This window comes from Astatotilapia calliptera, chromosome 19 (genome assembly GCF_900246225.1).
Source record: "Astatotilapia calliptera chromosome 19, fAstCal1.2, whole genome shotgun sequence".
NCBI lineage: Eukaryota > Metazoa > Chordata > Actinopteri > Cichliformes > Cichlidae > Astatotilapia > Astatotilapia calliptera.
Genome location: NC_039320.1, coordinates 13,469,235 through 13,541,323, shown reverse-complemented (window position 1 = coordinate 13,541,323; position 72,089 = coordinate 13,469,235). Strand labels below are relative to the sequence as shown.

The window sequence follows — 72,089 nt, the reverse complement described above, 5'->3', positions numbered from 1 at the left end:
AGGTGGAAACAAAGTCAGCACCTGGAGAAGCAACTTGCCTGACGTACAGTTATACCGGCCCTGTGCTCATGTCAAACCCTGAATTCCTTACAGTTCGTTATTCAATTCTGAGAAACTTTTTGCTTATCTTATTCTGGAAACCTGTAACTAATGACCAAGATGAAATGACTAATAATAATAAAAATTCATATTAGTAGTGCTCTTCTTCTTTTGGTTGCTCCCTTTAGGGTCCACCATCATTACATCTATGAATTTTCTCTGTAGTAGTCCTCTTTTTCTTCCTGCCTGGCAACTCCATACTTTACATCCTTTATCCAGTGTATTTGCCAGCTTTCCTCTGCCCATTCAAACCATCTCAGGCTTGCTTCTTTAACCTTGTCTTCAAACCACTTAACTTGAGCTGTCCCTCTGATGTACTCATGTCTAATCTTGTCCATCATGGCCACTCCCATCTTAAATAATGCCACCTCCTGCTCAGCCTTCTATTTTGTTCGTTAGTGCCACTGTCTCCAAACCATACATCGAACCTATCATCTTGTAAACTTTCCGGTCCCTGTGGCTAAAAAAATGATATATAAGAAATTATCCCTGACACTGCACCCTGCCTGCACTCTCTTCTGCACTGCCCATTACTTAGGATGGCTGAGCCCAAGTATTTAAACTCATCCGCCTTCACCACCTCTTCTCTTTGTAGTTTCACTGTTACACCTGTCTTGCTCTCACTTACACGTGTTCTACTGACTTTCATTCCTCTTTTCTCCAGAGCATACCTCCAACTGTCCAGACGTTCTTCCATCTGCTTTCTACTCCCAGTACAGATTACAATGCCGTCTACAAACATCACATCCCACGAGACTCCTGCCTGACCTCGACTTGGACAAATGGTTAGAGTTGGATTAGGGATGGGATCCAACATGTGGATAAGTAATAGCATTAAGTGTAAAGATGTTTGTTTAAATGCTCTAAGACAGCCCGGCTTTCATCACGTGTTCGTTTCCATGACGTAAAGGAAAGGTACATCTGTACTCCGAAGTGCAAATTCAGTTAAGATTATTTTAATGAAACAGAAATTTACGCGTAAATCCTCAGTATGCACGGTTTACGCACAGCCTTATGCTTCATGTGTGAATGAGGCCTATTGACTAGACTTTCAAAGAATCAGCCAGTGCACTTACTTGGATTTTGCCTTCGCCACTGTAAAAAGAAAAGAAAAGAAAGAATCTTATGCAGGTGAATCCAACAGATATCGTTCAGCAGCACTCAGAGCAACGGGATTTTAGTGGAAACTTGCTAACAGCACGCCAACACCAGCCCCAGAAAGTCCTTAAAGCTGTTAAGGTTGTGTGCAAGTATCTGCTGAAAACTCAAAGACTCTCCTACACATCTAAATGAAAAGAAAAACTACCTCTCGAGTAGCACAGGTGCTTTCTGAGATTTCCGCACTTACAAAGCCCAGTGAATGGACACTGAACACATACTGCTGTACTATCCAGAAGCTAAATCTATCTCTCTAAAACCCAAAACCACTGAAACGTGTGAAATAAATTTATTATAAAATATTTCACAGTGACTGCCCACATGAACAGACGTATATTTTAAGAGCAGCTCACGTTTTAGCATCAGCTAACCCCACAACAGCGTATTGGGAGAGCTCTAGGTACGCATGCGTCGTGCTGTTTGAAGACAAGATTTAAGAGAATAAAATACTTACAGTTTACTGTGGTGAGAAACATTTTCTAAGTGTTTATCTAATCGCGTCTATTAAAACATAACTGTGTGCGAGTAACGGCAGGTCACATTGACAAGCTCGATATCCGGTGTAAATAGAAACACTTCCGGGTCACCTTAAAAGCGTATTCCACTAAAAACGAACTGTAGGCTGGTGCTCTTTTCATACGTGTGTGTTTTTTAATTATTATATATACCAGAGAAAAAAACATCCAAGATCAAAATGTACATTTGAAACAACAATTTTTAATACTATCTGAGGCAATGTGTGTTTTCTTAAGAAACTTCAATCCATGAAACTCAGGATTTCTCTAGATAATGATAGTCTATTCATTTAACATATAATTCTCCTAATTTGCTATCATAAATCTCCCTTAAAAACGTTTGCCACAGGTAATAAACTGATAATAATTCAAAGGATAAAGTTGATACAGATGATCAGAAACGGACAAAAATCTGACATATCATGTTTACTCTGGTATAATGAGTAGTTTCAAATTCGTCTTAACTAATTCAAATCTGATATAAATTTATCTACTTGTGGGTAAATTAAATAAATAAAAAATGTAAAGTGGCATTAATTGTGCATTTATACCTGATCTTTTGCCTTTTGATTTGATTTACAGTGAATATATTAACTTTAATCCCAATATTTCTGAGTGTTTTTTTCCCCAGAATATTTCAACCATGCTGAGCTCAAATGTTCCAATTTAATTTAATTTAATTTAATTGTTTTATTTCTATTCATTGTTTAAAATTTAACAAACCTATTATGGCAATAATGTGTTTTCCCATAACTAGAATTTTCCTTTTTACTGTTTTAAAGTCAGAGGTGGGAAGAAACAAAGTGCAAATACTCTGTTACTGTACTTAACTACAATTTTCATGTATCAGTACTTAAGTATTGTTTTCTGACTACTTATTACCTTTACACCCTACATTTCTAAACAAATATCTGTACTTTCGACATTTTCAAAACAGCCTCGTTACTTTTGCTTTAACGCATTTGGGTCGAGTTATTATTTTATCATTGCGAGCCTTCAAACATCAAACCGATTTGAGCCTAAACAGAAAGACATGAAAGGTAGTCCTGTTCTCGCATAAAAAGAGATAACGTGTGCAAAAGTCAGGGGTTAAAAGTGGGACGGTGTTTTGTTTTTTTTAATTCTGGAGGAGCGAGCTTAAAGGGAGTAACATTTTTTTTAAGTGGCAGGTCATATCAAATGCAGCGTTTTATCAGCTCAACAAACATCAGCAAACACGCAAACTGTTCCTGTGTAATTTGTCACAGCCAAAGGTCAAGCTGCTGTATTTCACAGGGAGAGAAATGAAAGAGAGCTAGCTTCACTCAGAGATGGAGAAAGATAAGAAAGACAGGACAGTAGAGGAAGAAGAGAGGTTAGATTGAAAGGTAAGGGCTGCTCAGTGGGATCTGATAAACTGGAAATGTACATGTAAGTCCTTGTGTTTTTAAATGAGATATTGGGTCTGTACATGTGACATTGTTATATATTTTTTCATGTTGTGAAACATGCTGCTAAACAAACTGAGGTAGACTAACTGTTATTTAAAGGTTGCATGAAAATCCTCTGCATGTTAATGGAAGATAAACAGGTTAGTTTGCTGTAGTGTGATGGGTTTAAATTAAAGAACAGTGTGTGACTGGTGCACCATGGCTGCGGTTTCATGGTCAGAGTAAGGTTACATGAAGTGTAGCAGAGATTCATTTGAATTTTAGCTGATGATGCTTACTGACCTAATTCCACCTTCATACCAACTTTATACAGTCTACTATAAACAGTGTGCTGTCAGTGTAGAGCCCTGAAATCAGACAGAACTACTGACATGCTGTTGAATTCATTTGTGTACATCCACAAAGAACAACAGATCAGCTGATCACAGCCTGTACACAAAGAAAACCTAATGGAGCTCTCAATAGAAATTATTATGAATTATGAGTCTTTTCCCCACAGTGAGCAGTTTTAGGGTTCCCCCACCTCATGAATTCCTGACTGCACACATTGTTTTGTTTAGAGGCAAAGTCACCCTCTACAGCAGGGGTGTCAAACTCAAATACAAAGTGGGCCAAAATTCAAAACTGGAACAAAGTCGTGGGCTAACATTAATATTCATTGAAAAAAAAAAAAAAATCTTCCTCCAGACACAAGAATGAATCTTTTCTTATGGACTCAAACATGTTTTGCTGAAAAACTGAATATGGAACAAGCAAAGCTTAATACTAAACAATATATATATTAGCTGTATAATACCAGTAGGCCAGCTCTAATAGTAATTTGGTATGGCTTTGCGGGCCAGAGTTTAACACCTATGTTCTACAGTTTTGGAAATAGAAAATATCAATTTATTTTGCTTAATTTTACGGGAGTATTTTTAACAGCAATATTTGTACTTCTACTTAAGTACAGAGTGTCTGAACTTTTGCTAACTCTGCTTAAAGTATATCTCATGTTCAAAACAGTGTTTATTTCAATGCTAGAGAATGAGATTAAAAAACAAAAACACCACTTCCTTTGGGTTTTATTGTGGGTTTGTTTTTTTCCTTTTCTGCTTCTTTCAGGTGTTGCTTGCTTGGTTTCCAGTTTCCTCCTCTCTGCAAATAACAAGCTCTTTTCACAGATTATATGCAACACTTATTTGCACAGTACATTCAGCTAGTCTGACTGAGAACCTGGCTATTTTCAATATTAAGTTACCAGAATTAATGGTACCCTTTCCCTTAAAAATGAAAAACAAAATGCTATTTTCTCAAACAAGAGTAATTGGCCTCCACTATTCTGGATCTAACATTATTATTGTGAGCAGGTGAATTTCATATATTGTATTTCATATTGTGCACTCACTGGCAGCAATGCTGGGTTGGTGCTGCTCCAATTCTCTTATGGTTATTTAAGATGTGCCTTCTTCTTGCAATTAAAAACACATTGTCCCACGCAGAATAAACAAGAGCTTCTTTCGAAATGTTTTATTCTTTGTCAAACTATAGAAATGCAAGTACGCATGAGAAAAAAACACAATGGTATTTAATCCCAATGCATAATAATGATTTATACTTAGTTCTTCAACTCCCATAGGGCAGCTTTGCTTGACTGAGAATTCAAAATAATCCTTATTTTTATACTGCACTTGGTGTGGCACCTCAGTTCATCCTCTGTTAAAAAACAAACAAACAGAAAAACTTTAGCTCCTTCCATTTTAAGTTAATCTTATTCTAATTGGCTAACACCAGAAAACAATTAGATGGGGTTTCTGTGGGGCTTGTAGTTTTGAGTTTTATCTCTGGACAAATATAAAAATACCCTATATTGTATCAATGATTCAGGCAGGTGGTGGTATAATGGTCTGGGGAATATTTTCCTGGCACAATGTGCCACTTAGTGCCAACTGAGCATAATTTATACGCTAGCTATAGGCTGGTCCCAGCAGGATAATATGCCATTTCATAAAATTCTAATCATCTCAAACTGGTTTATTGAACATGACAGAGTTCACTGCTCTCAAATTAACTCGACAGGCAGCAGATCTCAGTTTAATAGAGCACCTTTGAGATGTGGTGGAACAAGAAAAAAAAACATCATGAATGTACAGCAGGCAAATCTCATCAACTGGACCCAAATCAACATCATTGATGCCACAAAGATTTAAGGCAGCTCTGAAGACCAAAAAAAAAAAAAAAAAGGGGGGGGGGGGGGGGGGGGTCCAGCACAATACTAGCAAAGTGTGCATAGTGAGGTATCCAGTGAGTTTATGCTTAGTCCTGACTCCCCCCCCCCGAGTCTGTTTTTGCCTTCTGATTTCCCTCATCCCCTTCCTTGCTAATGTCTTAAGCTCCTTCGGAATTTAGTTTTGAGATTGGCTCTTTGCCTTAACAATTGTTGTTTGAACTTTGCATGTAGCCAACAAGCAGGGGACAAACATGCTGTGCAGTCAGTGGAACACCCAGTCTAGCTCCAGAGGACATGTTAATTTTATTTAGCAGACCTGTAACTTGAGCTTCGTTGCTCCGACCCAAGTCATTCACTTAGCTTTGCTTCATTCCATTTCACCTAAATGGAATTCATGAAAATGTGATTCAAAGAAATCACATAAAAATGAAGGCCATCATGGAACAAGTTGACAAAGATACTAGTTGTTGGTGGTCATAATGTCTCTGACCTCAGGCAGAGGAAATAGACCAAGGGCTTTTCTGGGATGTCCCAAAATCTTAGACAGAGCTTATCTCTCAAAGGCAGATGAATAGTTCTGATATGTCATGGAAATCCCCTCAAGACCTCAGAAAGTAGTTACTTCACAGCCTTTTTAATGTGGCCATGAGAGAACAGCGTGTGGTGAGAATCAAACCTGCTTCTCACTGCGTGACTAACACAACTCGCTGGTTTTACTCTCATGACTCTCATTTCATCTCACTGTAATGTACGTCATGCACTTTGATGCAAAAAAAGTAGTAAACAGGAAGTGTTGTCACCTGGTGTTATTAAAGGTTGTATGATGGGAGTCTGATCAAAAACAACAGTTGACATTTTTAATTTAAATATTGTTAAGATATAGAATACTTTTTTGTTGATTTTGTCAGCACTCTTTTTGTTTGTACCCAAAGATCAGTTATTTAGATAGATTTGCCTGGATCTTTTTTTTCAGTACAAGAGTCATCCAGCCTCACATACAAAAAAAAAAATCCATACCACATCTTGTCAGAAGTAAAGAAAAAAAGATTTTTCACACAGTGTTAATCTGCACTTTATCCAGAACAAATTAACTGAAACTGCTAACTACTATAGTAGTAATGTAGTACTGTATAGGGACGCTGGAATAACATTCAGATCACTGTGGATGGAGCACCAATCTGCCTGCTAATCTTCCAGTACTTATGAACAAGATCTCAATAAGATCTCAATATATCTGAAATCCCCCAACCTACATGGAGGCACAGAGCAGTCCATCTTTTTCTAAGAGAGAAACATTTCACTGTCTCTGCCTTAACAGGCATCACCTCTTGTGTGTGAGGGTGTTTTCTAACTGATCGTCTTGGAAATGTTTGACTAAAGATAGGAATCCTCCCACCCTTTAAAAAAACATCTTCATCATAGATTCATAGTCTGCATTGTCCTGTTTTTGTCACCTGCTCTGACACATGTGTACACAATGATGTAGCTCCATACTGTAATGGGCATATTTAGAAACTGAGTGAACAGCAACAACAATGTACAACACGCGTGAAGAATGGCCTGAAAACAAGCTCACAGGAACATCTTTTATGTCATAAAGAAGGCAGAAGAAGAAGAATGTTCCAGTACAGAAAACACTCAGGAAAAGTCTCTGAGGTTAAAGTGTCTAGTGATGTGGTTCCCTGGGGAAACAAAACATTCTTCTGGGTATCAACATGTAAAAACATCAATGATGATCTCTTTATATGTTAGACTCCTACACACTGTCCAAGTTTGAAGACTCCTGTGGGTAGACAGTCACTGGTGGAATATTCCACTCTCACCCGAGGTGGAAGTTTATGACTGAAATTCAGAGTTTTTTCCCTTTTCTCTCATCTCTTAGCTCTGTAATGTATACAACGAAAAGACTCTATTATATTTCCCGCTCTCTAATAGACTGGCAACCTGTCCAGTGTGTATCCTGATGTTTGTCCTATGCTGAGACAAGTGTTGGGGCCATTACCCAAAAACTAATCATTACACAGGTTGAGAATTTGGTGATTTTGGAGGGCTCAGAGTAAGGCTGTTACTCCTAGATGAGGTGTTTTGGTTATGTCCTATATCAGGAAGAGGTTTTGGAGCAGACACAGATCACACTGGAGAACTTTGAGCCCTTTTTTCTATTAGTATCTACTCGGATTGGCTTGACGCGATTCAAGGCGGTATGACTCGTTTTCCATTAAAATCTAGTACCACCTAATATGTGTGAGTCGTAATTAGTATGCAACATGAACACCACAACAAAGGTAGACGCCGAGGCAACAATATACCTGCTGCTTGGTCTGTGGCATTTTGACAGACTTGGGGATCATGGCATTGTTTTTTGTAGTTTCCCCTCCTTGCCAGGTTTAAAATATGGTGAGCTTGAGTTTTGAAAAGGAGACACTCTTATGATTCATCCAATGATCCCACTGACTAGCCAATCGGTGGCATGCAGCCTGTTGATGTCACAGTTTTGGATCACCTTTAGGGCTGCAACGATTAGTCGACTAGTCACGATTATGTCGACTATTAAAATCGTCGACGACTAATTTAATAGTCGACGCATCGTTTGAAGCTTTGTAAGATCACAAAGGACGCAGGAATGAGTAGTAGGATTTAAGAGTGTAATAACGGACTGAAACAGAAGATGGCAGCACTGCATGTACAAGGATGCCAGCTGCCGTTAAACCCCGAAGAAGAAGAAGCTGTGTCCCAGAATTCATAGCGCAGCCCAGCGCAGTTGTCAACAATGGCGGCAGCTAGTTAGTTTTAACTTTACTCTTATTATTCTTTCTGGGTCACAAAATAAACGTTTAACATATTTTCAGGCGAGAATGTAGCTGTGTAAACCTCAAATATCTGCTCAGTTTATCAAGACGCCACATATTTTCAAAAGCGCTCCGACGTTTTCGGAGACGTCTGTTACCCACTAGCTCGTTAGCTAGGCGGGGGCAAGGCTAACTAGAGCCGTGAGAACACCGGACTCCCGGCAAATCGTTTTCAAACCCACCGCCGTCTTTCGCTAGTCAGGTTAAACATATATATAAGTCACTTAGATAACTTACAAATGTTATTGTTTGGCTTTCTTTAGTATTTTATTTGTTCCTGAGTAAATCGGTTTGGCTGAGATTAAAGTTATAGTTTTTGCACAGCTAAAACTGTCAAGCAGACAGCTGATTATCAGAAGTGTGAGACGCTGGAGAATATACTCCGGTGTCCTGTTATATTTTAGAAAGCAAGGAGTTTATTAAACTTCACCGAAACAATCTGCAAATTTCATTGAAAATTAATAAACTACCATCTTGTCTTTATTTTTAGTTAGCACAAACACTTCAAGCTGTAAGCTAATGATAGTTATATAAGAGCAGATGCTGCTGGTGCAATAAGCTGTACGCTGTACGTCCAATGGATGATGATCTGATTAGTCGACTAATCGCAAAAATAATAGGTGACTAGTCGACTATCAAAATAATCGTTTGTGGCAGCCCTAATCACCTTGGATAACTTGCTGGCAGAGTAGGCACTAAAAAGGTACATGGTACCAGGTACTATGACCTTTTGGAAACCCCTGCAAATCGCCACCCGGAGTAGGTACTAGAGATGGCACGATACCACTTTTTTATGTCCGATACCGATACCATAAATTTGGATATCTGCCGATACCGATATGAATCCGATATAGTGTTTTTTAATCAACAAAACTGTTTTTTTTTTAAATATCTTGCTGCATTTTGTATAAGTTCATACTCAAGTTTAAAACAACAACTACACTAAAGCTATTCTGTTATACCTGTATGCAAAAAAAATGTTTCATAGTTCAGCAATACTGATCAATCTAATAAACTTAAACCTACACCATCCTCCCTATTCTGGTATTTTAAAGAGTACTTAGCGTAAATATTAAGCAACCTAACTAATAGGGTTCCAACTCCCAGCAACAAAAATAAATAAATAAAAAATAGGGAACCACCCCTCACGCTCCACCTCATGATGCTTAATCGACGTAATCAACCTTAATTTGATGCAGTGTGAAAAAAAAATGCACAGAAATCAATTATTTTTCAAGAAATATTAAATAGATTCAACATCTTTCTTCAACAAAATTGCAGACTGCACAGATGGTACCTTCTCAAAGGAAAAAGTGCTATAGCTTACTAGGGTATATATATTAGACTTAATAGTTACTATATACAGTAATGGACTTCTATTCCTTTTACATCAAATTAAAACTTTGGGTGTCAGATAATTATTTATTAACAGCTTTTATTTATTAGACATTTTAAATGAGAATAAGAAAGAAAAGTATGTCTTTGTGCCCCCTTTTCCCTGTTAATGCCCTATCGGCCCCCCTGGCTAAACTTTGCTAGATCCGCCCCTGCTCAGTTACCAGCCGTCAGCTACATAGAAAAAGATCCTGGAGTAGAAAGTAATATTAAATAAATTCTAACAACAGCTTATCAAGCTTAAACGTGCTGCTGTTGTTCAGCCGCTGGTTTCCTCTTTCTGGTGCAAAGTGGGCCAAAAACAAACAAGACAGACGGACTCGCGACAGAAAAGCCGATCAGTTGATCATTATAAGCAGTTTCATGATTGAAGTAGCAGCAGGAGAGGCAGTCGCTTGTTAAGCTTAACGCAGGAATGCTTTACATTCAGAGATGGACTTACACACTTGCTTTACTTCTCTCGGGGATAACTTTGTCGGAGATGAAATGCCGGGTTGCTAGCGAAGCTCCACATGCTATCCAGACCATCGACAGGTCCGGCATGCCAAAGCCGCTCTATCACGTGATGCATACTGCTCCGACGTGCTAACGTTCTGAGGTGAGTTACGGCGTGTTGCAAGTTTTGTGAGGTGCTTTCGTGATATTTAATGGATCGGATTACATTTTTTATTTTTCTCCGATATCTGATCCAGTAATTTAGGTCAGTATCGGACCGATACCGATACGTAATATCGGATCGGTCCATCTCTAGTAGGTACTAATGAAAAATAGTCTTTAAATTTCTAGGCTGACAGAGTGCCTCAGTGTCCCCTCTGACAGAGATGGTGGTGGTGTTTAAGGCAATGGATATTTATTTTTTTTAGCTAAATTTTTTACATCCATTTTGAATGTTTATCATTTAAACCATAACTGTTTAATATAAATCAGCCAATACTCTATCATTATAGATTAAAAACTCAAACAGTCAAGCAACTGAAATTTGTTGTCGCTGGGCTTTATAGCCATTAAATTAAGGGAATCCCTCAAATAGGAGTTATGCCATATTGCTACAGTACTTTAATGGTGAAAGAGCCACTATAAAAACAAGGGGTAGGATGTGTCTGCAGTCACAAAAGGGCCTTCAGCTACCTCTTGAGCACCCATGGTTTGGCTGCGTGATATAAGTGGCATAAAATTATTAGCACCTTTTTCTCCACAGCTTACTCGCATTTAAAAACAGAAGATCCCGTATTTGCACTACAGTATCACAGTCCCACTAGTACAATACATTACATGAAGCTGTAATGAGGCCTAGTGGAGCTGTATTGGTAAAACCGGCAGGGAAAGCCATGCATTAAAGCGGAAATGAACATGAATGTTATTGGACAGGCTGAGGAAAGCTGTAACCAGGCAGGGAGCAGCTGTCAGGATGTGTGTGGAGGAGCTTGCGTCACTGAGGGATAATTCTGAGAAGGAGGCTGAGACCACAAGCTCCAGCTTCAGCTTTCCTCCTCCTCCACCACCCCGCCCACTCAGCACTCTCCACAGCCACTCCGGACGTTTGCTTTCCTTCTCCTACTTCATTGCACTGATAGTCCTCATCTTCCTTTTCATTCACTTATTATTTCACCGCTTCTTCACTTTTATATTTTAAACAAATGAGCTGTGGTCGGTATCTAGAGAAGCTTTTACTTGGTAAACTAGTATGTCGTCAGTGTTTGGACATTTAATAGTGTGTTTTCAAGACGTGAAGGGGCACAAATCATTTTAACTAAAATAAAAAATCTGGAGCTTTGTAACCAAAGAGCACATTTTGAGGAGCTTAAATGAAGATAATAGCTAAAAGATAATAATATGTCTGCATCATGGTCAAACTATGTTGACTAAAACTTAAGGATTCACAGTCGTTTTATATAAGGCATTAGGAGAGGCAGATATTGTAATGTATTTCTTTGTGTCATTAAAAGATCGAGACCAAGTATAAAAAACTGTTTAATATTAATAAAAGATGGGTATGCATGGACACATTATGAAACTTTTGTAAGTATATATTCAAGACGACATGAGAGGAAGTTTAAATTCCATTTTAACTGAAATTTATTTGCAAAAACTGAGAAGCATCTGCAGAGCCAGTTGCTCGCAGGTTTGAGATCCAGAGCTATGGGCCTAATGGTAAAGTATTATTCACTTTCAAAATAAGCCATACATACTACACACTAGAAATTAACGAGGGAAACATGACGTAAATGGAAAAACCGCAAAAGGGGACGATGTGACAATGATCAGAGGGATAATGAGGACTTAAGTGCATACACAGGATAACGAGAGGATGGGCAACAGGTGGGAACACAGGAGGACCAAATCAGCCATAAAGAGAGAGGGAAAATGCACATGAGATGACTGACTGTCAAAGTAAGGCAGGAAATACAGCAAGACACAGAGTAAGACACAACTTTACATGTGAGGAGAGCAAGAGCAAGGGACACAGATAAGTAAGTAAACACAGAGAGAAGACACTGAAGACAAGACACAGGGAAGGGAAAACCCTAATGGAAATGAAATGACCTAAAGTATTCAGTAGAAGAGATACTGTCATGGTCTGAGCTGGCAGACAGTGTGGAGATGAAAACGAGGACCAAAATGCAGACACCAGAAATGAAGATGAATGTTGAACAGAACAATAAACAAATGCAAAGAACGACTACACGGAGCTAATAAAACCTAAACTGGGAAGACTAAACACTATATGAAACCTATAAACTTGGAACAAGAAACCTGAAAACCTGGAGACATGGGGGAAATACACCATGGAGGATACAAAGATGATCCAACAGGGAACAAAGGAAAACACACTATATATCCAGACAGTAACGAAGGAGTAACCAAAAGGAGACATCTGAACATAATCTGATAAGATGGGGGGGAACGTAAAACTGAATACATCTCACAAGACACAAGATTGTCAAAGTAAAACAGGAAATACAAGACAGACATGGAGCTGCAGAGTCAACACTGAGAATGACTTACTAGATGAAAAATGGGAAAGGCAAAGTGATGGAAAGGTGAACTGACCATGCTGCCCTCCCATGGCTGATGTCTTTCAGGGAGCCAGAGGGGCAGGTAGCTCCAGGCCATTAATTTCACTGTGGAGCACAGAGCATAGGCACACCATTCCAACACCGATGCTCATTTTTGCCGCCCATGTGCTGCAGCAGGCTGCCTTTATTGTGAGAAGGAAGAAGAGAAGGTTCAGGAACTCAGGCGGCGCAACACAGCTCTCTTGCAGGGTGCTCTGTTGTGGTGGATGCTGTAGAGTGGAGGGCACAGCAGGAGCAAGACACAGACCTGCTAACAGTCCTGCAGTGACCCCACTGGGGTGAGGTCACTGGGATTTTTAACTCCACCAAGGGACTGTTTGCCAAGTTTAGTTCTCTTAGGCAGCAGGAGGAGCGTGATCCTGACACAGGGGAGGAGAGGTGGCTGATTGTGGTACCACCAGGACTACTACTGGAGTCAGCAGCAGAGGGATGTGGAGGACTTCTGCCACAGCTGTGATGCATATTCATCTCACCAGTCCCATGCTCAGTTTTAGCAACAATCAGCAGGAGCACCAGTGGAGTAGCTGTGGATGTCAAGGGGACATTTTCCTGTATAGTTAGCGGAAACCATTATGTCCTTGCGGCCCATGGACTATTTTACCAAGTGGTATGAGGCATATGCCATCCCAGACCAGGAGGCAGAGACTGTCGCTGACACGCTGTCTGCCATGTGCAAATGCCTTGGGATTAAGAAGACCCACACCACGCCACTCCAGAGAGGTTTAACAGGACACTGGCCCAGCAGTTAGCTATCCTTACCTCAGAACACAAGCAGGAGTGGAACTACCATCTTCCCCTCATCCTCAGGGCCTACAGGTCAGCAGTTCAAGACTCCCTCCACCCAGTGCATGTCTGCCCGGCTTGTACTGTCTTTCCACTTCACACTGTCCAGAAGAAGAACTGGCAGCAAGATTCAATAATTTTCTTTCATTAAGAATCTTGTTGTAAAGACTCACCTTTCAGCACACTCACTCACTCACTCACTCACTCACTTCACCAGATTCACTTTGTTTCCTTTTCTCACCTTTGATTGGGTGTGGTGCTTGCCTTTAATTGCGCTCACTTGTCACCTGTTATATAAGGACTGCACTCACCTGCAGCTCACTTTTTCTCCACTCCTGCATGGAGCGGCAGCTGAGACTTAGCAGTGTGGTTTTTTTTGCTTTTGTTTTTTTTTAATACTGGTTATTCAAATAAAATGAGAAACATGCAAGTGATTGATGACTGTTCATTCTCATTCTGCCCAAATGAGCCCATGATGGTAACAAGCTCCAACTTCCTCTGAACCCCCTCCTCCTTAACAATCTGAAGACCATTACTCTTTGTCCACACGTTTAATATTGTAGAAAGAGTGAAACTGAAATAAAAATATAATGTAATTTCAATTGCAAAGTATAATCTTTAAATGTTCCATATACACTGTATCTATAGTCTACGACAGGGGTGGGCAATTCCAGGCCCCGAGGGCAGCCTCCATTTCCCCAGTACGCCTCTATAGTGGAATCACTGTTGCAGTCTAAATAATGTGATTTAGGTTATCGTAGACCAGGGGTGGGTCCCTGCAGGTTTTAGATGTGTCCTTGAACCAACACAGCTGATTTAAATGGCTAAATTAGCTCCTCAACATGTCCTGAAGTTCTCCAGAGGCCTGGTAACGAACTAATCATGTGATTCAGGTGTGTTGACCCAAGGTGAGATCTAAAACCTGCAGGACATCGGCCTTCGGGGCCTGGAATTGCCCACCCCTGGTCTACGATAACCTAAATCACATTATTTAGACTGCAACAGTGATTCCACTATAGAGGCGTACTGGGGAAATGGAGGCTGCAAGTATGACTACATGACTGCCATTGTTATCTGCTAAAGTTCAGGCTCTGGCTGCTGAGCTGGGGTCTGCATGCACTCAGCTTTATCATCTGGATTCTTGCTCCTCGCGACTAACAATAGTTTATTTAGCAGTATAATGCAGTTGTTTCTGTCCTAGAATCAGTTTGCATTCTACCATTGCGCTCTATCCTTTGGTGCAATATAAATAAAAGTAATATCCATATCCCCACAGTAGACTGCTCCATCATTTTCCTCCTCACACCATATGAAATTATCTGATATTAGTGCAAGTGTGCAGGAAGAAAAACGTTTGTTTGTGTGATATTAGTGCAAGTGTAGTCATATCTTCAACTGAGAGCAAAAGTGAAGGAAGGTGAAAAAAGAGAGAATTGGGGGGGGGTGTTGGTGGCTAAGCTTGTGTCTATGTTAAAGCCAATTATCAGACTAAAAAAACACAGTAGTCTGTGTTATTCCTGATTAAGAAGAAGTCACAAGGTTAAACAAACTGCCTGCAGAGCCCTAGAGAGCTTGTGATTATGTCCAGGCAAAGAAACATCTACACATGCAACATTAAAGGTTCCCAAGAGCACAGTGGCCCCCAGGTCTCTTCCCAGAAATTGCTTCCTGGCCAAGCCAACTAAGAACCTGATGATCTCTTGGTCACGATCTTTCCTGCAGATACTGTAGGGAAACCTGCCAGAAGGACAATCACAAAAAGTCTGTTTGGAGATTGTAAACAAATGACCGTAAAAACACTCTCAAATTATAAAACTTGTATTGAACCATTTGGGCTCAAATCTAAGCATTATTTTCACTGCACACCTATCCTTTGCCTTTCCTACAGTGAAGCACGTTGGCATTAACTTTATACTGTTGGGGTGTTTTTCAGCAGCAGAGACTATAGGGCTGTGAAAAAGGTGAATGGAGATAACTATGGTGGTACCATTAATGAAAACCTGCTCAGGGTGGTCAGATCCTCACTAGGTGGATGATTCATCTCCCAGCCTGACAGTGACAGAAAACTTGGAGTGCCTTAAGAACAACTCTGTATGTCCTTGGGTGGCCCAGCCAAAGCCTGGACTTCAAACAAATTAAATTGCTTTATGATACGTTTCAACGATATTCAAATTCCAGCCTGTGTAAACACATGTTCCATTTCACCACCAAATATTGTTATACTGTTTTTGCATAATGCTACTGGAAGACAAGAAAACAGCAGGAAATACTTAACCTTGTTGGCAGTAGTGTGAACTTGTAATTTATAAGATGTCTGCATATGTGGAAATAATGTTCAGTCAGCCTGAAAACAACAAGCCAGAACAGGAGAAATGTACAGACATGTTATTATATAGTAAATTGATCTATTTTTAATATTAAAATATTAGTTAACACAGGTTTAGATTAAGAAACACTCTAGGACTAAGTCCTTTTATTTTGAAAAGTGGCAGGATTAGTGTTAGGGTACATCATATTGGGCTTGATAACTGAATAAAACGGCTTATTAATTTAATAAGCACAAAGCACAGGCTGTAAAAGATATTGACTCCCTCCACTACTGTCTGATGATTATTAATAACTTGAAGCAGCATGTACCCGGCTCCACAAACACACATGCACACACACAAACGCACTGACCACCTCCACCAAACAAGCCTCAGCTCGCTTATTATTAGCTGTCACAACAACGGTTTGCTGTTGTTTTGACCTACCAACCTGATCGCAGTAGGTGACACGATGACTCACACACATGAAGAGTCAGAGGCACCAAACACCACACACTGGTTCACAACTCCCCAGCCTGCGTCAGCACTGTGTCCTATTAAGTATTATATAAAAGGAAGGAATGAATAACAAAAGGGTTGGGGTTTTTTTCACCCCACCATGTGTGGTACAGTCTGTGTCTTTTCAGAGTTGTGTTTAGGGGGTCAGCCATTAAAACAAATGAGGGGGGAAAAACTGCCTACAGTTTAACGTCAGAGGAACTTTGATCAGTCATAGAAGGGACAGCAGTCTTTGTGTGTCCACTGCCTCCATCTATTTGGTGATTGTGAGGCATAAAATGAAGCATGTAACATATTTGAACAAACAGAGAGTCGTTTAAAGATTAATAAGGTGGAATCTCACACTGTTGATAGTTTATTCCTTGATTACTCATGGAAGTCAGTCGTAGGCTATATATATAAATATAGATGATAGACAGAAGATGAAGGTAGTTGCTGTCATATGCATATGGTTTTGCACAATTAGGTAGCTAGCTCCATACATAAACTACAAATGTATCAATGTCAGTGTTGATTTTATTTGCATGATTTTATTGTGATATTTATATTGCATGTTTGTTTATTGATATTTATACTGCATGGTTTTATCCTCATATTTATATTTGTGTTAATGTTATACCATGTTCCTTTAACCCACTGTGGACTAAACAGACAATTGTAGGCACCTGTGAGGTGGGGGCGTTCCCCAAGGTGGCCTATCAGCCGCCAGGTTGACCTGTTAAAGGGGATGGTGAGCGCAGAGACAAAAGAAGAAAGAAGCGACGCACGAAGGGTGAGCAGGAGAAAAAGGAACGCGTGCAAGCCCGCACGTGTGTGGAACGAACTGCTGCCTGACTGTGGGGCGCCGCGAGTCGTTCGGCGATCCAGTCCTAACGGCAGGAACGGCAACAGTGGGTGGCGATGGCCGCAATGCACAACAGGGCAGGGATGCCCTTCTGCCTGCATCTGACGGTGAGACGAGGGAGGCCGTGTTCAGGTGTGGAGTGGGGCGGGACTGTGCGGCGACGCGCTGTCCGGAGGAGACAGGTCTGCGATAGGAGCCTCCTCCCTGGTCTGTTGCTGGCGAGTTTCCCCATCCCGGAAGAGAAGTTCCTCTCCTGTCTCTTTCAGATAAGGACCATTCGCCCATTTGTGGCTGGACTGTGGGATTATGGGACTGTGGGAGGGTAATTTTAGCGTATGGAAAACATGTTTTAGCCTTGTTTTAATAGTGTATAGTTATTTCTGCCGGCGGGGTTTTTATATTGTATATGGGGAATTCTATCTTGTATGACTCTGGCTGTGTTTTATCCTGAAAATAAATGGTGTGTTTGAAGCCAGCTAAGTTTCTGTGCCCTGAGCGCTGACCCACCCACTCCCCTTTTTCGCTTGTATGTATACCAGACGTGGTGGTGAAGATTTAGGTCCACCAGTCTAGCGGCTACATCAACACATATATTTACTAATCAGTGCTAAGTAGTTTAAAATCTATCCCCTGTGCAGAAAGGGGAAAGTAGCGATTGACACCAAACCCACTTTTGGTTCCAGGCTGTAAACACAGGGTAACACGGTGGTCTCCTCACAGTACGAAGGTCCTGTGTTCAAATCCTGTCCAGGCCCTTTGTTGTGTCAAGGTTGCATTATCTTGAGGTGTCTGCGTGGGTTCTCTTTGGGTGCTCCTCTGCAGTCCATAAACATGCACATTAGGTTAATTGGTGACTTTCATTTTGCTGTGGGGTGTAAATGGTTGTCTGTCTATATATTAGCTCTGTGACAGACTGGCCTCACTTCTCACCCAGTGACAACTGGGAAAACATGAGTCTGTTGGGAAAGACTTACTACTTGAGCCTGCCTCAATGGCCATTTGAGGAACTGCAGTTTCTGGTACTTGTATGTGTAACGTCTTTTTTTTTTTTTTTTTTTTTTTTTTTTTTTTTTATAAATGTTCTTGTGTGGAAAGCATTTTTAGATGGTAATGAATGAGGGAAGAATCTAGATGACTTATTTTGTCATCTTCGTAACCATTTGGTCATTTTTATTTTTAACTCAAATTCTGTCAAATGTTCAATTTATGTCACTAAATTTGAAAAACTGCAAAATCATTTTGGATTAATTGTTTTGCCTCTCAAAGTCTAGAGTCAGGAAATAATGGAACTTCAAGGAGCTAAATATTCTTCATTGGCTAAGTCCCCCAGAATTATTCAGAGGATTTATAAATATTTTTTTTTAAACTAGGACAGAGTACAAGTATCAGTTAATTGACAAGATTTGTGTCTAACCATTTATTAGAAGAAAAATAACCACTTTGAAAGAAATAATAATTATAAACTTTGGTAAACTTTTTTTGTTTTGTGGTATCTGTAAATTACGGAGCCCCGCAGGGGACATGGGAGAAAAAAAATTAAGACTGACTTTTGCAAGATCTCGCAAAACAAACTCGGGATCCCGCAAAAGTTTTAGCCGCATTTTTCGGAGGCCGAGGCACGATGTGCCGGGAAAGCTGTGTTCCTCCCGGCTGTAGTAGGTCTCGACCTCCCGTTAGCTTCGAGATGGTGGGTGTCAGATCTCCGAAAACGTCGGCGCACTTTTGCAAATATGTGATGTCTTGTAAACCGAGCAGGTATCTGATGTCTACACAACTACATTCACGCCTCAAAATATCTTAAGTGTATTTTGTGACCCAGAAAGAGTAATATTGCAACTAAGTAGCTGCCGCCATTGTTGGAATAAAACTTTTGCAAAAGTTTTGCGAGATCTCGCAAAAGTCCGTCTTAAATTTTTTTTTTTTTTTTTTTTTCTCCCATGTCCCCTGCGGGGCTCCGTAGTAAATGGATGTGGTAAAAGATGTATTTTTAAAAACTGAAATGTGAAAGCTGTCTAATCTTGAACTGAGGACTTTATTGGAAACTCATAATGATGTAGCAAATGAGCATTTTGCTTTGAAAGCTGAAGGCCCACTTGACATTATTATCTCTAAAAATACCTCAAATTATAACATTTCCTAGAAGAACTAAAAAAGAAACAAGGCAATAACCTACACTAGGATCTGTGAATACCATCTTTAATTCATTTTGTCTGTCAACAGATATTTGATGATTATTGGACTGGAGAGTCCCAGCATCCCTGGTGGTCCAAAGATCAGCACCATGGACAACAATTATGACACAAAATGTTGTAATTGATTAAACTGTTGAGCTCAGTGTAGCTCTGTTGTGATTCAGAAGCCTCCAGACACATTAAGTTGATCCCCTGCTGGAGAACAGAATTGCTGGGTTAAAAAAATGCTGATCTTTTTGCAAGAAACAACTACACTAAAAAGAAAATGAACCTTTGGTCAGTAACTCTTTTGTTGGAGTTACTGAACAAATTATGGATTCTTTGTTTTTTGTTTTTGTTTTTTAATTTACTTGAGGCATTTGTGTTATTTCAATGAAAGACTGTATTTTGGCAGGTTAACTCACTGGTTTTTGCTTGAGGCAGTTCAGGGTTTTAGAGTAAGATACAAACAATTTCTTAGGAGTTATTTAACACCGCTGAGTGGAACCACTAGACACTTGATTTTTATTTTATTTTATTTTTTTTTAAGTAAATCCAAAACCCATGGTAACATTTGTGACAGTGACCTCAGTTGCTGTAGTATTTAAAATGGGAGCAAAGGTGGGGATTTATTCATGTTTTCCCTCTTAGCTTCCCGTTTATTCGGATAATTGATTTTAAAATACTCCAAACTGCAACAACTGTCATGTACCTCTGTGCCGAGGGAAGGAAGTGCAGGAGACAGGACGTGAAAGCGCTTTAACTTTTATTACTGGTAACTTACAAAGAAGACAAAAAACAGAGTCAGGTGAGAGCTGAACTAGGAAACATAAAACTAAGGGTTACACAGCAGGCATATGAGGGATCACACAACAAGGAATACAGATAAACAAAGGGAGAAACAGTTGAAATGAATACACATGATGACACAAGGGGAGGCAAATCGAATGTCATGCACACAGGACAGACTATCACAACAAAACCGGAAACAACCGGAAAGTACAACACACAAACCTGACATAGACATCACTCAGGACAAGATACAGAGAGGCAAGGATTGACATGAGAGCACAGGGAGGCAGGAATACAATGCGACACCAACACTGAGCCAATGACCCAGGACCTATGGCAAACAAAGAATTCAAAACTAGAAAGTCCACAACAGCAGCACAAACACATTTAAGAGAAAAGAGAAGCACAGAGAGACCATTAACAACAGACGGGACAAAACACAAACTGCAGATGAGAAAAGACAAATGTTAAAGCATTTATTGCATAAAAATGTAATATTATGAGCAGTTGAGAAGAAGTGCTCATTGGATCATGGGAAGTTCCTCAGCAGCTTCAGCTTATGGAAGTATAACAAAGGGCTGGATAGACATATCCAGACAGACATATGTGCTATAAAATACAAAGTATGGTACTATCTAAAAAGATGGGTCAATAAGTTTCTGTTCTGTAGAATTTACAGATTAATGAACAGATACAGTCAAGGAAAAAAAGAAAGTATGTCTTCTTTGATTTCTAAGGTTTTATGTCTCATGATGTGATAAAAAATTAATGTTTGTTAGCAGGTCTTAAATGAGGTAAATGAAGCCTTAGATGAGTAAAGCACGATGACATGGTGTTATTATTTATTTAACAAACACTAAGCCAACACTAAGCCAAAACTAAGTCACCCTTCTTCCTTCCATAGGAAATACCAAGGTAAGTAGCAGCCAGGTGGTGATAATCAAAGGTTTAACTGATCATCAGCAAATGTGAGCGCTCTATAAAAGCAGAGATTTTGGCAGTTTGCTCATGTGGAGCATTCAGGTATGTGTTAACACAGTGCCAAGGAGGAAAGACATCAGCAACGATGATAGAGAAGCAACAGCTGCTGCCTATCAATCTGGGAAAGGCTATTAGGTCGTTTCCAAACAACATGAAGTCCAACATTCTGCAAGGACAAAGATTATTTGCAAGTGGAAAACATTAAAGACAGTTGCCAATCTTCCCAGGAGTGGATGTCGCAGCAATTCTAACCCAGGGTCAGAGTGTGCAATGATGAAAGAAACTGCCAAAAACCCAGAGCTTCACATCAGACTCTACAGGCCTCAGTTAAATGTTAAAGTTCATTACAATATAATTAGAAACAGACTGAACAAGTATGAACAGTTTTCAAGGGCTGCCAGGAAAAATCCTGTTCTCTCTAAAAGGAAAATGGTAGCACAGCTCAGGTTGCTTTTGGAACAATATCCTCTGGATAGACAAGACCAGAGCAGAGATGTTTGGCCACAATGCACAGCACCATGTTTGGCAGAAACCAAACACAGCATATCAGCACAAGACTGAAATACTGTGGGAGGACCTTAAAAGAGCTGTGCATAAACTAATGCCCACAAACTTCAAAGAGCTGAAGCATTTTTGGAAAGAAGACTGGGCCAAATTTCCTTGACGATGATGTGAGAGACTGAGAAAGTCATACAGAAGACGATTGATTCAAGCCACTACTGAAGGTGGCTTAACAAACTACTGATTCCTAGTTTTTGTTTGATAAATGATGACAGTGCGATATGTCATGTGTTGTTCTTTATCTTTAGTCACATTTCCATCATTTTAAGACCTGCTAGGGATTATATTATTTTTGTTATGTCCTTGAATTAAAGGAATGTGTACTCTCTTATCATAACTGTATCCCTTTATAGGGATAACCATTCGTTATGTGATCCTGGTTTGGTTTACTTATTCCTCTTGGGTGAGAGTAGTGACCCCATATCTTCCTTCCTATATCAAACACCTTCTGTGCAAGCTGGTATTAGGATGGATTTATTTTTTAAAAACCTTTTTCACTGTAAGTAATTTAGACACAGCTCAGTACAATTATACATTTCATGCTGAAGCTCATAATTAAATGAGCAGCTCACATAATACTGAAATCAAGCTAAACAGCAGATCTACACCTCTGACAATTTGTAGGTGGCTGATTTTGTGGACTTTTAGAATATTTCATTATGCTTTTACACCCACATCTTTTTTTTTTTTTTACTTGCACTGCAGCTCTAAACCAAAAGACATTCTCACATTCTCACTTACCCACAAAACCACCCTGGGTACTGTCAGCGTGTCCTCACATTCAGCCTCTAATTCATTACCAGTGAGGCTGTTCCAGAAAATGCTGCATGATCACATCACACACTGGTCTCGGCTCTTTCTGGAGCTTTTGAAGCAACTTGTCTGTGTCTATATATCTAAATCCAGCTGTCCAAAATCATTGGGAAAAAATGTGGGAAATGTATCCCAGGGTGGATTGTTGCTTTCAGTGTGACCCAGATTTGACTGTTCGTGTTCAGCTTTGCAGTGAGAAGATCTAATCTCTTGTTTACCCAAATCTCATTTTTGTTTTGTTCTTGTGTAAATCCAGCTAACAACATTTGCATTTTCTATATTATTAGTATTCTCTGTGTCATTTAGAATTGTAAAATCTCTCTCTCTTTTTTTTTAATTGTCATTTTGCAGACGGCATCTTATGCAATGCTGGTTTAAAGTCAGAAGCAGGAACAGGAACAGGCAAAAACAAAAACAGCAGAAGGATCTGAATTGTCTTTCCACTTGCGTAAATGGGAACGATTGTGTCAGTTATGATGTCATGCACTGATGTGCATCAGGTCGCTATGGTTACACCAATCTCTTGATAATGGAGCCATCAGATTGGATTTCCACACAGGCAACAGGTCTTTACAGGGTGAGTTAATGGCCTGAAAAAGAAAAAAGAAAATCCTGATGCTTGTTTAGATTTACTCAAATAAGATTCTGTATTAATTGAATTGAAAAAGTGTTGTACAACATTTCCTTTTCACACCAAACATGTCATTTCCTGCCCCTCTATATTCGGCTTTCTGCTATATATAGGCGTGCTTGATGAGTCTACAATAGCCTGGTACTTTACATAGTCGTACTGATGACCACAGTGTTGTCAGGAGTAATGTTATAAAACAGGCAGCCAGTGTGTCCTCCTCCCATCTGTTCTCTCTCCTCTGTCTCTATTTCTCTGTGTTCCATGACGCAAAGCCTGAGTGGGAGTGGACAAACCTTCTGCTCCCTGAGAGGACTGAGTGGGCCGCCGCCATCCGCTGTGCACGCACCAGAGATGGAGGCAGAGATGGAGGTATATGGTAGAGGAGAGGGGAGGGGAGAGAAGGGAAAGCTTTTGAACAAAAGTGAGTGAAGGCTTGAGAGAAAGTGACGGTGATCGATAGAGAAAAAGTAAATAACAGGGAGGAACAGGAAGGCAGAGAGGGAACGAGTGGTTTTTGGAGGGAGGAATGACACGTGGATTAGTGAGAAAATGCAGAGATGAGATGTGAGCCTAATAACAGGGCGACAAGGAGAGATGAGCGGAAACAAGCGGAAGGCAATGACAATGAGAGAGGACTGGTCAGAAAGAAGAAATCAGGATTTAGGAGGACAGGCCTTAAACTGACACGTTGCTGAGAAATCATTGTGAGAACAAGTTATTTTTAAATAAAGTGACTGTTTAAATCATAAAATTTTAGCTGTGGTGTCTGTTCAGTTCACACTGTAATGCAATGTAATTGCCAAAACACCTGTGGAGCTCAGAGTGTCTGCAAATAGAAGGTTAAAAAATGCATATACCATAGACTTTATATAAAATACAGAATGATGTCACCCATTAGTTTTGGACACTGCATTTTGAAGCTTCCAATTTAGCATTTTGGATACTGCCATGTTGTTTTTTAATAGCCAAAAGTTACAATATTAAGACAAGGTGGTGGATTCCCAAATTGTGTGATAAAGATGGCAAGCTCAGTTAGCAAAGTGGATTCATAAACTGTTAAAGGTACAATACAAAAAAAACAAAGATACCTGATGATTTGTGATAAGTACATTAGTAAAATATTAGGAGTCAGTCATGTGTGTTTATTTTTTTTATCACTGTGTCAAGCTCGCATGAGTTAGCCATGGTCTCAGTATCAAGCCAAAGTGTCTGCATGTCTCTCTCTCTCGTCCCTCGCTCCCATCCTTGGTATTTAGTCAGTGTACTGAGTTTCTGTGTGTGTGTTTCTCTGTTTCCTGTTTTAATGTGATAGTCTCTATTCCTGTGTGTGTTATGTTTGGTTCTGCTTCCCTCTTCTCGTCAGTCAGACTATGGTCAGTCATGTTCCCCAGGTGTTTCCTCTGTGCTCTGGCTCCCACTTGTGTATTTATTGTCCGTATTTGTCCGTTGTGGTGATCTCCCTCATCCTCCAGCTGTAGAATTCTTGGAATTTTTTTAGCACAATTAAGTGCGTAGCAAGTTATACTAATTCCATTAAAAATACCCCAGAAGGCATCGACGACACAAAGAATGACAGAGAGTACCCTTTCTGTCATAGCAATTATGTGAGCCCTGGAAGACATTGTGGGTACACCTTGCAATCTGCCTCCCTAAATCCAGCATCCAGATGGATGAATGATTAAAAAAAACCCAAAAAAAACAAACAGTTCCATACTGTAAACATTTTTATTTCTGCTGTAAGGTTGGGTCTGTTTACATGAGAGTCTGTTGGTTTAACCCACCTTTGTAGTCAGCCTCTAGTGGTCATTAGAAGAACTGCAGTTTTTGACACTTTACTTTAGAGCCACTCCTCTCTAACTGACTCTAACTGTGAAACCAAGTAAGTAGCTAGCATACCACAGAGCATACCATGAATAATCTGGAAAATCCTTTTCAAAAACGTAGAAAAAAAAACCTTAAACACAACTGAGCGCATAAACTCATCAGGAAAGTGTTTACAGAGGTCAAGCCTGGTGGTTTTCCCCTGGTGGCTATTATAATCCAAGTTTAAGGGCCTTTAGCTTAAACTTAATGTCCACTCTGTTTTTTATGCTGCTATAAGGCGCATCCAGGAGATGCATCTCTGCTGCTAACATCTTGCTCAGGGGTTCTGACTGTGGGCTTTGACTCAATCCTGAATAAAATACCAAACTTGAGTTGTTTTCAGATGCTGTAATGAAAGAAATGCCAAAACAAGCAAAGCAAATAACACTCCCCTGGTGGGAGGTTGTATTTACAATATTTTACTCTTACAAACATGTTAAATTTGATAGGTCTCAATATTAAGTCAGTTTAAAAGGATTACTGTGACTGTTCTGGCACTTAATTTAACTAATGCAGGTGTATTTAGAGAAAAGAAAGAAAAACACAAAACATTACATTTATAATACTGAGGGTTAAATAGCTGCTATTTTTTGTATATACCCAAGTTGTAGATACAGAGACATGCAGAGCTGCACAGTTTTACAAAGATTTACGTTGTTGTGTGTAGATTGCCTGAAGATAAAGTTAAGACTTGTGATTTACGAAGCCAGAGAGACTTATTGACTTGTCTGCAGCTCTCATTTCAAGTCAGACCTTCACAGGACTAGACAGCTCTTTAAAATAACTGAGTAGCCCCTTCAGTTTTTATATTTCATGGTCAACTTTTAAAGCAGAATGTGCACCTGCACAGCATCCGCAATCATGCCCCGCCGACTTAAATATGGTACTGGGTTCTGCAGTATTGTTGTTCTTGTTGATGTGAGTGCGGTTGGCAGTGGGAGAGCAGGGGCCGCTGTGTGTATACAAGCAACCGTATTAATAAAGCATGCTGAAGAGCATTGGAATGTCACCGGGTCTGCTGTGGGTTTGTTACACAGAACACTGCAAAAAAGCACCTACAGAACGGTCATATTTTAAAATCTGTATTTTTAGTATGACATTATAGAAAGTAACTAAGTATCCCATATTATGAAACCAGTTTTAGCAATTGTAACAAACTGAAACTGGCTGAAAATCCATTGGAAATTCACGGACGCCTCCATAGACAAACATGCATTAGAAGGCTTATCTGCCCAGTGATCAATCCATGTGTATATATTTGGACTGACACTGTAACAAAAAAACTTAAAAAATGCTAATGGACAAGTACTTTTACTTAATCTCATTTCACTCAAATTAAATGATTAATTAACATAATATTATGTAGCATTACATTACGTAACACTAATGTTAGTTGATAAGTGTAATACCCGTGTGGCTACTGTATGTGATTGTATGTGTCCATCTTAAAACAGTCATGCAAAAATATATTTAGATGAATTTAGTTCATGTTGTTTGACATTTCTGCATGAATTAGCCTGGAATAGGTAAAGCAGTCATCAGCTAGCGAAATGCAACTAAAATGCCTGTCAGTGGGGCCCTTTCCCATAGGAAGTAGCACTGCGCTGACCACTATGTTGAGCAAATGAATGGGTGAATGTTGTATAAAAGGCTTTGAGCCCTCAGGCAGAATAGACAAGCGCTGTATAAAAACCAGTCCATTTACCAACGGGGCCCTGACAAGTGGAAAAATCAGAGTCTAAAAAATAAAGCCAGTGTGGAAGTCCTGAAAGCTACAGTTGCTCTAACAGCCTGTGCCAGACCTAGGGATGGGAACTGATAAGAATTTACTTACTTTACTTGTCACTTATCAGTTCAGTTCCTTATCGGTTCTCATTGGGTTCTCACTGGCTCCACTTTGAGAGTCAATATCATTGCTAAGCACCATATCAAAGACATTATATTCATGCAAATTAATTGAATGCTGTGGGTGAAATGTTTGTGCATGTTGGAGGCATTTCCACTCTTTGTCCTAGTGTTGGAATTGTTACTAAAAAAATGATTTCACATATTACACAAAACACTTTACTTAAAATTAATGTAGTACATTAATTCATTATACTACTCGTTATCTTACTGTCTCATAATAACCATTTAACATTATAAACATGAGGCTACAGCCCCACACACCAACACAAATCCTAGTAAGGGCACGCGTATGATCATTCTCTTAGTATTTAGGTATGAACACAAAGCCTTCAACAGACTTAAAATTGATCGCCATAGTGATTCTACTTTAGATACAGGAGGTAAATTTATTTTAAACATACATTCGCATATTAGTCTCATTTTGTACATATGGATTTGTCCACTGCCTTCTTTTCAATTAAATGCTGCTTTAAATGTCTCCAGTGCAGCAGTGATGCATCAGTGGACCTCGCAGTGACCTCTGTCTATTTTCTGATCCTGCTGCCTTCTCCTGCTTATCTTTAGTAACTCCATCCCCCTCATGATCTATGGATGGCTATTTTACAATTTGGCTAAATCCAGCTCTGAGGTAACAAGTGACACCTTCTGTTTCCATGCTTCCGGTCGCTAGGCAACCTCAGCAATTTATGCCACTGCCAAGAGAGCGATGGAGGAAGTAGCACCCCGAGGCCCCCCCACCTTTGTTCGTCTTGGCCACGGCCGGCCCGGCGTCATCCGTCATCTAAGAGCAGTGCTTCCATACCAGGCCAGTGACGAGGTCCGCTGCAGCACGCTGCGCTTCCTACTGCTCTCATTAAATCAGCTCTGCTTCCTGCACCACAAGGACGCATAAAAGAGGAGCTCAGCGACTGCACCAAAACACTCTGCTGCCCTCTCTTGATGCTGAACTGAAATATTTTCAGTGTTCTTCACGAATAAAACTACATTCAGCAAAAATAAATGTTAAGAAACATCCAAGCAGAATAAGTAAACACTCCCAGATACATACACTTACATACTGTAAGTGTATGTATTGTTTTTCTTTGCCTACTGTAATCATGAAGTGAATTAGCATGGCATTTGTTCTGTGCTCTCATAGTATGAGCGACAGACGGTGAACATGTCAGCGCTCCAGATTGAGATGGTAAATTAAGCTGTAATGTAGTAAAACTGTACATATGCATAATAGAAGTTTCCTGGTGCACAGCTATGATGAGGCAACTCGTAGAGTCTCCTCCTTAGTCAGGATTGTTTGTGCAACTGTCACCCCCACTACCACCTGACATGGACTTTGTCACTGTTTTCAAAATGGAAATGCTTATGTTTGCTCATATGGGTCACTTAATATAGAAAAAAGAAAGCAAGCAAACCTCTCAAGGCCTGTTCTTCTTCAGACTGACCTGAGCCAAGGTTAGGCGGCAACAATAGCAGACGAGCACTGTTGTTACAATAATAAAAAAAGAAAAAGAAAGTAAAACTGACTTTTGTTTTAGTCATTAAATCACTTGAATTCTTAAAGAATATAAAAAATCCAATTAACTCAAGAGATGAACCTTATATCTTCTTTCTTAAAATAAGAAAGAATTTGAAATAAAGAATCTATTTCAAATTCTCTCTTTGGACACTGTTATTAGCAACATCTCTCTCTCACACACACACACACACACACACACACACACACACACACACACACACACACACACACACACACACATGCAGTTTGTTGCAATTTCTTTTGCTGAATCTATGAAAAATGTCAAAAAACTGTCTGACAGGGATAAAACTGTATTTTTTTTGCACCAACAAGATGATTCCCACTAGCTACAAACTTCTTGGTTTTGGTATGGTGTGCACTGTGTCCTGAACAAAAGGGAGGAAATTGAAGGAAAGTATGAGGCCTGAAATTATCCAGAAACATCAGTGAAATGTTTCTGGAACACTGAAATGTCAGTCACTCCTCTACCAGAAATGGTCTTCTTAAGGAAATGCTGAGATATGCCAAATCACACAAGAACTGGAAATGTGTAAGCAGGAAACAAGGGGAGCGGTACAATAGTCTGTGTGTACAGGCATCTATAAAACAAGGTGGAGGCTCTGTCATGGTTTGGGCTAATTTTCAGCCAGTGGTGTTGGAGATCTTGTCAAAATTAAAGGAATTAGGAAATAATGTCAGATTTTTATCTGGAAAAGCTTCATTTTCAGTGCAATGATCCCAAAAAGATGCAGTAAAAGCGTACCTGGATAGAAGAACATGCAGTTGGCCTCCATAGAGTGCAGACCTCAACATTGCTGAGGCATTGTGGAATCATCTTAGCAGACAAGAGAATAAAAGGCAGCCAACATCCAAAGAAGAGCTTTGAATACCATTGAAGAAGCCTGGAGAACTATTTCTGAAGACTAATTAAATAAATTACAAGAAATCTGCCAAAGAGAGTTCAGGCGGTGTTAACTAATACAGGTGGTCACACCAAATGTTGACTTTCATGTTTGTTTGAACAGTACAAACTCTATTTTTTGCCTTATGTGTTGTTGTTCTGTGTACATTTGCAGACGTCTCAATATATTTCAGTCTCTAGTTCCTATTTTCCTACCAAAATATATAAAAATAAGAAACTTTTGCACAGAGCTGTAGTTACATTGCAAATCTGCCAGTCACAAAGCAAACAGCCTCTTGCAGCTAATGAGATAATAAAAAGGCTGATTTCATTGACATTCTGTGGAAAAATGCAGCATTTCACAGAACATTCAGCAAATAAATGACTGAATGGGTTTGTTGTTGAATTTGTCACCACAGGTAAAATAATCTGTTCCAATAAATAGAATATCCAGCAACAGAGACTCCAAAAAGCGAAAATTAAATGTGCCCTTTCAGGCCACCATGACCTGTTGAGTGGAACACACACACAAGTGCACATTCATTTGACTGCTGGAACATAAATAAAGGCTGTGTTCCCAGAAAGCTATTCTGTATTTTCCAGCCTCACTAGAAAAAGAAAAGACAATAATAACTAGAATAAAACTTAAATAGAAGCATGCTGCACAGGGGAATGGTTTTTAAAGGTCAGCATGGTGACCTTTTCTTAGCCAACACAGTGTGGAAAAGGTTGCACATGTGTGTATAAATCCCCAACCCTCCAAAGACCTTCCTAAGGAGATCTCACTGTGCCAACATTCAGTTTTAATGCTCAAATTAAACTGGAACTGAACAATTTAGGGAACTATCATTTTAACATTAGAGAAAGAGAGGAGAAATGTCTCCTTCCTCACTGATTTCTAACCGGGGTATATTGAAGGGTATGTGGACACATGCATGACTTAAATAGAGAATATGAATATAACATACTGTTGAAATATCTTGTTCAAACTGGGACTAAAGTCAAAATGTAGGTGATTTTATTGATAAAAGAAGCAGGATAAACATAAAATTAGCAACGATAAGATGGAAATGATTAGAGGTCTTTGTTAGCACTTGCTAAAATTCAAAACACACAATTAGAAAAAGACTGAACAACTTTTGACTCTTAAATACTTTATACATGCTCTGAATTAACTTGGTCTCACAGCTTCGGTTTTCCTGGTTGAATCTGAATAAACTACAAGACTTATGGTTTAATAACATTTGGAAAGATGACAGCAAAGTGGAGCTAAACACAATATATCAGCACAACCATCTCACACCAACTGTCGACACGGTGGTGGAGGGGTGAGGGTTTGACCTTATTTTGCAGCCAGTCAGCTATGAACTCCTCTGAGTATCAAAGTATTCTAGAGTCAAGTGCGACCTAGATGTAGACCTCAACCTGACTGAAATGCTGTGGTATGACCTTAAGTGCGTAAACAAGTGCCCTCAGACTTTAATGAAACGAAGCAACATTGCAAAGACAAATCGGCCAAAACTCCCCCACAATGAAGTGAGAGACTGATAAAGTCATACAGAAAACGATTACATCAAGTTACTGCTGCTAAAAGCGGTTCTAAAATACAAACTATTGAGTCATGGGGCGTACTTAGTTTTCCAGTCACCTTCTCACCTTAGTTTTTGTTAAATAAATATTAAAACTATGTAATATATCATGCATTATTGTTCATCTAAGGCTATGTTTAATTTTTTTTTTTTTTTTACATCTGCTAAGGATAAGTTATGTCTGGATATTTAAAAAAAAACTTAAAATATACTACACTTACATAAACCTTTAAATAAAACTGGAAATTGTTACTTAAAATATGGATAATGGTTCAAATCCAAACTTAAATGTTAAACTGTTAGCTAAATGTTCAGTTGCCTTCACCCTACAATAATAGAAAGAAGCCCCAACAATCAAAATGTTGAAACTGTTAAAGAAACATAATAATTAGAGTCTTGATATAGTCAGCAGCCATTAGCAACCATTAAAAAGATCAAAACTAATGACTCAAACTAAGGATAAAAAGTTAACAACGGAGGCCTAATTGGTCACTAAACAGAAAACTTAAAGCAGCATGACAGTTTAGTCTAATATGACATGATGCTAATGAATAGGGTGATCAACAGAGCTTTGGGGTGTTTTGATGAAAAAGGTATGGACTCAGTGGTGGAGGCCACAAGGCTGAGTTGTGGTTAAGAGCAGTTATCTTTAGCTGCAGTGTCAGCATCAGTGGTTTGACCTATAACTGAGATCATGCCCTCTTTTTTCCCCCAATAGTCGTCAGAAATCCCAGTAAGTGAGATTACTTCACATTGTCATATGATTACCGTCATGTGCTTTTGTAATTCCCTTTGTCATATTGTGTTGCAGCGTGAAGTAACACATGACACTTGGTAGTGTTTCTAATGTACCTCTGACACCATATCATTATTCGAGATATGTAGGGGATTAGAGCTCAGCTCAGCATACCTCCAGACTGATTGCAATTACAAGCAATTTATTCAGTTGCATAAAAGAATTAATCATGTTTAAATTTTACAGTTTACTCTTCCTGTAAGAGTGTGCTGCCATGATCCATGTGCAATGTTATGTAAACAGGACTTGTGAAGCAATAGGAGAGAGAACCAGTGAGGGAGACAAGTATTGCGTAAGTAAGCCCGTGCTTTGTGTTTATATTTAAGAAGAAGAAAAAATCAGTGAAGAGAAAAATAGCAGCCTGGGAGGCTAAAAGTAGCCTCTCCACCACAGATGGCACCCACGCTTTCCGCCAGTGGGTCAGTGGGTGAGGGAAGAGTGGAGGGGAGTGGGGGCGAAAGAAGAGGCTGTGGCCGTATGCCGCTATCCAGGGGAGAGTGTGGGCAACACGGGCAGCAGGAAAGAGAAAGACAAGGGCTTCTGAGGCCAAGTGGGCCGAGGTTTTTACAGTGTACGCTGCTAAAAACAGACACAATGACGCTCACGGGTCAGCTGGCTGATGTGTCATCAGCTATTTCAGCAATGTTAAACAAGTGATAATAGAGGGAAAAACGTTGACATCACCGTGAATGCTCACATCACTTCTTTCCCCCCCACGTTCCGCTGATTGTGTAATCATGAAGGCAGAAAAACCAGTTTCCTGGATTTAATATCATGCCTTATTTGGTAACAACGAGGCCAAAGTGGCTGACAAAAGGAGTCACACCATCACCTTTGGGTGCCCTGTGTCACTGTCAGTTAGGAATTGCACAAAATCTTTTGCAATCACTGATAAATCCTGTGGTGAACTTTATCTTAACATCCTGCAGTGGAATTACTGACACACACACATAATACGGTAAAAGGAGAAAGAGATCAACTTTGAACTCTTCACTTTAACAGTAAATGATTCCTGTGCTGTGTTTGGATGTCACAGAAGAATGAACAAATGTCTTCCACACTCCAAATAAGAACCTGGCCAACCTAAACTCATGCATGAAGTATGACTGAGCTGCCAGCAGAGAGCGCTGCTGAAACTGTGGCTGTTAGCAGCTGCAGGCACTGGAGACCACACAGTGAAAATTTCTATTAAATTGAATGGACCTCAAAAAAAACTGCAGAAAAAAAAAAATCTGAAAATAGACAGCCCCCAAAAAGTATAAATTAAGTCATCTAAAAGGTTAAAAAAGAAAAAAAAAAACTAAATTAAAAAAAATTGCTTTATGAAATTATCTAAATAATTTACATTGGGTAAACAGTTTTTATAAATAAAAATATGAAAATAAATTGCTTAAAAAAATCATTATGGAAGTTTTCACTACTTTTTGTGCCACCTGTAAGCTAAAAAATTAGGTTACTATTTAAAACTTCAAGCCAGTATTTTTTAAATTTTAAGTTATAAGAGTCATAATTCATAATCTATCTTATAACTTTGAGATATTTAGAGAGCTGAAAATTTGAGAAATGGCAAACAAACTTCCTTAAATGCTAGTAGACTAAATAAATGATAGGGAACCATAGGCTACTGGCAAAGTTTTTTTTGGAAGAATTATTTCAACTACTGGCAAAGTTCAAATAATTTGGAAAAATTCTGAATAAAAATTAAAATCTAAATACATGCTAATAGCTAGAAAATTTAGTATTAATTCATAAATTTAATTAGCAAAACTGCCTACCATTACAAATAAGTAGTATTAGCTAAAAATATAGCAATTAAAAAAATATATTAACACAATTATTTGCTAAAAATAGAAATACAGGCCACTGGCTAATTAGCTCGAAAAAAACTAGCTTAAATGATCAATGTAAAAATACAGTTTTATAAACCCAAAGTATAATCAATTATCTAATTAAAACCAATGTAGATAGAAAATAGACTGCATAAAATTGTAAACACACTCATCCTTTCACACTTATCACCTTGCATGAAGTTGGCCATCAGCCACTTTACCCTTAATAAACTGACCTTTTTATTTAGGCTGCAGAACTTAGCAGACCATGGCCTGCAGACAGAAACAAGAGGATAAAACATACGTATTCAGCTGAATCTTAATTAAAATACCCAATGAAAACCCCCAATAATGTTAACCACCTAAATCTGAACTCCATGGCATACCTGCAGACAGAAAGTGAGAGACAGTGTTTGGAGTGTGTGTTATAAATAGGGACGTGGAGTGTGGAGGCACACTCAAACACACCTGCCTTCAATTAACTCCCAAGCACAAGCGCTGGCTCTGAGCAAATGCGAAACTCAATCCACAAAAACAAAACCAATCCCAAATTAGTACCAATCAATGTGAAGGTGAGTTGATTGAAATAAATGACAACAAATTTGTGGGATACAGAACCCAGTTAATTAAATAAAAGTAAAAGTAAAGTGAAAAGTCCTGTCGAAGGGAGTGTGTATAGTAGTATTCTCAGAACCAATTCTCAGAAGGGGAAACAGGTGTAAATACTGATTTCAGACAAACTAGCATTTCATAGTTGATAAAAAAGAATGATAAAAAGTCAAATATACTTTGAATCACAGTTCATAATTCACAGGTAAAGAGATTAGTGTCAGTAAGAACACGTGAATGATAAGACAAGACTGACGTGGATCAAACTCAGAGTGAAACATGGTTTCTTAAAGGCTTGCTGGGGGTTTCAGAGACATGCTTGACCTTCTGAACTGCATCTGTGTGGAGAACAGTTCACCCTGCAGCACAATGATGAAGCCCAAACACGCCTGAAAGGTTTCAAAGAGGTGACATAAAGATCTCTTGTTACATTGTAAATTTTTTATTGTGTCTTTTCAAATTGGTACAATAAATCAGTTAAAACCAGCAATCAAATTATCATCCTATAAAATGTAACAGACCATTTTAAGCACTTCAAACTTAAACCACTCCCAGCACTCACACACATGCTTTTTCTTTTACATTCTGGATATTTTCTTTGACATGATTCTCTTAGTCTTGTCTTGCATACAAATACTGCCCTCATGTGGGGGAAAATGTCAAGCAAGAACACCAAAAGTAGCATTAGACTTTCTGTTAAGGCATTACAATAACAGTGATGTTCTTTTTCTTTGGTAAAAATTATCTAATTTTTTTATACTTGACTAAAAACACAGTAAGTGTGTCACGGACGTTTCTCAGGTCTTGAGTACTGTGTTGTTAACAGCTTACCTATATTCAGCCGCAAATAGGATTTTCATTGAGCTTGACCGAGAGCCAAGCCACACAGGTTGTTTAGAAAGTTGAACAGGTCATTGACCGGATGTGTTACTCCATAAAAAGAAAGCCTCTATCTCTCTCTTTCTCCCTCTCACACACACACATGCACACAAATAAGCAAAGCCTGAAGCCTTTAAAGGTGCAGCAGATACAGCGTGTGTGGAAAGGTGTTGAACAATCAGAAGAAAAGTTATGGTGCACTAATCTATTGTCCATTTAGGAATAACCTCATAAGGAGGTGGACTGATGTGGCATGAAAAGTAACTGGTGTCATGGCTGAATGGACAAAAAAAAGAGAGCTAGACCTGCAGAAACTCTCCAAAAATTCAAATCAATAATCTTCTGAATTGCAATGCATTAGAAGATTTAGCAATGCTTGCAGTATGCTGCAGAGCAGGACATGTGTGGACTATCTGTGCATGTGCAACACACTTGCAAAGAATGACATCATTGAAACTGGATGCCTCACTTACACCAATTATACCTGCCATGCTCTCCCACTCTGCTGAATTCTCTCTCTGTCTTTATGGGAAAATGTCATGAAATGGTCTGATACACTGTATTTGTTTGCTTTATATCTGCAGCAACTGCAACTGTTTCACCTTCATCCTCAAACCTGAATTATCGCTGAAAAGAAGGATTGTATGATTGTATCATGCTGCCCAGGCTTTAAAACAGTCCTCTGCGTTTTGTTGAACCTTAACAAAAAGCAGCCCCAATTAGAAAACATGCACTACTGGCTATTACTATTATCTATTGTGGGGTACACTTTGATTTATGTTTTAAAACGATGCATGTTTTAAAATGTTTTCATTCACTTTCGACTGCATACTGTCAGTGGGTTTTTGTGATTATTTTAAGTTTCTGGTTTCTCCAGTGCCTCCCTTTCTCTGTTTTCGGTTGTTTCTCGTTTTACTTTGATAGCTGGAATTCTTTTATGTCTTGCTCTGAGCTGTGCTTCCTGTTTTCTGATTGCATTCATCTATGTCTTCTTCACTACCTGTTTTCTAAACCCTACAGTTCAGTCTTCACCTTAGCCTTAGTCAAAATATCTCTTATGTTATGTTCTTTGGGTATACTTCCTGTCTTCTTGTGCTCCTTTTCATTTTTTCCCTTCACCTTTAGCATTACTGTTTGTACCATTTTCTCTTTGTTTTGGATTTTTAACCAGCCACAACAGAGGTCTGCTTTTTGTATAGCATCCATCCTCTGGTCCGACGACCGTGAGACGTGCCACAGAGCTCATGTTCATTTTACACTTTTAATCACAATGTCACAGTGATTTAATTAAAGTCACATGGTTGAATGACATATGGTAAATGGAATGGTTCTTATATAGCATTCAAAGCGCTTTACACAACTTGTACATTCACCCAGCACCTTTTTCTAAGTGCCTCCTAACAAACATCCACACATACTCCGATGGATGCATCAGAGAGCAACATGGGGTTAATATCTTGCCCAAGGATACTGGGATCAAACCACCAACCTTCCGGTGAGTAGGTAACCTGCTCTACCACCTGAGCTACAGCCACCCTAAGAATTCAGACCATATTTTGATCACACAGACACAAACGGTGAAGGGCAGTTGCACATCTTAAGTAACTGAAACAGCTAATGAGCTGTGTTTCTGTGTCTAAAGAATATTCTTCTTGTCATAGTTTCTACAATTACAAATATAGTTTCTTACAATTCGAAGAACATACTGCCACTTCCTTTTCTTTGTAGTAGTTTCATTCAATGTCAACAAAATTCAAAGCTTGTTACTCTTTAGTGCCATCTAACTTTCTCAGATGACTATGGCATCCTTACTCTAATTAAAACAAACAAACAAACAAACAAACAAACAAACAAACAAACAAACAAACAAACAAAAAAAACCCCACTGTATACATTGGGTAAAAGCCAGACTAGAAAAGTGCATTTCCTGTAGAACCTGTCAGAATGTGGGGCATCATCTCAAGATGTGGGACAGACAGACATAGAACGAAAATACTGTCTGGTCACCATATAGTCTTATGCTTGTTTTATACACTGAAGGTAAAAGGATGCACTACATCTCTACTGTAGTTCCTTTTACCAGCCTCCTCTTACCTAAGTTTTCCAAATGCATTTCCGTGAGACATCCTTTAACACTGAGAATACAACACTAATGTTGGTTTCCAGGTCACAGGCAGGAGGACACGGAAAAGTACCGAACTGAGAAAAGCCTTATGAATAACTTATGTGCAAAACCTTATTCTTCAAAATATTTTCTACACTTGTTTTCTTCATTGTATTTATTTTGCTTAGATAAAATAAGTATTTATAAAGCTGTCATGTAAATAGTGTACTAAATAAATATGTAAGTATAATTTCCTTTCTTTGGTTCATTTAAAAGGAAAAAAAAGAAGTAAATGACCAACTGAAAGGTGCAGGCTGAAGCTAAAGGTTATGTAACACCTATCCCTGATTCAACAATCAGAAATGAAGGAAAATTAAATCAGCCTCATATGTGCTTGTTATCTCTCATTTAACAGCTTCGGGATACGAAGTGAGAATTGGAGTATTCAATTTTTTTTATATTGACTACACTGAAATTGAAAGATAAAAATAAATATAATATGACAAGGACCTTATTATGATTGAAGGAATGATCTTTATTGTCATCATAAATAGTACAATATAATTCAGTTTGCCTTTCTCTTAGGATAGAACTTAAAATAACAATAAATATATACAATTAACAAATAAACAGAATATATAAAATAGGTAAGTACTTACAGATAAAAAAAACCAACTAAAATTAGCAGCAAACGTAAAATGTAAAAATGTATATGGTCAGTTGTATAGGATAAAAAACATTTCTCAGTCTATATATGTGTGTGTGTGTGTGTGTGTGTGTGTGTGTGTGTGTGTGTGTGTGTGTGTGTGTGTGTGTGTGTGTGTGTGTGTGTATAATGTAAATGTAAATGTACATATCATATTTATCTATAAATGTAAACATAATCTTGTTTCCTGTCCTGGCTTTTCTAAGCTGGCTCACATCAGATGGGCCCCAAGCTCCATAATGAAAATCCTGGATACGCCCCTGTTGAGGAAATAAACATAGGAGAACGTACGGCTTTAACTCTTAGCCCGCCTCCTCCTAGAGAGAGTAACACGACGTCACCGGGCCCGGCAGCCAATCCGAGAGCGATACGCTCTAGCTAGAGGAGATCTCCTATGTATTGGTGAAGCTGGTGTGCATTCGGCTGTGTGTATGTGTGTGAGTGTGCGTGTGTGAATGCGAACAAGTTGATATTCATTTAAATTTTTATTACCCCCTCCTCCCTCATCATAAACATATTTGAGTTAAACTCCGGGAGAGATAAAAGTAGTTAAACATACAGCAAAGGCAGAGTGACTCCGATGAACTCGAAAATAAGTTTGCTGCGCACTGCCTTTGAAAAGAAGCCGCATCTACGCAGTTTGAGGAATCTCGGTGTGTCGGTGTTTTTATCGACACCGGAGAGAGTCAGTGCAGCTGCTTTGTTGTGTGCCTTCTTTCAAAGTCGCTGGTGAAGTTGTTGTAACCGTCACGCTATAGGAGGCAGTAAAGCGGGGATAAGCCATTCACGAGAAAATAAGACAAAATGCTGAAGACGCTGACGAAGAAGCTGAGAAGACATTCACTCAATGAGATCCATCCTTTCCAAGTGAAGGTAAGTTCATTACACACCGTGAAATGGTTGTCATGAAACTCGCAGCACAAACAGCTGAGAAAGAAAGTGACTCGTGTCTGTGTGTATGCGTGTGTGAGCGCAGCGTGGCTTTACTTTTGTCTCGTGACTCGCTTATGAACCTTTATTAACACTATTTCTCTTTCACACGCACAGAGCAGCAGTCATTCCCAGCCTTATACACCCCGAGTGGCCACAAGCCCTATCAGATGGACTCCTCCATCTGCACCACCTCTGGTGGTCAAACGAGTTCATTTGGACTTATTTAAACGGAATCTGGACCACTTTCAGCTTACTGTTTACTCTTAGTGATTACATTCTGCTGACCATTTATCAGTTTTGGTTAGTAAATTGTCTCAGCTGTTTACCCATGACTCTTGGACGCTATTTTAACCATTAGTCCATTACTTTTAGTTACAAATTGAATTATAAGTTATTTATTACATCAAGCTACCTGTTTGAACAATGTATCCTTTATCTTAACGAATAGTTGTTATCTACTATTCATAATTTTGAGGTAAAGTCCTTCTAGGAGCTACTTTGACTTCTTGTTTATTACTGTTTGACCAATTCCTAAATAGCGTTTTCTTTCTGTGGGACAGGCTAGAGCTTCATCACTGCTGTGCGTGTTTTTGGAGGTACTCTCAGCCTCATTCATTATCAAGCAATTTACTCTTCATGGCTACTACAGGACTTTCTCTGGTGTTTACAAGTTAAAGTCTTAAAAATCCCTCTTGAGCTAAACATGTTTGCCTCGCTGTCATATAAGAAAGGAGAAACACTGAGAAACATTGGCCTTCTGTGTGTAAGAGAAAGGCTGGTGGAAGTAGTTCAGAGTGTGCATATGTGTGTTTGGGGTGAGTGTGGGGGTACAAATTGAAGCTCATTTAGGATGTACACAAACAAACATTTCAGTAAAAACCGTATTACTGCAAGCTGCCCCCACATCTACATCTTTACCCTCCAATTATCCACCACAGAATCCATGTAAGTGCTCCTCAGTTGTTGCTGGCTGTTCAGCTTGCATAATGCCTCTTTTTGGGGAGTTGAACGGTGAATTGTATCTTGCACGGGTCACTGACTTGCTCCATCTACAACACTATTGTGCGTCAACCAACTGCATAGTCGCATGGCAGCCATTTTGTGCCAAAGTGCGCCCATTCAAAGGCCTGGAGGTGGATATGGGGGAAAGTGTGCCATCCCTATTGTCTGCTATTGTTTGTGTTTGTTGATCTGCTCACTGGTGGAAACGTTCTGCCTGTCGCAGTGATGGGAAAAGTGAGTTGTGACAAGGCTGGTTGCCTTCATGCTGGACTGACACAGGATGGCCTGTGAAAGCCGCTACACAGCACTCTTAAACCAGTACAATGGTGATTTATAAGGAATTTCTGCTGGTATGACCCCTGCTCCAGGACCTGCACTAATGCAGTGTAATGATTCAAGAAGAGGCAGCCAATAGAGCACCTTTCACTGAAGGAATTTTAAATGATAATCAAGGTTTAGTACGATCTTAGAATCTTAGTTAGTGATAGAAAGTGTACTCATGTCGATTATTGCGACACAAAGCCACAAACAGGAAAAAAAATTGTTTTTTGATTGTTTTTTTTTTTTTTTTCCATCATGGCTGATTTTTTTTATTTTATTTTATTTATTTATTTATTTTTCTTCTGGTCCTGCTTTTTGTTGTCACTAAGATAGTATTTAGTATTTTATCACTCAGTTGGAGGGATGAAGCTCGCTGAGGCCTAGAGACTGGTTGGCAACCATCTGGCAACCTTGAGTCATGAGGGAAAAATGTTTATTCTTTGATCTTATTGTGAGCGGTTGCTGGCAGTTGCTGTGGAAAACAATTATTAATGTCCTACTGATGCAGCCCTAAAGACCAGACATTGAGCTTCTGTAATCACTAGCTTCTTGGGAATACTCCCACCACTTTGAAAGTGGTTGGTGGAAGTTGCAAAGAAGTATGCAGTGGCAATACTTCCTTGCAATTGTTTTGGTCGCTTGCATGTTGTCGCTGTCACTAATAGTGTGCATGGAAGACATTAACTGTCTGCACAAATTTGCAAACTAATTGCCAAGTGGCCATTAAATTGAAAAGTACAACGCAAACTGAAAATGAAGAACTCCCACCTTCAGAGTAAAAGTGCCTTTTACAGCTTTTACTTTGAAGTAAAAGTTCAAAGCGACAAAGGGGGTCATCTGATTTTTGGCGTTTTCTGTTTTCTTTGTATTATTGTTGCATGTTTTCAATATAAAGCGCCTCGAGGCAACAGTTGTTAATGTGCTGGTTGGAGTGTTAAAGCCCCACATTTTTTCTATAGATGAATGTTTCTAGTTCGTGTCACATTTTTTCAAGTAGCACTGCAGCTCGAAGGGTAAACGGTGAGTGTCCACATCCAAGTCTGTGTCTTCCATGTAAGTTTCTATCTGAAATCTGCTAGCGACTGAAATAATCACAAGGATGATTTTGGTGCAGCATCATCTTTGCGCTGATTTCATTTGTTGAAGTACCGTCTGGCAACCACCTCCTAACCATCTGGGGAAAACACGTTTCCCTAGTGACCGGTGATTCCCGGGTTTTGTGACAAGTCCTTAGCCCTGTGTAATTGAGACCTAACCAAGCTAGCTACCATTAGCTCATAACTTTGCTATCTAGCCTCTTGTCTAAATAGAGCTTAACAATAACTGCCCACTTTTTAAGGGCCCCAGTTCCGGAATTGAAATTCCTATTCATTCTGTCCATTGACGTTCCAGAAAATCCTTGTACAAAGAGTTTTAATCCTCAAACCAAGCCAACCAGCTTTGAAATTAATCATGACCATAAAAAGATTTAATTTGAATGTATAAGGGGTCAGTAGGCTCTAATTATATGTTTTAGCAGATTTTTATGTCAGATGCCCTTCCTGATACACCCTTAGTAGGATTTGTGCCTTTTCCCGAGCTCTAAAGGGAACATTTTATTTGTTAAGGGAGTGTGTAAACCACTACACTGTGGAGCCACAGGAACTACTTATCACACAGTGCATGCACAGCATATGCAAAATCCACAGCAACCTTCAAACCTTTTGAGTTTAATCCATGTAATGTTTTATAGTAGTATTTGTGAATATTAAACATTCATATTTCCATGGTAACAATGACCACCAGCAATCACAGACATCAATTGCGGATTGTGGATAGAGTAGATCTTTTCCACAACATTGGAAACAACACAGTTTTTGTTAAAGTTGATATCTTAAAGATTTCTAGTTTCTACAAGAGCATGCACCATTGTTTCACAGTGTTGTAGCTCATCTACTTTAGATGTCAGTAACATCACTATGACGCATAATCCATAAACCCATACGAAGGACATGAACCTCACTATTGAACTCTGTGTGACGCTGCTGATATTTTATACCTAGTAAAATTTTGGAAATTATGGTCCAGATTTAAATTTTTGCAGCAGATTTTTCTTGTACACTTTGACTCCTCTCCTTGCTGTGTTGGCCCTTTACAGACTCAAAGAAGCCGATGTATTGGCTTCGGGATAGTTTAAAAGAGACTAAACGGTCTCTCAAGGTCCTGGAGCTTCGACAGATTAAAACCACTTAGAGCTACACTACTGTGAGGAAGATCCACCAGCTGAGTGTGAGCTGAAGACAGGCAAGCATGTCTGTCCCTATGCTGTGTGTCTTTATGAGAGGGGGAATGGAGTGTGACAGTGTCCATGACAGTGTGGAAGGGCAGAGCAAAGCTGATATGTGTGTGAACTGGGTGGTGTGTATTTGTGTGCGCGCACGCTGTGACATTGCCATTGATCCAGCTTAGCAAGCTGCTCAGTGATGCAAGGCACTGACAAGGATTTCATTCAACTGTTCTTGACACACAAACACACAAGTCTTTGTATGTGTTTGCATGCGTACACAATAGCAGTTTCTATGCTTTATTCCTGCAGGCTCATTTTCATTTTTGCTTATTTGTCCAAATGAACTTCAAGCACTCTCTTCTTTCTTTCTCTTTTCTTGTCTTCTGTCTTTTTATTCAGGACTAATGTAAAACTGTACTGTGAATAAAACAAAAGTATGACTCAAACTTTTCTCAAAATATCAGCAAATTACCAGGTGAGGAAATGTATGGGTCAACCAAATCTGAACACAATTCTTACCTGACCGCTTCAGAATCAGCTGATTTGTTTGGTTTAATAAGTATACCACATTTAATGAAGCCCTGCAAAATTTTACCTTCAAAATATGAGAATTTTTCCAAGTTACAGGCCCTCGAAGTACATCAGATTGGGCTGAAATTTGGTAGATTTTAATTCATGTGAGATTTTTTTTTTTCTCCGCAGCATGTTTCAGGAACATCAGTATGGTGAAATGTGTATCATATTTAAATAGCAACACAGTAGCAGTTTATTGTCTGTGATACAGAGTAGCAGAAGCAGGCATTGGTACCCCAAATGTTTAATTTCCTTTTCCACAATTCACCGAAAGGAAAAAGTGAAAAGTGCAATTTGGGTAAACTTCCAAAGGCCTTAATACTATGTGGGATAAGTGGCTAGTCAAAGCAGCATGTGCCTACATTGATTCCAGGCTCATCCTGTAGCTGTGATTTATTGTGTGTCATAATAACTTTGTATAATATAACTTGTAGTCACTTCCAACAGTTAAATGAGTTAAATGAAATCATGTTGATTTTGTGGGTAGTTATTCCTATGTTGATTCCAGGGAAATGGATAACTTTTAGCTCTCCATTGTAGGCTTTCTAAACTCAAACAACATATTGGCCACTGACATCTGTAAATGCTATCTTATTTGCTGATATATTGGTTCATAAAGGTCACCTTTTCTATTTTAAAGTTCTTCTGTCATACTTCAACTCTCTAAATGTTTTTTAAGTACTATATAACTTTACTCTTACTGAGCTTTGTAGTTAGTTTGGTGGAGTTATTCTCAGGTGTAGTGCAGACCCACAGCTCACAGCAGTCCAAGCCCTCACCTCAAACTTAATTTGAATATTTGTCATGCAAAGTAGCAGCACAGACCTGGGTAGTAGTTGGACCGGAAGATGAAAATCACCACCAGTGATTAACATCAAAATGATATTTGAATGCTGTCACTGCAGAGCTACCTCCTAACAATGTGAGAATGACTGTGGAGGGTCATTAAGCTTTTCAAATATTTTTTTCACACCTGTTTTCAGATTCAACGCGATTGGGACCTTAAATATTAGTGCAATGCTAATGTGGAAGGTTGTGCCGACTGAACTCCTGATTAGGTTGTGTTTGTGTTTTTTTTTTTTTTTCTTTGCATATAGTTCTCTATATCAGTTAAAGAACAAATATAGTTCTTGGCCAGCTTTTCTTGGTGGACTGAAGGCTGGGTGAGAGGTTAAACTTGCCAAGCAGATGTTTCTCGCACAGCTTTCACCTACTTCCAAAGTGAATGGAGGAGATCATAAACTCATCATAAGACATATGATAACATTTATTAAGAAGCCCAAGAATAAGTTGCCTTATTTTCTAAATATTGACATATCCAAACATAACCTTCATTGGATTAGGTTCTTGTCTTTTTTTGTCTAATTGTGTTTCATTCTTGGCTCTCAATGTGTACTTCAGTCACAACATAATATATAATCTTTAGATATAGAGTAGCTAGGTAAGCTTCTGCTCACTTCTAATTTCGATGAACCTTGTAAATCCTTTTTATTGCAATGTTAAACCTAATCTTAAAACATTAATTTATGAGAGCTGAAAGAATTTTTGAAGAATGTGCTTACAGGTGGGGCACTACTGCTTTATATGCTATTTTTAGCAAATGTATTAAGATAAACAAAGTCTGTAAATAGTTGGGATTGTCTTGAAACTGATTGTTTGAAACTGGATAAAAACTGGCAGCCTGAAAGAACTAGAAAGTGTCTAAGTTTGCAATATTTAAATGGACAAAAATGTAGCGATATTGTATTGTGTATATATTATTGCTAGTGCACATGCAAATACTTTTGCAGAAATACTGTTTGCAAGGCACCACCCACTTTTCTGTAATCCATACCTACTCTGGTGTGATGCTGTGACAAGTCAAACGTGGTTATTACATATTCTCTAAAGAGTTGCAATTCCTCTAATAGCCACTTGAGGCTGGATAAAAAATGAGGCAGTTCCCATAGACTACCATGTTAAAATGCCCAACTTTACAGCAGAAATGAACATGTTTACTGCCTGCTACGGAAAAACTGCTTTAGTCTATATTTCTCATTTCCATATTTATATTAACTGTATATAGTTTCATTTTTTAAGTAAAGCAAACTTTTGTATTTTAATCATGTTATTAGAACCTGTTTGAGTCACAGGTCAGACTTGGGCAACTGTAGCTGCTACCTGTCTGCTAGGCTTGCTGTCAGCTGATTGGATTTACTGAACCAGAGCTCTGGACTGAGAGCATTTTAATGCAGTTATCTCTATCATTGTTTGTTTGTTTTTTGTTTTTGTTTTCGTAGCATCCAAGAGAGTCTGGGCTTCATTTTTTAGTGAGTGATATTGTAGTATGCTCAAAAGTTTAAATTGGAAGTCCATACCAGATACTTTGTTAGGCACATTTTGCTAATACTGGGTTGGATATAAGGTAAACCATAAGCTCTACGCTTTTTCTTATCAGACGGATAAAAATGCTAAGAAAATACATACATTTCTGTCAAGTTAACCAACTCAGAATCTTTAAATTAATTACATGCTTCCAATCGCTCATTTTTATCCAGGAAAAAAAATCGTAATATGATGCAGCCTTTTTAAGTTGGAGTTATGCAGTCCAGGCTTGACTAGAGCATTATGCATGAACTGAACTCATTATCTTATGCAGACTACTAAGTGAAATACTGCTCACTTTACAGTAGCAAGGGAGCAACCATTAGCACCATATCCTGGAGCTGAACAGCTGGTGCTACAGCACAGTGTGATGGTGAATGTCAGTTAAGCAATAGCTAGAGTTTGTTGTAGCTAGCTGTGCCAAAGGAGTACCCGTATCAGATGTGGTTCACTGAGAACACATGCAAAGTTTTTCTCTCTTTCATAGTAATACCTGATATCAGATAACTGTCACACGCCAAGTTTTTGCTGTCTAGAAAAACAAAGTGAAACTTATTCAAATACTCATACATGCACCACGGCTTTGCTTCACACTCCCAGAGGAGATTTTGCATAGCTTATTTTTTATCATCTGTTGACATGTACTTGTTTTGCATTAAGAGAAATTCATCAGATGCTGTAGTAGCTTTTGAGTTCATGGGAAGGGGTCTCGTTCTGTTCATGCTTGAGCTGTTGTTGGTCTTTTAACCCCTTCTGGTGAGAAACTAGAAGCAAAGAACTTCTAAAGTCTCATAGCTTAGATAGTCTAGCCCTAAAGAGCCATATCCTCTCCCTCAAAAAACTTTCATGTGGTAAAAGTTATTCTTCTGTCAATTTTTATCACATTTTTAACTGAAGAGGTCTCCAGTTAAAGTCATTTTTGCTTAGGAAGATTTCCAAGTGAATGAACGATACCACTATATCAGTGCTCAATGCTACATTTATTGCATCCTTTAGCAAAGGGTACTTTGGAGCATCCTTTATGAAAGGAAAGTCCCACAATTCATAGCAACCATCAGTTTGTGAAAACAAATAAACATAAATAACAAGTAATAGAAGTCATGTAAATATTAACAGTGCATTTTCCATTTTGTGACCTAACCTGCTAATATGTATGATTCTTTAACACAGTGTTGTTAAACCCAAAAATGAACTCTGAGAATAGATTTTCTATGATTAAACAATTAAGATTATGAGCTTTATCAAAGTGATCAAAGTCATTTTAAGGTTCACTATAATTTAGTTTGCATTAGTTATGTCCATTATTGTATTGCAGTCTTTAGGACTGTCTTGACTTCAGTCCCAGAAAGTCAGAATAAGATCGTCTCTCCAGTAGGACGAGAAAATATGAGTGGACTTGATAAGCAACTAATCACAATCACTGTGACCTCCATGAGATGAAGTATTTAAGATGTGGATGTCATTGTCATCTCCGGCTAGTTCCATGTCAACAACATTCACATTGTTAAGTAGTCTTATGTAAGTATAGTTGAATTCCCTGAGCACCGTGGTTCACTTTTCCTAAGTCCTTAGAAATTCTCCTTTACAAATTTCCCTGACATGTTTTCCATTGAGATCAAGGGTAAAGTGATTACGAAAAGGAAGTCATTTTTTTGGTCTGTTTGACCGCAGCCGGGGTCAAGAGAATAGCTGTTGCTCTATTTTCAGATTTTGATTGCATTAAAGTATCTTTCTGTCACAGTCAAAGTACCATGAGCCACTCCACCATCTGCCATTTTGATTTGTCTTTTTCCAGACACGAGTCACCTTCAGCCACCACAACCACATGCTTCTCACACACATGGGGTTTCTGTTGTGGTTCAACCACTTTACTAATGTTTGTTATCATTTGGAAACGGTTGTCATCGAGGGAGGACTTCCTACCATATATCCTTAGCCAACCAATTAGCATGCATTAGCAGACTCCTTTTTTGATGGACAAAATTGTAAGTGTTGGATTTTTTTTTTTTTTTTTTTTTAAGCTGACATTTTTTGGAGGGGGCGTGGGGGGTCAAGATGCAGTCAGAGCATGTTCATGGACATTGGCATGAAAATGTCAAATGTAAACATGCCAGAATTGATCAGAATCATTCATTTTTCCGACTGACAGAGATTTGTCTGTGAAGAAGCTTTCAGAATTCCAAAGAAGCAGAGAAGCAAAAGCTGCTAACTTGATCTCAATGGTGATCTCATTGCGAGTGAAAACAGATTTAAGCGACTCAGACTAAATTCCTGTCTCTTCTGAGTACAATTAAAATGTTTATAACCCGCAACTAGTACCAGTTCGCTCTTGGTATCCTACAACAGTAATGTTAACAGGATTTCGACTGCTTTATGGATGCTGCCCAACAATAACTCTCTGTAGTATACAGTGGAGTTGAAGCCCAAGCCAACCACTTGCCAAAACACATTTCCTCCTCACAGTTATTCCTCAACGTCTTTTTCATATGGAGTTCATGAAGTGAAGCTGTTTAACTCGAGACTCCCTCAGCCAAGGGGTTTTGTCTTGTGAACTGGCTCTGGGTCTGTTCATTGAGTATCCTTCCCACAGCTCATGCACCAGTGAAAAGCATGAAGGCTACACTCTTTTATTGCATGGAATATACCCTTTGTTACACTTTTAGGTGACTTCTAGATGTCTTCATTAAGATAGGATAGCATCCTCTGTATATGTTTTAGAAAATGGTTGGTGATAACTTTTTAAAAATCTTTAGTGGTAACATTGTTAGAACATCTTGCCTTGAGATTCCTGAAGGTGGCATGTTTTTTAAAATGAATAAATTACTTTGAGCAAGTGGAGCTTCTGATTTAGCATTTTCAGCTGTAGCTCGTTTTCAGTTCGTTTCAGTATTTGTAGGATATTTATTGCTTCAGTTAATGTTCCTGTAGGGTTAAAAAGTTCTGTTAATTGTTGCCTTTCATTTTTAAGCATCGCCATGTTGTTCCTTAAACTCCTTAAACTCTTGTTGTTAGATTGTCAATAAATGTAGTAATTGCATTCATAGGAAATGGACTGTTTTGTACACTTTTCCATGCTTTTTCCTACATGAGTGCTTGGTGTCTAACATTCATACTACAATGGATGCATCAGAGAAAAACTTGGGGAAACATTAGCTGGGCTTCTCTACTGACTTAGCCTCTGGGTGCAAATTTTAAATGCACTACTCATGTAGTCAGCTGATATCTGGGACCAACCTTGGGGTTTGGTATCTTGCTCAAGGATAGATTGGCATCCAGACTGGAGTAGCAAGGGATTAAAAAATCAACTTCCTGATTAACAGAAGACCTGTAGCTCCTGAGCTATAGCGACCCCGAATGGCCTTTAGTTGATGAGCCATGTCATTGCTGGTAGTATGCTATATACTCGGGGAATAAGTCATATTAATTTAGCACATAGCACTTGGTCAAATTGGACACTTTGGCATGTAGTGCTTACTACCTACTGCTAGCACTGTCACCTCGCACCAAGAAGGTTCTTGCTTCAAATCTACTTTGCCTTTCTGTGTGGAGTTGTGCATATTCTGTTAAAACCTGCTTGCATTCCCTCTAGATACTCCGGATACACACATGTTTATTTAACCGGTGATTCTAAATTGGCAAATGACATGTATGATTATCTGTTTCTCTGTGTTAGACCATATAGAATCTGGAATAGATTAGGGACTTGTCTGTGGAGCACCTCAGCTCTTGGTGGAAGTAAACTGGGACAGGTTACGTTCATTTCACAAACCTACCACCAGAAACGTTATCTGGGCTTCTCTGCTGACTTAGCCTCCGGGTGCAAATTTTGAATGCACTACTGATGTAGTCAGCTGTCTTCTGGGACCAAAATTTCTCTTTTGTTCTGCAAATCTTTGTTTAAGGATTCAAATTGATTAAAAAAATAATAGAAAGCTAAGCCTTTGATAATAGGCATTTGGGAAAAAAATGTCCATCTTTTGCACCCAGCTTGGATTGTTATCAGACTTGCTCTTGGAGAGTATAAGCAACTGAAGTTTTTAAAGGAAGCATTAAATGAAGGGGGAACTCCAGTTAAACATTTGTAAATGGCCAATCACAAGGAGGTAAAAAACCTGTTATTAGATGGTCATAAAGTTTTTTGGTCTAGTCTAAAATATCATCTATAAATTAACATTGTTTTCAAGGGTCATTTAGACACTGTCCTACTTTGTGAAAGACAAAAATCATTGAGCTAGCAACATAAAGTGTGGAAAGAGTGTTTGCAGTGTTACATCATCAGACTTGGTTTGGCCTATTCTTTGGTCTGCACTGATATGACACATTGGACTGTAAGTATGACATGTTTTCAGTCAGTTTAGCCTGTAGCAATTTAAGGAAACTACATTTATGATTAATAGGAGTTTTGGCTGACAGAAAGTCGGCCAAAACTCCTGTTATTCATTACTGCTGATATAAGATGTGAATAATGTGATTTCAATGGCCTTGATGTTGTTGCATAACAGCATACTCTGGAACTTCCACTTAATATGAATTGAATACTGTCCTCCCTGTATTTGTCTTTGAAACCCTGGCTCATTTCCCCCTTTTTCACTGTATTTTTTTGAAGGCCTTCAGAAAGAGGAGGAGGAGGAGGAGGAGGAGGTGGTGTGTGTTACACACTAGAAGGGAGGACACTGTATGTTTGTGTGGATGTATGTGTGTCATCGTACACACAAGCTCAAGCACAGATGGCAGCTGCTCAGCGAAGCCTCGGAGTGGTAATTACTGAGTGTGAGGCGCATTACTTAACTGTTAGCTTTGCAGTCTGCAGGGTATCTGTATTGTTGTTGCTGCTGTAGAGGAGGAAACGATTTTTAAAGAGACAGTCTGGTTTAGGTTGAATGTTTTTCTGTACAGCAACTTGTGTATGTTTACTGAAGCCAGGCAAAAATTTACTCTCAAGGTATGAATATTTTCTAACGTAAAGGCTCTGGAATTATATAAAAGTGAGTTAAAGTTTTGTGATTTTTAGTTTGCATTATTGCTGTCAAAGCCTGTGACCTAAAAGAGATATACACATGAAATATTCAGGGCTAAAAAAACCACTTTTAAGCCCTGTTAAAACGGCAAACAAATCAGTTTTACACCCACGCCAAGTGTCACGATCTAAGACCAAAATCTTCCTTTTCTTTGGCTTGAAAGAGAAGGACCCTTATATATCCTTGTATGATAAACTTTGTTTTTTTTGTGTATGTGTGTGTAATATTAAGATTCATATCAGCAGGGGATATGAGGGGTTAATTTAGCATTGCATGTTTGACCTACAGTACAAGCTGATGCTTTTTCCAGATTTCCTACCATGGCAGCGGAGAGGGAGGGGAGAGCGATGACTCAGAAGGGGAGAACCAGGAGCTTGCACAGATTGACAGAGGTATGTTCCCACTGCCAGGCAAATCACCTTTAATTGAAAATAGACGATGATTTTCTGTTTTGGGTCAAAAATAAAGATTAGAGGGGAACACTGATTACTGGAGGAGAATTTTGACTCTGGAAATGTCCTTCAAATTATTACAGTGTTTTCTGGGAAACGAAAAAAGTTTTAATCACCTAAGAAATGCAGTAAAGGTGAAAAGAGGATGCTGAAAGAGCCATTGATACTTATACTTGTTGTTGGCCGTAACAGATTGCTTACAGGAAACTTGAAAAGCGTTTCACTTCAATCAACTTCAGCTACTTCAGAAAGCTGCTGGCAGAAGTTTCATTAGAAAAAGGAAATACGGCCAAATACACTCAACAAAAATGTAAACGCAACACCTTTGTTTTTGCTCCCATTCCCCATGGGATGGACGTAGAGACCTAAAATTCATTCCAGATACACAATATAACCATCCCTCCCAAACAGTGGTCACAAATCAGTCCAAATGTGTGGTAGTGGGCACATCTGCTATATTGAGATAATCCATCCCACCTCACAGGTGTGCCACATCAGGATGCTGATCTGACATCATGAGTAGTGCACAGGTGTACCTCAGACTGCCCACAACAAAAGGCCACCCTGGAATGTGCAGTTTTGTCTCACAGCAAAATGCCACAGATGCCACAAGCAATGAGGGAGCGTGCAATTGGCATGCTGACAGCAGGAATGTCAACCAGATCTGTCGCCCGTGCATTGAATGTTCATTTCTCAACCATAAGCCGTCTCCACAGGCGTTTCAGAGAATATGGCAGCACATCCAACCGGCCTCACAACCGCAGACCTCGTGTAACCACACCAGCCCAGGACCTCCACATCCAGCAGGTTCACCTCCAAGATCGTCTGAGACCAGCCACCCAGACAGCTGCTGGAACAATTGGTTTGCACAACCAAACAATTTCTGCACAAACTGTCAGAAACCGTCTCAGGGACGCTCAACTGCATGCCCGTCGTCCTCATCGGGGTCTTGACCTGACTCCAGCTCGTCGCCGTAACAGACTTGTGTGGGCAAATGCTCACATTCGATGGCGTCTGGCACGTTGGAGAGGTGTGCGCTTCACGGATGAATCATGGTTCACATTGTTCAGGGCAGACGGCAGCTGAGAATGTCCCAGTTCTTGCATGGCCAGCATACTCACCGGACATGTCACCCATTGAGCATGTTTGGGATGTGCTTGACCGGCGTATACGACAGCGTGTACCAGTTCCCACGAATATCCAACAACCTCGCACAGCCATTGAAGTGGAGTGGACCAACATTCCACAGGCCACAATTAACAATCTGATAGACTCCATGCGACGATGTGTTGCACTGCATGAGGCAAATGGTGGTCACACCAGATACTGACCGGTTCTGGGTCCCCAGACCCCCAATAGCGCAAAAAACTGCACATTCCAGGGTGGCCTTTTGTTGTGGGCAGTCTGAGGTACACCTGTGCACTACTCATGATGTCAGATCAGCATCCTGATGTGGCACACCTGTGAGGTGGGATGGATTATCTCAATATGGCAGATGTGCCCACTACCACACATTTGGACTGATTTGTGACCACTGTTTGGGAGGGATGGTTATATTGTGTATCTGGAATGAATTTTAGGTCTCTACGTCCATTCCATGGGGAATGGGAGCAGTAACAAAGGTGTTGCGTTTATATTTTTGTTGAGTGTAGCAGCTGCACTGAGGTCATTTATAAAGCTTCTAGTTTTTAAAGTAGCTACGTCGTCTGGGATCTCATTATCTCTCAGACACCTTAAAAAGTAGATGTATTCATTGCACTTTTCTTGACTGATTCAGATTTTGTCTTTCTTTTAAATTCTAAATGTGACCTGCCGATACCGAATTATAACTGACAGAGCGTACAAACAATTTAAACTTTTCCTCAATGTAAAATTAGATTTTCATAGTAAAATAAATTGGTAAACTTCACAATTTTGACTTTATAGTTTGCACAAAGCTACAGGATCTTCTCTCACTTAAACAAGATGAAAATAAAGTGCTCTGCTACTGGAAGGAGGTGCAAATGATTAAAAAAAAATAAGTTGCCGAATGCCCACTTTTACCGGACATGTTTTACCTTACAAAAAAAAAGCAAATGCAACAGATTTATATAACAAATCCAAGTAGTTTTTGATGCGTGTCAGCTACAGTGATTGTCTTTGTCCCCTGATTTCCAAGAACTGGGAGAACAATAGAAAATAAATATATATTTTGATAGCGTAGAGTTGGGGTAATCTGGAATGATTACTTAGCCTTTATTAGGATTCCTGGTGACTTTTGTTCCTAGTCCTTTAGAGGAGGGAGAGAGAGATAAATCTGACTAGTGGTTAGCTTAAAAGTAGGAAACAGATGAGAGCAGAGGGGTACCTTGTTTCAGTGTAACTGGTCTGTTCGGTATTAAATTATAATCTTCTACATTTTTTTTAAATTTGACTTATGAGTTTTTAATTCTCCTAGAGAGGCGGAGAAATTGTGCCCTCACCCCTCTGGCCACCAGCCAGCAGCACAACCAGGGTCCCCTCTCTCCTGCACGGCTGCGACGCCTGCGCCTCCTTTTAGATGCCAATCTGGATCGCCACTCTTCAGAGGAAGAACTCGAGCGAATCAGCTGCGGCGATAACAGGAAGTGGGTATCTTCACTCTCCCAGCGCCATGGCGATCACCACAGCAGTGCCTCCAGTGATGAGGAGGTGCGGGACCTCTGTGGCTGCAGGTCGCCTGCCGCCTCCGCCAGGTCGCTGGGGGAGCCCGGTGCTTGCCTGGCTGCCTCCCCCAGCCCTGTACTTTTCAGCTCCAGCCCACCACGTAGCCTCAAGCCACCCCCCATGCGATTTCAGCTGCAGGTGGTTCCGCCGGTTGCACGACCCATCATCTTGACCCACTTTGACCAATCAGCACCTTACAGAAAGTATCGGCACAGCTACGGGGGGGAACCAGGGAGACCCAGTCTGGACTTGGAGAAAATGCAACAGGTCCGTGAGTTAAATACGAGGAGCATGTATATGTTAGCGCTAAATTATTAAAGCAGGGTTTTTCCTGCAGCTAGTATAATGCACCCTTTTTATTCTCCCCTGAAAGAAGGCAGTATGTAATTAGTTCATTTTGTTTGTCTGTCTGTTTCTTAGCAGTCTAAGATTTACAGTTTTCAAGATGTCATATTTTTTGTGATGGTAGATGCAAAAAAACAGCTCAAACAGATTAAATTTGGGTAAAATCTGGGTCAAGGTCACACTAAATGTAAAAAAAAAAACCCTTTTGTATTACCCACAATTTGTTTTTTTTTTATCGCCTTCAAACTTCTCAACAATATACTAGGCCTCAGGAGACACGAGTATCTAGGTTGGCCAAGCATTTGACTTTGACCTTCATTGAGCCCAAGGTCAATTTTGACCTTGGAAAAAATCGCAAGAAACCGTACTGGGTAATACATCCTCTGAAAGGTTGTGGAAAGAACTCTTCAACACACTTTTAATTTTTTCCATCTGATGTCCTACGACGTCTGTGTTACCAATAACACGTTGAAGTCATCATATTGTAATAAAAACAAAGTTTTACTGTAGTATAGCTCTTGCCTTCGGGAGGACTTGCGCCCTCTGAGCAATCTTGTTTGTTATGTTGCCTTAAATGACAAGAAAATGCCTACAATTTTGCAATTTAAGGTAAAACTTGTTGTTTTCATGTAGACTTATTATGTTATGTTCAGTCAGCCCCCAACAGCCAATTTTGAGTCCGTAAAAACCCTGTTAACGATCGTAGTATCAATGGGCCCTGAAGGAAATGGTTTTGTTGTCCATATTGGAGAAAATGGCATGCGTTTTTATACTTCCTTGACCATAACAGGGAACTCTCTTTTTGAGGCAACTTGTGAGGGCCCGGGGCACTTGCCTTTCACATATATCCTGCAGCACCGTGTACCACATTGGCTACACTTCAGTGGAGGCTCATTACGTTAAGTGTATCAAGTCGTCAGTGTATAAGGACATAAATCCAAGCAGTCTATGGAAACATTTAGTAAAAGTGCATCACAGAAAACTTAGAGTTCACATCTGACTAGCTCATAGTTTGGCTGTTGGCACTTACAGGTAAGTAATATGTGCTGGCGGCCTAGCACCCACACACAGAGTTGGCTACAAGGACAGGTAAAGACTTAAAAAATCAGTGACCAGATTCTGTTGTTAGGAGGTATTGTCCTTTAGCATGTAAAGGTCAAATGCAGTGTTTCAAACTCTCTTGCTAACTTGTGACACAGATACTGCATCACATCAGGCCATGTTTTCTTCTGTGCAAAACTGAAACTCCAGCAATTACGGCAGTGTATGCAGCACTCACTTCCTCTTCATTTTTTGATGGTAGTTTCCATCATATTCACCAAAATTCTGCAAAGCTTGTGATTTCTATTTTTGATTTTTTTTTTTTTTTTTTTTTTTTTTGGGTGACTTGTAAATTTCCATAGGGAGTTTAGTATTAGATAGGCTAACATTTATAGCCTTCACTGCACATGCACACACTATAGAAAAAGGGTATGTCCTGCAGAGCCAGTTAATATTTGGGACAATATCTCAAGATGTTAGACAAGGGAACACGGGATAAAAAAATGCTTCACAATCCCACATAAAGAAGGATATCCGGTCACCTTGCTTAAAAGTAACACATACATGAAATTGCATAACAGTATGAATCCCTATTTTTACTTGTGGATTAACATGTAAGCAATATTTTGTTGTTGTAAATGGTTCGGGTGGAACTGATTAAATACTTTTGGTTAGTTTAAAGAATTACAGTGCATTATATATTTTATAACACTGAAATTTTCCTAAAATGTGAATGCACTTCTAGCTTTTAGCACAGTAAAAATACTAAGTACTTCCAAATTATGCTTCAGTACAGCACTCTAATCTACATTTACTTAATGGCTCTGCGGTTTAGTCCCCAGGGCACTGTATAACTGATTAATAATAATCAATTTTTAATTGCTATCAGTCGTTATTGCTATAATTGAAACAGATCACTGACAGACCATTTCTCTCTCAGTAGGATGTTTAACTTGGAGCTTGGAATGCCATAATTTTGGATAATCAGTGAGTTTATGTGGGGATGTTGTATTAGGAGCCAGATTTTCTTCCCTCAAATATTTGGATGCATTCACAGAATGCAGTCTTTTCATGTCCAACAACCCGTTTCACTGTATGCTGAAATAGATTCTCTGTACCTATTTATGTAATATCATATTTAATTCTGACACTATAGCAGTATGTGTGCCAAATGGCAGATGAGCCTTAACCCCCCCGTCTCCACCCCCCTGAGCAAATCAAACAGCGATCTTGGGTCGCACATTTGGTCCAAAAATTCAATCGTGAATACTCTTCAAATACACATGCACACACGCAAACAAAGTCCTCCCTTTCCATAGCCGGACGCTCGCCTCCACGGTGGTCTGGCTGGAGAGGGATGAAGGAGAGGGAGCCACGGACGGCAGATGTCCGCCCTCGTTTTTCACAAAGGCTGGCGAGTGAGGGGAAACGATGGAGGGGTGGAGGCAGAAGGAGAGGATTAAATAAACAACAGAAAAACGACAGCCACTAATGAGTCACGGCGAAGCTGGTCCGCTAATCATTAAAATCCAATAGACTTGTTGGCCCACACTGTGGATGGGGAAGGGTGTGTGTGTGTGTGTGTGTGTGTGTGTGTCTTTGCAAAGAGAGAAACTGCAGGTTTCAGGGGTCCATATGTCCGTGGGGTTTTTAGAGGGAACGAACAGATGATAAGAGACAGCGGGCAACTTCGAGAGGGGTGAAGTGTAAAAAGAGAAGTAGTGTGTCGATGTGTATATGTGTGTGCATCCATCATCCTGCCTGTCTGTCTGTGTCTGCATGTGTACATCCTCCTGTCTGTGTCACTGTGTGTGTGTGTGTGCACGCTCAGTGAAGTGGAATGGGAGGTGCTGCAGGGAATACAAAAGGGGGCCTACAGAGGTAGCCAGCAGACACATTAACCCTTTAGCTGGACATCTCCCAGTCATGAAATCAGCCTCGACTTCTACACCTCATCCAGGGTCTGATGTACAACAAATAGCACATGTTCACTGGTGTTTGTACAGGAAAAAGTTAGCTTATAACCCTTGAATTTCTTATTACCCCCAAAAGCGATCTTAAATGTGTGTTAGAAAGATATATATGGCAAAGCTTCACATTATGTTTGGTCTGAGTACACCATAAGAATGCCGCAGTCAGACATTTAGTGGAGGACCTCGCCCACGCATTTGTAGTACAACCACTTCTCTCTTTTTCTATGAACATAAAGTTGACAACCTTTTTTATCCTCTGGTTTTTATTCTGTTCGGAGTTCCAGAAGCAATTTGGTGCAAACAGTGTTTTATATGCAAATGACTAATTAAGGAGCACAAGCCAAGAAGACTGAGCTCTATAAAAGACGACCATGCCAATGCACGGCTTTATAAATCTAATGAAAAGGATGCATTTCTGCCTGTGCTCGTACACGCAGCTTCAGTCATGAGTTTTATGAATCTGGCCCCCAGGGGAGCAAGAAAGGGAAAGAGATGCGGTTCTTGTTAAAAATGTAATTTAAAGGTGTCAAATATGGGGATTCTGTGCCAAAGGTGCAGGGAACACCTGAAACATATTCTTAACTACATCCTGAAACCATACAAATGGACATGCAAGCAAAGGAAAAGCATTTTCAAGGCCAGAAACGAGAAGAGTAAGAAATAAGTATATTTGGCCCAAAATATAGCCTCCCAGGCTTATTTTCAGTTAGATTGACTCATAGTCTATTTTTTTTCATTTCGAAGAGACAGCTATAAAAAAAACAAGAGCCATAACTCTGTACATGCAGAGTGGGTGGGCTTACACAGCTTCATCTTACAGGAAGATATTTGTACAGCAAATCTGAACACAATAAAAGAAGAAGAAGAACAACAAGACTGTTCCTTTAGTTCAAAATGAGGCTTGCAGATACTGCATAGAACTAAATCCCGGGTTATGTTCAGTAGCATACTCCAATATAAATTCAATTTAGTTAGTGTGGCAGATGCTGGTCATTTGAGCAAAACAAAAAACTGGATGACAATTTAAAGGAAACACCTGAACTGTACAGTGACTTGGTCAAAGTTGTTCCAAGTGATCGACTGTATCCTGATGTGAGTGAAAATAGCAAAAGATTGAATTAAATTCACTTCAAAGCACTTTATATCATAAGGTAAAAAGCCGAGAATAGTGAGAAAACCAACCAACAATTTAAAAAAACAAACAAAAAAATAAACCTGTTATGAGCAAGCACTTGGTGACAGCGGGAAGGAAGAACTCTCTTTTAACAGGGCAGAACCAGGCTTAGGGAGGGACAGCCTCCCTAATGATAATAATAATGATTAAATGCTGAGTGGTGTATAAACACATAGAGTGAAAAGACATGAGTGAAGATAACTGCACCCACAGCAGCCCAAGACTATTGCAGCATAGCTAAGGGAGCATTCTGAGTTACCTGTTCCAGCCCTACTTCCTTTAGGAGGAAGCTAATTTCGGTCACTTGCATCTACAATCTTATTGTTTTGAGTACTTCTCATAACTGGTGGGCGTAGGTGAGGAAGGAATGTAGATTGAGCAGTAAGTCATCTGGCTTGCTTTCACGCTCTATTCGGCACAACGGGCTGGTACCAAACTGATCTGTTGGTCTCTGTCTTCACTCAGCTCATGAACAAACCCCAAAATGTTTGAGCAACTCCCCAAACACTGAGTGGGCACTCCACTTTCTTCTAGGTGAAAACAATGGCCTCAGACTACCATAAGAGTGCATGGAAAAAAATATTAATTCTTCAGATTGAAATGGTCCTTAAATGCTGAAGGATATTGACAGTGCACTTAGTTTTGGCTCCGGTGCTCCCTCTCTAAGACCAGGGGCTAACGTGCAGGTCTGTGATTCCCCAGTGTGACCGTAAATAATTAGAGTCATGCCTTTATTTATTTATGGGTTCGTTCATTTAGTCTCTGATAACTCCTTATGCTTGCTTGTCCGTGTCCATTCCCACAAACTGCACAGATGTTGTTCTCAGTGATCGACTATATGCCGATGTAAGTGAAAATGGTTTTGATTGCTACATATACTATAACATTCACACCCACCAGGTCTCAACCCAGCCAGTTATCTATGAGAGATTCTGGTCTGACCTGTTAGCTCTCTGCACTGTCATCCAAACACTAAGTGTTAAACTGAAATGAATAACACCACTGTGAAAGCTAAGTAGAACTAAAAAGCAAAGATTCAATTAAATTCACTTCAATTCAATATTATTTACATAGCACTAAATCACAACAATAGTTGCCTTAATGCACTTCTATTGTAAGGTAAAGAGCATAGAATAGAGAAAACCCCAACAATAAAGCAGCTCGGATTGAGCAAGCACTTGGTGACAGTGGGAAGGAATAACTTCTAACAGGACAGACCCAGGCTTAGGGAGGGGCAGCCTTCTGCTGGGACCAGTTGGGGGTGGTGGGAGGAAGACACACTGTGAAAGAGAGTGAGAGATTAAAAATAACTAATGATTAAATGCAGAGGGGTGTATAGGCATATATCATGAAAAGAGGTCAATGAAGATAACCCACTGCATCCTGGGAAGCCCCCAGTACCAAGCCAATTGCCGTTCAGAGGGAGCGCTCAGAGTTACCTGTTCCATCCGTAACTCCCCTTAGGAGGAAGCTAGTTTCAGCTGCTTCTGTCCACTTATTGTTTTCATCACTGCTCACAGCTGGTGGGTGTAGGTGAGGAAGGAATGTAGATTGAGCAGTAAATCAACAGGCTTGCTTTCTGGTCTGATATCTATTCAGCACAACAGGCTGGTACCAAACCCTTCGTGTCGACTTCACTCGTCCTCAGGTCATGAACAAGACCCCCAAATTTTTTAGCCCGGAGAGAGGTGCAAACGATGGCCTCACACTACCATCCATTATAAGAGTGCAGTGTTAAGGTAGTACTTATGCCCTGGATTCACTTTTCAGAACCTGGAGTCTACATCCATCTTAACTAGGCGGCCCATGGATGTAAACAGTGGTTATAGCTTTCACCAAGGATTAGCCTAGATAAGTCAAGGCTATTTTTGTAGCATGTTGCATAGAAGACAAGTTCTGTACCCACGTTTCTACAGCTCGTTGGCAAGCTGTGACCTGTTTAAGGTGAGGGTGGTGTGCAGGGGTGGATAAAATTATCACTTTGATTTTTCTCTAAGATGGGTTCTTTGAAAGTTTGCACGAGGCCAGCTCAAACATGTAGCATCTAAAATAAACATTGGATTTGGTTTGTTTTTAAATTCTTCTTCAAGCATTTTGCACTCAAATACTGTAGACTGTAGAGTCACCGATGGGAAGAGGGGAAAAAAAAGAAAGATGAGGGCTGGCAGGAGGTGAGCATGAGGGCAAGTGCACGTTGACTGTCTCCCACATCACAGCAGCAGGAGTCTTGTGGTGCTTCCATTCTCTCCTGCGCTCCCTTCCCCTTTGGAAGCTACCTCCGCGACTCCAGACAATTCGATGATTGTGTGGTCCCTCCACCCCCACTGTGTTTTCTTTCTTTTTTCTTTTTTTCTGAAAACAGTGGAGCTGCGTGGTCATGGAGGGGAGTGGGAGACAGGATATTGCATAAGCTTCATTGACCAACTGTTTATACTTGAGTGAGACAGCTGGATTTGCTGACTTCCTCGATCATCCCGAATTAAACATTAAGCCGGTGCCTACTTTGTTTTCATGTGTTGGTGTTTTGCTGTTTTTGATATGGCTGATTATAGAAAAATACTCACATGCACCGACACTAGCTTTAACCAGTCATTTTCTCTCATAAAAAGTTCAGTCTACAAGAAAAGGTGTGGAGCTTTTACTCTTCCTGTCACAGAGGAGCTGCTGCTGAAGTTTTAATATCGATAGAAAAGTCACTGTACTTTCTTCTTGTCTTCACAGAAGATGCTGCTGAAAAAGAACTGCGGAGGGAAAACACGGACCATAAAGATTCGGGTGAGTTCACTTTCATTGCCACACGAATACCCTGCTGGCAGGAAACGCTCCCACAACATTGGCGAACATTGGAATAGTATTCCTGTAAGCTTCAAAGCTCAGCTAAGACATAACATTTTGACTGCAACACTCGAGATGTTTTGAGAATATTGTCACGGTGAAGGTTATGAAGTTTACTGCTATCAGCTGTACGCAACATTCCTACAGCTGATAGCAGTAAAAAAAAGAAATAAAACAAATTGTCAACACAACAGCTGGCGATGTTTTCAGGCTGTTATGAGCTCTGAAGGGACAAAGCGCTCATAATGTTCCTCTAATGGCATTTGTTAGCAAAGTTAGTAGTTTTGACTGCAACATATAGAGGTTTTTGTTATAACAGATGATAATATATTTTTTTAGCTTTCCCACATCAGTCAGTCCATCTGTAAACCCTTGAAGTGGACAGTATTGTGCAAAAGTCTTGAGCCAAGCCTCATTTCCATATATTTTGCTTCCAAGGAGCCAAGACACACAAGCCAGTGAGTGTTGTGTCTACACAAAAGAGAAGAAAGCAAAAATCTGTCCCCCATGTTTTAATAGGATCTATGAAAAACTCCAAAGATAACACAATTTGATGGGCATATAAAAGTATTTTGACGCCAACAAGGTGATTCCCTAAGAACTAATAGCTGAAAACTTGGCAGGTTGTGCAGTTTGTCCTTAATAAATGTGAGGAAAACTGGACAAGTGGAGGACACAGGAAGAAGTTGCGGGCTTAAATAAGTATTTGCAGAAGATGAAAAGTATTTGAAGGTAATGTCCGTCATCAGAAATGGTCTCAGAGGAAGGTGGCTGTCAAGAAGCTATTCTTTAGAAAGGGAACCAGGTTGAAAGGACTAAGGTACGCCAAATTACTCAAGAACTGGCCTGAAGATCAGTGACAACAAGTCTTATGGAGTAATGAATCCAAATTTTTTTTGGTTGGCGGTGTTGTTAATCTGTATGTAGAGCGGTCCAACAGTGAGTGCCTGTAGCCATGTTTAAAAACCATCCATGTAAGATAATAAACAGGATCCCATATTTAAATGAGGGCAAAATAAAAGCTTCGTTTTGAACTTTTATTGCTGGGTAAAAAAAAATTTTTTCTGCTCAGGCTGAAGCGTTCCATTTATGGGTTGTAATATCTTTAACAGGGGCATCATCATGATATACAGATGCTGCTAACTTGAAGATAAAAGTGATATAAAAAAACCCCAGTGCTATCAGTTAAAGCCACAGATTCACTTTGCAGTTTATCACAGCTCTCTCACTGCAGACAGCATCTACACACTTAATGCCTAATTAGAGCAATGTGACAACTGCTAACAGAGTTCACTTTCCTCTTGCACACCGAGAGACTCACTAGGCTGAGTTCACTCTTAGTTTAATTGCCTTTTTGTCTTCTCCTTTCTTCTCTCATTTGAGCTAACGCTAGCTACACACTGACTCAGAGGTGTCTGCTCAATTTGTTGCTGGCCTTGAGTCACTGCAGTGAGTTGCACTATTTTTACTTTACGAGACTTGAACAAACCGAGTTCCCCGTGTATCACTTTGAACCAGTGCTCATACTGGTTTAGCCTTATTGAGATAAGAGTGACTTAAGAGAGTCATGTTAACAAAATAAATACATCTAAGCATGATTTTCAATGATAATTTTCAATGGTTACATGACGTCATTTACAATAGTTATATATATTTAGCTTCTTTAGCTGAAGAACCAGTGAGCTTATCCAATGATGAGACGTCCGTTCCTTCACAGTTCACACCATTCTTCTTATTCTTTCCTTGAGTATTCGTCAGATTATAATGAAACTTGCACTCAACAATGGGTCTTCACTCAAAACGGTGCTGAAGGTCGTCCAACTCACGGTAGATTAGAACGTTAACCAACTATGAACGGGTTAAAGTTCTAGTTAACTTGAAAATTTAGTTTGAAATTAAGATCCATCCATCCATCCATCCATCCTCCCATCATCTGCTGCTTATCCGTGCTGGGTCACGGAAGCAGTAGTCTAAGCAGAGTCCAGACCTCCATCTACCCAGCCACCTCCTCTACGTCATCCAGGGGGACCCTGAGGCGTTACAAGGCCATGCGAGAGATCCAATCTCTTCAGCATGTCCTTGGTCTACCTCCAGTTCTTCATCTGGTAGGACATGCCTGCAACGCCTCACAGAGGAGGTGCCCAGGAGGCATCATGGTCAGACAGATGTTCAAACTACCTCAACTGGCTCCTTTTGAAGGGGAGAAGTAGTAGCTCTACTCCTACTTCCTCCTCTATGACTGAACTTCTCACCCCAACTCAAAAGGAGAGATCAGTCACCCTTCGAGGAAATCTCATTTCCGCCACTGAGGAAATGTGTTGGGCTGTGGTCAAGGGCGGAGGCCCTGGTGGTCCTATACCCAACTGCTGAGGGTGGATATAAGATAAGATAAGATAAGATAGAACTTTATTAATCCCTCGGGTGGGTTCCTCTGGGAAATTCGACTTCCAAAAAAAGCACAGCAACGACCGAAGTTACAGTTACAGAACTGTTATATATATATATACACACACACACACACACACACACACACACACACACACACACACACACACACACACACACACACACACACACACACACATATATAAATACAAAGACAAATATAAATAAAATATACAAAGGGGATAAATAGAATAAATAGGAATAAAAAATAAAAATACAAGTGAATTGCACATTTCAAGTATTGAGTCTATTGCACTGTTGACTATTTACAAAAAGTATTGCACAAGGTATTGTACAGTGAGGTGCAGAGGCACTGCAGCTTAGTTGTTCCCTCCTTTGTCCTCCTGTTTCCCCTCCCTCTCCCCTCCAGAGAGGAGTTAAACAGTTTGATGGCGTGTGGGACAAAGGAGTTTTTAAGTCTGTTAGTTCTTGTCTTGGGGAGAAGCAACCTGTCACTGAACAGACTCTTCTGATTGTTTATGGCCGTGTGCAGAGGATGCCCAGCATTGTCCATAATGTCCATCAGTTTCTTTAGTGTCCTTTTCTCTGCCACTGTCACCAGAGTGTCCAGCTTCATGCCGACCACAGAGCTAGCCCTCCTGATCAGTTTCTCCAGCCTGGATGAGTCCCTCTTTGCTGTGCTGCTCCCCCAGCACACCACAGCATAGAAAAGTACTCCAGCAACCACCGACTGGTAAAACATCCTCAGGAGCTTCCTGCAGATGTTAAAAGACCTCAGCCTCCTGAGGAAGTACAGTCGGCTTTGGGCTTTTTTATACAGGTGCTCTGTGTTGCATGACCAGTCCAGTTTATTGTCCACCCACAGCCCGAGGTACTTGTACTTGTTGACCACCTCCACCTCCACCTCCTCCCCCTCTATCTGAACTGGATATTGGGACATGAGAATAAATTCTTATAATAAACTAGACATTATGGTTTATTTTTGGACCTATTTTTGATCGTGAACTTGTATCTCATCAGTAGCAGATGGCTATCAGGTAGCAGACGTAAAGCTGTTAATGAATCAACTCCATCTTGCAAATTATCTGGAAAAAAAGAAGCAGTGAAAACACCAAGAAGGAAATACTACTTAGGCTCATGTCATTATCACAGCTGTAATTATAGTTTTGGGCGAGCCGCAGACGATTTTCAGATTTCCAGATGGGTCTCGGCAGTCTTTAGAAATGCCTGGTATATGAAAATCTAAAATCATGACCGGTCTAATTCCTGATATAGTCAGCTCTTACAGAGGATGCACCAACAGGCTGCAGTATAAGATAAATAAGAATTATTTTGAACTGTGAATCACACAAAGCTACTGTAACAGAGTCTAAAAATAAAGTGAAGAAAACCAGTCAAAGCAGATTATCATTATCAAGTGTGTCTTACACGTAAATTAATTGAAATCAATTTAAACACGACTTTGCATGCAGAGCCTTTCCTTTAATGCTGGCTGATGGGCAGTCCAGATCAGGGTATCCATTACAGTCGCGATAAGGTTGCGAGGTTGCTCAGCCCCTGTGAACAGACCGGCCTGCCTTATTGCCAGCACCTTGATCTCCATCCAACTGCATACTGGGACAGCATCTGGCTGCAGCGTTTGTTCCCATGCCCCACTAGCTACTGAGCTATAGAGACTGCGGAAAATCTGATAGCGCCATTGGATTCCTTTTGCAAACTTTACTGCAGTGATACATTAGCCTAAGAATGAAAAAATGCCCTCCTTTTCACGTTTGTTTGATCTCTTGATTTCACTCAACAGCCTTTAATAGCTGTGCTTTCCGCTTGTCCCATTAGTGCACATTTACCAGCCTGAATACTTCTGTAAATACAACAGGAATTTCCCAAAGAAGTCCAAACGCAACGGCCAACAATTAATCATCAGCGATGCGACTGTGTACATGGTGATTTTTGCTTAGAAGGACGGAGAGCTGGAGGCTGGAACAAGCTTTGTCGTCTTGGCACGGAGGAGGGCGCTCCAGAAGGAGGCACAGTGTGGTGAGAAAAGTGACGTTATTATCACGTCGTGTGGGATAGTGTCAGTGGAACCTTATCACACACTTGTTTATGAGCGCACACATGTGCGTGCACACGTACACACAGCGACTGTAACAGCATCGAGTATACCTCAGTCCTGCATGATGATGAGTGAAAATGTAAAAAACCGAGGTGGCGATGAGAGATGGAGCTGAGGAGGAGGAGGTAGAGTGTGTGCCGTTCCCTTGTGGTGTATTTCCAGGGATGGAGTCATTTTCCATTTATAGCCTGGCCGGCTGCTATCTGTTTAGTTCCACTGATACGTGGAGATATTGCTCATTATCCCGTGTTCTCACTGGTGAAGCTGGTAGTGTTGCTGATGTCCCCGTCAGTGACGTCTGTGGGCACTGTGTTTGTTCCAGTTCAGAGATTTTTGTCTCAAAGTGAGTGCACAGTGGATTGATGAGCCATTTGGAAGCTTGTGTCCACTCTTTGTGCACTTTTTCCCCCTTCCATCTCCTTCTGTCGACCCACGGTTTCCTGGCCAAGATCCAGCACCAAGGCACTGGATCTCGCTGGGTGGGTGCAGGAGGGGGTTGAAACTGGACTCAATTTTTCAAGCATGGGAGTTGTTACAGGGGTTGAGGAGGTTGATGGTGGTGGCGGTGGGGGTTTTGTGTAAGCAGAATGAAAACACAGCTTTGGACCCTGTAGCTGCTGCTGAGGCCTCCCCCTCAGGGCCTGGAGGTGAATAGGAGAGTTTATTGATGAGAGCTTCCCCGGCTGTAGCAGGCAAGAGTGATGGCGTCTGGTTTCAGCCACTGTAAAGAATGGAGGAGGGAAAAAATTGATTGAGCTGAGGGAAGTGGTGCAGATATAGGCAGAATTGAGGGAGCTAAATGTAAGGAAAAAGTGGTGCATGACCCTTTGGTTTCTGGTTGAGGTAAATCCGACTTTTGTATTACAGCAAGACTGAAATGGACTCGAGGTGAGGGCTCAGTGAAGAGCTACAATCCATGCTCACAGCTTTGAGCCATCGACCAGCACCAGTTATGCTCTTGTCCTGATAACATCTCCCCCTGGCATTGCAAATAAATTAACACTCTGAGAAGCTATCACATTCCGCTAGGCGCGATTGTGTTAAATAGGGCGCAGTTGCTTACTGCAGACCTCAGTATCGTTTGTATCATTTATTTAAATATAGCAAATGTTGCAACTCTGAAAGAGAGACTCCTAAAATAAATATGCAACAAACTTTTTCCGTGCTTTGAAGTCACATGATTGGCACAGTAAGCTCTTAAGTAAATCCCGTCAGTGGCTTTTCGATGCCAATAGCGGCTGTTAAATCTTTAGAGTTTAAGATTCTTTTAGATGTTTAACTCAGCGGTCCCCAACCTTTTTTGCGCCATGGACCGGTTTATGCCCGACAATATTTTCACGGACCGGCCTTTAAGGTGTCGCGGAAAAATACAACAAAATAAAACTAGTACCGGCACCGAAAAAAGAAGATTTATTCATAAAGCACGTGAAAAGACCCAGGAAAACAGAGTTAACGATAAAAACGATAACAAAATAACGCTGAAAACTGATAAAAACCCTGAAAACCATACATTTCACACCTGAGCCTCAACTCTTGCGGCCCGGTACCAAACGACTCACGTACCGGTCCGAGGCCCGGGGGTTGGGGACCGCTGGTTTAACTGATCTTTCATGCCATCGTTCCTACTGCAGAGATCTGTACTCGGTCTGACCCTGAATGCCGCAGATGTAAACTCTGTGAGGAGGATTGTTAATGTGGACAGGGAGTTGTCCTGATGTATGACTTTTCTCTGCTGTTGGAGTAGCTCACAGCTACCATATGGAGAACATCTCAGCAGAGTTCACATCCATCAAGTTTACTGTGGCTCAGTCTCAGAGTGAGATTTTCCATGTCTCTCTCTCTCTCTTTTTTTTCGGCTCTTTATTCAAACATGAGTACACAGAGCGGCTCTAAGTGGTGATGGGAATTGTTGCTGAGTTACTGTTGTAGAGCTGAACCCCTGAAGATGTCGGTTGAAGTCATAGCAACACCTGTAGCTTCACATGCACTGATGTTATTGGGTGATTTTTCTAGCAGCGGCGGGTGCTCTCCCTGCATCTCAGGGGATCCACTTAGTTACTCTAATGCATCGGTCTCCCAATTTACAGCTCTCTGTATAAGCACACGCTCCAGTCTTTCCATGGTATCAGCTCGCTGCAACAAGTCTGTCTCTGAAGAAATGTGCTCCCTCCTTGGATTTGGCTCTGAGGGAGAAAGTGCCGCCTCACTGCCAAATCCAACAAAGTCATTTCCTGTTGTTTCCTGTAGGGAGGAGAATGACGAGGGCTAAATTTAGACAGAGGCCTTCTAGAGCCATGAGAAGCTCAGAGAGGGGTCTCTGCAAGTGGAAAATCATTTATGTCACTGAACCTGCAGTGTGCATAAATAAATAAATAAATAATTAGCGTGAAAATGTTCTAATTAGGTGCAGTAACTTTCCAACAGTGCCAGTTGAGTTTTCACTTTGCTCTGATGTGTCCTGAGGATCCAGCATTTCCACACTTCTCCACAGACTGTCAATTTAACTTGATGTGTGCTGCACTCTGTCACACGTATCGAGCGCCCAGGTATCAAGTCGTCAAGACTACTTTATGCAAACCAGAAACATCCAGCCTCTAAACCAGGGCTGTCAAACATAAAGCTTGGGGTCCAGAATCAGCCCAGCCCAAGACTCCAATCTGGCCCACAAGATGGCACAGATACAGACTTCCCCCATGACCAGTCATACTACACCAAAGTAAATAAGTAATAGATTACAATACATAACTGCTTACAATTGAAGCCTCGGGCCCACTATGGTCAGTGATTTTTGTCATCAAACAGGGAGAGTGATGAGTGATGAGAGTGTGGATGTCTTTGTGCCTGCCAGTTTTTTGTGAGTCCGTGTAGTCATTATAAGGGGACCAGTGTGCACTGAATTCAAAGAGCTGTTTTGTGTGAAGACATTTTTCACTACCCACATCTTTGCAATTCTTCATTAAAACAACACAAGAGACACAGCAGCTCCTCTTCTTCCTTGTTGTCATTTTGAGTAGGTTTGTAGCGCCTGTGCTTTTTATAATGCTAGTGACTGCACATGTGAAAACAAATCCTTTGTGCAGAATTTACATGGACTTGTAATGACTATAATAGGATCACCCGATGTCTCTCTGAGTGACCTCATCTGCAACTACGTATATACTACTACTAATTTACACTACATAACTGTTGAGCTGTCAGGCTGAATCATTCTTTGTATTTGAACTACTGGTAGAGTCACCCTTTTCTCCTCCATCATTCTAGAAAAGGGAATTCAACCTTCAAGGGAGGGTTATGTTGTGCTTTTTTGCACTTGGGCAACACAAAATGCATCACTGAGGGTGGAAAGCATTACCTCAGTGCCTTAACTCAGTCCAGATAGGATTGGGTTATGGATTATTGTTTGGGTTATTGTTTGAAATCTAGGAGCAGACACAAGAAGTTCATTGCTCGCTGAAAGTGAGGAGATGCATTGTGACCGTTGCCAAAAAGGCCACTGTTGACACTCAAGTCGTGTGATTAACTGATGCAAGTCCTAGTTTTGCTCACAGATTTTGTTTTCAACAAACATGAAATCAAGAAAATTCTGATTTTTATTTATTATTTGAATTTGTTTGTGTTGTGAACTTCTCATTATCTCATCCCATTGTGATACATCCATAATTCACAGGGATCACTACTCCTCCTTCAGCATTGGTCAGTGAGTTTTTGGTGCTTTTTTGCCCTTGCCAGATAGTACAGTGAAGATGAAAAGAGAAGATGCACAGTGGGGGGCCTTTGGTCAAAATCAAACTCGGGTCACTGCGGCGTGTGGTCGCCTCCTAAACCCATGAGCTAAACTAGCAACCTATTGTGTCTTCACCCAAACTGTGCTCAACCTCAGCATCACATTTGTCATTTTATGTGCAATGACCTGTGATGGATCGTGAGCCACTGGTGCATTTGCTCTTTAGTTAATCTCAAACCAATATGACTCTAAGAGGGCTTAAAGCCAACAAGATTAAAAGTAGTGAAATGTTTCTGTAGGTGAACCTGTGTAAGGTTCACTAACGGTTGCCTTTGTCTACGGATCAACAAGGGTCTCTTACCCAACCTCCTTTTGCGTAACATGAGAATGACTGCTGTCTTGAGGTATTCACATCCCCTGCTGCTTGGGCCTCTTCTTGCTTGTATTTGGAACAACACATACCCCACAGTGGAGGCAGTGAAGTGGCAGGGGCTGGCGTTTGCCCTTGGATGGCTTTTTTGGTCAGAAACACCAGCTCAGTTTGGGTCTAACTCTATCTGATGGCCTTGTATATTTAAAGTTTAACAAAACTACATGTTAAAAATTCTTAAGGTCAGCAGGTAATCGTTACCAAAGGCTGCAGTCACCCAAACACATGCTCTCTCTATCTGTCTTTCAGAATCTGACGGGCAGTCGTCCCCCGCCCAGGTACACCTACGACCCCTCCATCTTCGCCTTCCGCTCCCTGAGCACAGTCCCCCCCTGCAGCCCTCTGAGTCCGTCCGAGGATCCTCCCTGCTCATAAGGAAACATCCTCACACCAGATAATCCTCCCCACTCCTCTCTTCATTCCCAGACGGCTGCTTTTTTTTGTGGTGTCTGCCCTTCTTAGACCAACGAGCAGCTGGTATGAAAGCGTTTGTTTGAAGGTCGAATTCTTGCACACTCAGGTAATCCCACCCTGTCACTTTGAGCGTCGCTCTCTGCCTGAAATCAACAGCGGGCCCAGCACAACCCATCTGAGGATGCTTCAGGTTTTAGAAATCCTGTGATTGGAGGAAGAACGCTCCGGAAACGGACACGGCCCACCTGAACTTAAGTTTTCAGCACAATATTCAAGGGAAATAATGCATGTAAGACAATCAAATGCTTCCAGGGTTTCTTCCTTTGATGTGATAGCTTCATAAAAACAGCGAGGTGAGTCCTCTGACATCAGTGGTCACATTTGTCTGTTTGAAATTAAGTTAATAAAAAAAAGCTTCTCTGGATGTATTATTGAATATGCAGGTCATGTAAGGCTGAGCTATAACAAACATGTATGGCTGTAGTTGAACATAGTCGACCTTTGACCTTTTGATGATGTACATTTCTTAATGAATTTGTCACTTGTAGTCCAGGTCAAAGTTCAGTACTTGTATCCTCTTTCCTTGCATGAATTTCACTGCTTTGCAGAAAGAGGTATGTGGATGAGAATAGTTTGCTGCACATTCGGCAAGTGTACACGGTGCTGTGTTCTGCATAGCCTACTTGTAGTGTGCCATTTCTTTTCTCCAATATTGTACCTCATTACTGTCTAGGTAGAAGAGGACCACTGGTGTAATTAAGATGTCCCAGTGTTTCTGCAGATCTCTTAATGCCTTGAAATGACATTCCTGTTGTGTTGAATGAAACTTGGGGTCGATCTCGGCCCCGAGAACTGAGCTGATGAACTTATTAAATGCGAAATGTCACCACTGTAACTAGGATTTTGCTGAAGTGAATGTAACATTGTGACATGTTTTCGTCCCTTGTTGCACAAAAATTAGTCAATAAATGCCCTGTGGCCTCTTGTTTAGGAGGTGATTTTTTTTTTATGTGATATTATGAGTATTTAAGGTTGGATCGAAAATTCTAGCTCACCTTCATGGGATTCTCTGGACTGTTTATCCTTGTGTGAAGGATCCTTGCTGGTGATGAGGTCTGGGTCTCTGGCAGCTACAGGGCACTTTTCATTTGAAGGTCCACTGTCTCCATGCCTGAAGTCAGCACATCAGGTGAGAAGTATGACCAGGAGCGTGCTCAGTTAATACTCTGAAGCAGCAGCCCCCTTCATAGTTTAACAATGTCATGTTATCATTTGTATTTGGGGACCATCGAGAGAGTTTATGGTGTCGTAAATCCTTAAGTGGACAACTGATGCTGATTGTGGTGCTTTATAGCCTAAAATTTGTGTTTTATATATTGAGATTAAATTTTAGATTCAAAATGGCCTTGGTTTATGACTAAAATATCTTGTTTTCTTTATTTCCCTTAAAGTCATTTTCTGCAATAATTGATTATGAAACTTTTTGTAACCAATAGCTTCTTTTGGCTGTTTCCTTGTTCCAGAGGCACTGCCACAGCAGATGGATCTGGATTTCTGATTTGTGACGCAAAGTTTTAGCCCCCAAAAAAGAAAAATCCCTGCAGCACTCTGCAAAGGTAGATCTAGAGAGTAGAGAGTGGCGGCGACTCCCATTAATCACGTTGTACAGAAATTGGCTGCAGTTTAGCCTGAGGCACAACAGGGGGCGCTTGCAAAGCAGTTTTTTTTTTAATGGATAGGCATGCACACAGCTATAAACGACTTAAAGAAATATTTACATTTACGTCAATTTAACTAAACCCACATACAGCCTTTAATTTTTCTTACAGTGAAGCCAATAAACAATTAGTTAGCTAATGTTGATGCCATTTGTCAGCTGTAGTTTAACAAAACAAAGCCTTCCTTTAGTGGTAGTAAATTCAACCACCACAGCAGCTGCTTCTTATACACAAACGGAAGTTTGTTTTGAAGGTCATCACTACAAGGCTGCTGCTACAATTTCTCAGCTGCTCCAGATCAAATGCATGAAATTAAAATGTGCCTAATACTTAAATGAAGCCAACAGGCGGACACTCACTGCTCACTGGCTACACTTTCTAGTTCTGTCAATAAAAAGTTCTAAATGGAACCTATGACAAAACAACAAAGCTCACAAGTGAATTGCATACCAGCTCTCCTCTGTGCAAC

The 72,089-nt window shown here is 40.1% G+C and overlaps 2 protein-coding genes and 2 long non-coding RNA genes across 5 annotated transcripts in view; 1 reads left to right on the top strand and 3 right to left on the bottom strand.

The window, feature by feature from the left end:
- The window catches only part of mrpl33 (mitochondrial ribosomal protein L33), a 3,398-nt gene extending 1,544 nt beyond the window's left edge, over window positions 1-1,854 (bottom strand). Inside the window, exons 1-2 of one of the 2 annotated variants that reach the window (XM_026151228.1) lie at window positions 1,712-1,854; window positions 1,176-1,194 (exon numbers count right to left, since the gene is read on the bottom strand). In XM_026151228.1, the coding sequence (XP_026007013.1) occupies window positions 1,176-1,194; window positions 1,712-1,733 (41 nt within the window). In that variant the 5' untranslated portion in view covers window positions 1,734-1,854. Of the gene's footprint in view, window positions 1-770; window positions 1,153-1,175; window positions 1,195-1,711 lie in introns of those variants that run through there. The other variant, XM_026151227.1, reaches the window with a different exon arrangement.
- Window positions 1,855-11,713: 9,859 nt separating this feature from the next.
- LOC113011641 (uncharacterized) lies at window positions 11,714-13,723 on the bottom strand. The gene is made up of 2 exons (XR_003270597.1): window positions 13,492-13,723; window positions 11,714-12,854 (listed from the first exon to the last, which is right to left on the bottom strand). It is a non-coding gene; the product is annotated as an uncharacterized LOC113011641 (long non-coding RNA).
- Window positions 13,724-21,939: 8,216 nt separating this feature from the next.
- Window positions 21,940-33,946, bottom strand: LOC113012779 (uncharacterized). The gene is made up of 5 exons (XR_003270745.1): window positions 33,895-33,946; window positions 33,769-33,805; window positions 28,314-28,381; window positions 27,643-27,775; window positions 21,940-23,092 (listed from the first exon to the last, which is right to left on the bottom strand). It is a non-coding gene; the product is annotated as an uncharacterized LOC113012779 (long non-coding RNA).
- A 4,282-nt stretch (window positions 33,947-38,228) lies between these two features.
- Window positions 38,229-70,892, top strand: LOC113011957 (uncharacterized). Its single transcript, XM_026151848.1, has 5 exons — window positions 38,229-38,703; window positions 50,618-50,699; window positions 53,197-53,711; window positions 60,699-60,752; window positions 69,738-70,892. Exons 1-5 carry the CDS (start codon window positions 38,635-38,637, stop codon window positions 69,861-69,863), a joined length of 846 nt encoding a protein of 281 aa, XP_026007633.1. The 5' UTR covers window positions 38,229-38,634; the 3' UTR covers window positions 69,864-70,892.
- Window positions 70,893-72,089: the final 1,197 nt, after the last annotated feature.

What these genes read in the sequence shown, in the direction of transcription:
- LOC113011957 (XM_026151848.1), top strand. Translation starts at nt 38,635, where the DNA reads ATGCTGAAGACGCTGACGAAGAAGCTGAGAAGACATTCACTCAATGAG. An exon ending in TCCATCCTTTCCAAGTGAAG is followed by an intron (nt 38,704 to 50,617) that starts GTAAGTTCATTA and finishes TGCTTTTTCCAG; the next exon opens with ATTTCCTACCATGGCAGCGG. An exon ending in ACTTGGAGAAAATGCAACAG is followed by an intron (nt 53,712 to 60,698) that starts GTCCGTGAGTTA and finishes TTGTCTTCACAG; the next exon opens with AAGATGCTGCTGAAAAAGAA.